Source organism: Euleptes europaea, chromosome 1 (genome assembly GCF_029931775.1).
Source record: "Euleptes europaea isolate rEulEur1 chromosome 1, rEulEur1.hap1, whole genome shotgun sequence".
In the NCBI taxonomy this organism is placed as follows: Eukaryota; Metazoa; Chordata; class Lepidosauria; order Squamata; family Sphaerodactylidae; genus Euleptes; species Euleptes europaea.
This window is the reverse complement of record NC_079312.1, coordinates 166,808,546-166,876,620: the sequence shown is the minus strand read 5'-3', so window position 1 is coordinate 166,876,620 and position 68,075 is coordinate 166,808,546. Positions and strand designations below refer to the sequence as shown.

Genomic DNA, 68,075 nt, shown 5'->3' with positions numbered 1-68,075 from the left:
TAGCCTCAGTTTAGTAGTTTTAGCTTCTACGGGAAACAACTAAGTACTTACAATAAGTTATACATAGCAGTGTAGACCACACTCTAATCCTTTATCCAAGTAAGTTTGTGTACCATTTTGTACACTATGCTGGCTCTCAGCAACCCTATTGTGAGTGTAAAGTGCCGTCAAGTTGCAGCCGACTCATGGTGACCCCTTTTTGGGGTTTTCATGGCAAGAGACTCACAGAGGTGGTTTGCCAGTGCCTTCCTCTGCGCAGCAACCCTGGACTTCCTTGGTGGTCTCCCATCCAAATACTAACCAGGGCTGACCCTGCTTAGCTTCTGAGATCTGAGAAAAACTCTCTTTAATCATTCAGTTTTGTATAATTTGTGGAAGGCCAGGAGAGTGGAAGCTTTCCTGTCCTCCTCAGGCAGGCCGTTCCGCAAGGAGGGACCCACAACAGAGAAAGCAAGTATTCGGGCAGTTGCTGATTTTGCCCATTTGCAGGTTGGCACCTGTAGAAGAAAAAGAAGAGTTGGTTTTTATATGCTGACTTTCTCTACCACTTAAGGAACAATCAAACCGGCTTACGTTACCTTCCCTTCCCCTCTCCACAACAGACACCTTGTCAGGTAGGTGGGGCTGAGAGAGTGTGACTAGCCCAAGGTCACCCAGCTGGCATCATGCATAGGAGCGGGGAAACAAATCCAGCTCAGCAGATTAGCCTCCCCAACTCATATGGAGGAGTGGGGAATTGAACCCTGTTCTTCAGATCAGAGTCCACTGCTCCAAACCACCGCTCTTAACCACTATACCATGCTGGCTCTCTCTGCTGACAAGAGCAAAGTTGTCGTGGCGGAGCATAGGGAGAGAGGCGGTCCTGCAAATAAGAGGGGCCAAGGCCATGAAGGGCTTTGTATATGATAGGTAAGGTAAAGGTCCCCTGTGCAAGCACCGGGTCATTCCTGACCCATGGGGTGACGTCACATCCTGACATTTCCAAGGCAGACTATGTTTGCGGGGTGGTTTGCCAGAGCCTTCCCCAGTCATCTTCCCTTTACCCCCAGCAAGCTGGGTCCTCATTTCACCGACCTCGGAAAGATGGAAGGCTGAGTCAACCTTGAGCCGGCTACCTGAAACCAACTTCCATTGGGATCGAACTCAGGTTGTGAGCAGAGCTTGGACTGCAGTACTGCAGCTTAACACTCTGCGCCACGGGGACAATAGCTTAAACTGAGCCTGGTAACAAATGGACAGCCAATGGAGTGTCTGCAGAATGGGAGTAATATGCATGCTCCGTCTAGCTCCCACTAACAGCCAAACGGTGGCATTATTGACCAGTTGGTGTTGGGTTTGAGGGGAGACCAATGTGCAGTACATTACAGTAGTCTAGTCTCAATGTTACTGTGCCCTGGATCCAGGTGGCCAGGTCAGCCATATCAAGGTAAGGGGCCATCTTACAGGATAGGTTGAGTTGGTAGAAAGCACTTTTTGCAGCTGTATTAATTTGCTTCTCCAGTAATAAAGCTGTGTTCAGTATTACCCCAAGGCTTTTAATTGAGTCAGCAAGGGTCAGTTGAACATCAAAAGCGGGGAGAACGATGTCCTTCAAGACCAGAGGTGTAAGTGGTGCATTTCTAAAAATAAATAAGAAGTAGCCACTTTCCTGGAATCAAGTTCCTCTGATCCGGGAGATGTGCTTGCTAATCTGAGATGCGTTGGGATGAGGTTAATCAGGTAAGAAACTCTGTCCCATGCTCAGAGGCATTGTTAATCCTATAATTCAGAGCTGCCTTCTTAGTGGTTTGCGCTCTGAGTTGTGGCCTAGCTTTAAAGCCCTGGATGTCAGTTCTGTGGCTCAAAAGTGTCTTTAAACACTATTGTTATTTTAAGATCGAGTTTATAGCTCAGCCTCAGAACCAGTTCCATTTATTTATTTACTTCATTTGTTCCTAGCCTTTCTCCATAACAGGGCCCCAAAGCGGCTGATGTCATTCTCCCCGCCTCCATGTTATCCTCACGCCAATCCTGTGAGGTAGGCTAGGCTGAGAGTGTGCGACTGGCCCAAGGTCCCCTAGGAAGCTTCCATGGCAGAGTGGGGATTCAAACCTGGGTCTCTCCTAGTCCGACACAGGTCGCTTTACTACACCTTTTTGCTAGGGATGCCAGGCCCCCATTCACCGTCGTCGGGGGTTTTCTTAGCAGATCGTGTGTGTGAGCATGCGCCGACGCAGCACTTCCAGTTTACAACCTCGCAAGGAGCCTTAGACCACTCAAACTCTTAGTTTGAGTGGTAAAGGGCCGCAGCAACTCAAACTAAGAATGGTCTCAAACTCAATGGTCTCAAACTGAGTGGTCTCAAACTCCTCAGCTGGTCGGCGGGCAGAGGGGCACATTACTGGGGACTTGCCCACCACCAGCGAGCACCTGGCAACCCTACTTTTTGCTCTCAGTGTGGCCACAGGGACCCTCCTATGCCGGCCCAGGACATTTTAACGCCTGGGGCAGAAAATCCTCAACGGCACCCCCGTGCACAGCTGGCGCACAAACTCACAGCCATGTTCTCTTCAGCATGCTTTGCTGACATGAATGTGAACTACCCATTCCTGTGCGGCTCCCGTTCACCTTGGCAGAACGTCCAAGTGGACGGTGCCCCACAAATCGTCTCTCCATCCCCTAATTGGCTGTCCTTAATCTGCCTCACCTCACAAGGAGGAAGAGCACTCTCTGCCCCATGGCCTACATAGCGCCTTGCGTGGTCCTCCTCATCCTACCCCCAACCCCGCCTCCCTGAGCCCTTTATGCCCTTCGCCCGGACCCTGGAGAGAAGCTTTTTCTCCAGCGGTGCCAACAGTCGCCGTGTCCCAGATGTACCTCTCAAGCAGACGTCCCCGTGAGCCAGCGACCCAGCCCACGGTCCTGGGCTCTCTCTCTTCAGAGCAAACAGCTTCAGAGGATGGGATTCCGAATTAAATAAATGTATCAGGCAGGTTCCAGCTCACTGCCGGCTTGGGGTGCTCGCACATGCGATCTCCTGTCTCCCTTTAAAAAACAACATTGTCTTGACAGTATATTAATGGCGCGTTACTGTCCCAGTTTTTCATTTTTAAAAAATAAAAACGTAACTCTTATTAATAGCTGTGTCCCAGTTTCATGTTCAGTAGGATTTTTCTCTGCCCTGGTACACAACCCTGAGATTGGGGAAGGGCCGTAGCTCAGTGGTAGAGCCTCTGCTTGGCATGCAGAAGGTCCCAGGTTCAATCCCCGGCATCTCCAGTTAAAGGGACTAGGCGAGTAGGTGATGGGAAAGACCTCTGCTGCGACCCTGGAGAGCCACTGCCGGTCTGAGTAGACAATACTGACTTTGATGGACCGAGGGTCTGATTCAGTATAAAGCAGCTTCATGTGTTCATCTGATCACACATTTTTCAGTTTTAACGGTTCCATCCACTGGAAACGAAATTCATTGGAAAGTAAACGATTCCTTGATTTTTTTAAAAAAAATTGAATTAAGAAAAATTCATTTTGCTTTGTTTATGCCCCAGTTTTCTCTGCAATGGGGACCCAAAGTAGCTTACAATATTCTCCCCTTCTCCATTTTAGCCTCACAACAACCCTGTATGGTAGGTTAAGCTGAGAGTGTGTGACTGGCCCAAGGTCACCCAGCCAGTTTCCATGGCAGAATGGAGATTTGAACCACCACTCAGAATTGAGGTGTTAGAATTAGAAAGTCTGGCTTTGAGGGGGAAGGAAGGATTGCTTTGGGACCAAATTTATTTATTTACTTAATTTGCATCCCCACCTTTCTCCCCGTGGACAGGAAGTGGCTTTACATCATTCTCCTCGCCTCCATTTTATCCTCACAACGACCATGTGAGGTAGGTTACGCTGAGAGTACATGATGGGCCCAAGATCACCCTGCAAGCTTCCATGACAGAGTGGCGATTCAAACCTGGGTGTCCCACATCCTACTCCAACAGGGTAACCACTACACTAAACTGGGTCTCCTGTTTCTTATGGATGTATTTATTTCAGAGCAAGTTTAAGCACACTGGAATTCCCCTTGCAAGTTTATTCATTGAATTTTTATCCTCTAAGGAGCAGAATGGTGTCCAAAATTCTCCCTTCCTTCATTTTATCCACCCAGCAGGGCTGTGCTAAAAAAGATTATCCCATGAGATTAATGACTGAATGGAGACTGGAACTCAGCACCCCCTAGTTCAATTCCAGCACTTTGACTACTACCCTGTCTATATGCAGCTAAAAAAAAAAAATCTAAAATGTGATTCCTCAAGTAGGGAGAAAATAACTCTGGCTGTGGTTTTCCTTTCTTCCCTCCAAATCAATGTATACCTTATGGAAGTATTTCAGACTTTTCCTGCATGAGCCAACATGTGCAAACCAGTACTAATAAAATAAAACGGTATTTTAAAATTCCATAGAATGCATAAATACATTTTAACTGGGTGTTCTTGTTGCTATCGATTTTTTCCCCAAAGAGCTGTTATTCCTCCCAAAACCTTTGAACTCCCTCCCTTTCTCCTAGAACAACCAATTCTGTAGTCTAGATTTGATTTACCATTACATTCTTACCCCTGGTTACATCCACAGACAAGAGCAACTCTACATAGGATTGTACTGGTTGTCCCTCAATGTTTAGTTACTAACCACTGCATAACTCCTGCAGTGAAAACAATCAGAACATGTATGTTGGTAGTGCTTTATCTGTTAATAATCACAGGGCCCAAGAAATACCTGTTTCCAGTCCAGTGGTAACAAAGCAGGAAGTTCTAGAATGTATAGACTCAAATGGGAATCTGCTGAACTTCGAACAATATTAACATCATGTCCCTAAAATCAGCCTCTGTACCAGAGGTTTGGAGAATGGTCAATGAAACACCCATTTATAAATAGGGTCCCGGAGGAGGGGACAGGAAATTACAGGCCAATTAGTTTAATGTCTGATCCAGGTAAATTGATGGAAAGCATTATTAAAGATAGAATTGTCAAGCATTTAGAAGAGCAAGCCCTGCTGTGCAAAAACCAACATGGTTTCTGCAAAGATAGGTCCTGTCTCACTAACCTTTTAGAGTAATTTCAACATATCAATAAGCATGTGGACAGGAATGAGCCTGTGGACATTGAACACATACACATGAACACATGAAGCTGCCTTATACTGAATCAGACCCTTGGTCCATCAAAGTCAGTTATTGCCTACTCAGACTGGCAGCGGCTCTCCAGGGTCTCAGTCTTTCACATCACCTACTTGCCTAGTCTCTTTAACTGGAGATGCTGGGGATTGAACCTGGGACCTTCTGCACGCCAAGCAGAGGCTCTACCACTGAGCTACGGCCCTTCCCCAATCTCAGGATTGTGTACCAGGGCAGAGAAAAATCCTACTGAACATGAAACTGGGACTCAGCTATTAATGGACCCTTGGTCCATCAAAGTCAGTACTGTCTACTCAGACTGGCAGTGGCTCTCCAGAGTCTCAGGCAGAGATCTTTCACATCACCTACTTGCCTAGTCCCTTTAACTGGAGATGCCAGGGATTGAACCTGGGACCTTCTGCATGCCAAGAAGATGCTCTGCCGCTGAGCCATTGTGTATTTAGATTTCCAAAAGGCTTTTGACAAAGTCCCCCACCAAAGACTACTAAGCAAACTTCATAGTCATGGGATAAGAGGACAAGTCCCCTTATGAATTGAGAGCTGGCTGAAAAATGGGGAGCAGGTAGTAGGAATAAACAGTCAGTTCTCACAATGGAGGGACGTGAGCATTGGGGTGCCTCAGGGATCTGTGTTGTGACCAGTGCTTTTCAACCTGTTCATCAATGACCTGGAGTTAGGGGTGAACGGTGAGGTTGCTGAGTTTGCTGATGACACCAAATTATTTAGGGTGGTTAAAATAAAAATGGATTGTGAAGAGCTCCAAAATGATCTCTCCAAACTGCAGGAATGGGCATTAAAATGGCAAACCCGATTCAATGTGAGCAAGTGTGAAGTGATGCATATTGGGGCAAAAAAAATAAAAATCCCAACTTCACATATACACGGATGGAATCTGTGCTGACAGCAACAGACCAAGAAAGGGATCTTGCGCCCTAGGCAAGGATAACTACTTGTGCCCCGCTCCCCCCCCCCCGCCATTGCTAACCAATATTTAAAAGCAGATGTCTTGTAGAAAAGATAAGATCACAAAACATTTCATTGTTAATTAATTTCCTTGGAAGAAGCCTAACCTGTATCTGTATGCGTATGTAAAATGTTTGTTCATTTTAAAATGTTAATAAAGTATATGTTTTTAAAAGCCTTTTTATGAGATGTTATAAAAAGACGGCACTTTACACACACGCACAATTAATTATATTCCACAGCACTGTTGTGGTACTTATCTTAAAATAAACAAACAAATAAATATTGTCAGTTGCATTTCCCCCCAGTTTAAAACTGTGCCCTTGGGCCAGTCCTGCACCTAGGGTTGCCAACCTCCAGGTACTAACAGGAGATCTCCTGCGATTACAACTGATCTCCAGCGGATAGAGATCAGTTCACCTGGAGAAAATGGCTGCTTTGGCAATTGGACTATGTAGGGTTGCCAAAAACCTTTTGTTGTTGGTTTTCTTTAAGAGATATATATAGATTTTGCCATAGTGACTACATTCCCTTGACTAACCTTCAGGTTATGGCTGGAGATACTACAACTGATCTCCAGGCGATAAAAATCAGTTCCCCTGGAGAAAATGGTCACTTTGGCAATTGGACTCCATGGCATTGAAGTCGCTCCCCTCCCCAAACCCCGCCTTCCTCAGGCTTTGCCCCCCAAATCTCCTGGTATCCCCCAACCTGGAGCTGGCAACAATATTCTTTTAGGATGGAGAGAGGTCCTTATTTTCAGAGGACATCCTTTGAATTGCTAGGGTTGCCAACCTCCAGGTACTAGCTGGAGATCTGCTATTACAACTGATCTCCAGGAGACAGAAATCAGTTCCCCTGCAGAAAGCGGCAATTGGACTCTATGGCATTGAAGCCCCTCCCCTCCCCAAACCCCCCCTCCTCAGGCTCCGGAGCCGAAGAGGGACCTGGCAATCCCACCTGGCAATCCCACCTGCACCCCTCTGAAGTCTGCGCCCTAGGTAGCCTAATGGTAGCCCCGGTCCCAGATGGGACCGTGCCAGCCCTTGGTGGGGAGGGGGCTTTCTCCTCTCTCCCCCCCACCTTGCGCTGCAGCGTTCAGCCAGGCTCCGGCCCCCTCCCTCTCCCTCTCCCCCCAGCCCCGCCTCCCGGTCCATGTGCGGCTCCTGCAGCTGATGTCATCTCTCCGGCTGCCTGGAAATGTGTGTCAGTGGGGCATGCCTGGGATGCTGTCACATGCAGGCTGCACATGAGCCAGCCGCCCCGGCACGCCACAGCCCCGCTCCCCACCGCCTTGCAAGCGGGGGCGGCCCAGCCCGGAGTCGCGCCAGCAAAAAAAGGCAGCAGCCAGCAGCCAGCAGCCAGCCTCGCTCACGTATATATACATTCATATAGGCGCTCAGCCGGGCTCGGGCGGCCGCACGTGGGATCCGCAGCCGACCAGCCCCGGCGCTGCTGCTGCTGCATTTGCACCGCGGCTGCCAAGCCAGCCAGCCAGCCAGCGCGCGCGCACCGTCCCCGGGAGAAGCAGCAGGAGGGAAAGCCGCAGAGGGTTCCCCCTGCGCGGTCCCCGGCCGGGGTCGTGATCGTTTCGGCCGCCTGCTGCCGCCCCCCCCCCCGGACCCCGACCCCCGGGTTGCTTTTTTGCAACCAGGCGACGCCGACCGCGGCGGAGGGCCGCAGGAAGCAACATGGATCACAATTCCGGTAAGCTTGTTGTTTTGCAAACTCTTATTTTATTTAATTTAAAGGGATCGCCCTTACTCTTCACGCCCCTCCGTTGCAAGCGGGCGGAGGGGTGGGGGTTTGGGTGCAAAAGGCGCTGGGGCGGGTCGCGTTTGCAAACAATAAAATAAAAAATAAACCGTTTGCAAAAAAAATAAAAAAACCGTTTGCAAGGAATCTGGGGAGCCCGCTGGCGTTGCTGGGGTTTGTCTTCTCCGCCGCCTCGCTGGGTGCTCCCGCTGGGATCCCCGTTTCTGTTTGGGATCCCGACCCGGGGAGGCGTGCACAACCCTGGGCTTTGAAGTCGTTTGCTGGCGCCGAAAAGGAGGGGGGGTGCGGAAAGACCCCCCCCTTTGCGTGATGGTGGAATGGCTGGGGTTTCCCTGAAGCTGAACTGTTCGGGCCGTGAATGTGTTTGGAAGGAAGCTTTGGCGACGATGGGGAAACCAATGGAGAAACCTGGTTTCCCTCGCTGCTGGGCTGGTGGTTTTTAGTGGGGGTCTGTGCACCGGCAGGGGGATGGGCACAATCTTAATATCGTTAAAAGGAGGTTGCAGATCTCTCCCCCCCCCCAAATCTGGCGTGATGTTTGCAAAGGGGTGGGCTGGGGGTTGCATGCCGTTTCCTCGTTTTTGTCATGGGGGTGGGGGTCACGCAACTAGTTTTGGCAAATGTCAGGGCTTGGGATCGCATGGGCCCACCTGGATGCCTGCATCCAAGGAAACAAACAGCAGAGATCTGATTTATGGGTTTGGAAAACTGCAGTTTGTTTCTCCCCCCCCCCTTTTCTTTTTAATCCTTGGAGAGGGGAAATACTGCAGACCGTTTAATTTGCTGGAGGGTTCCAGGGGGGGTGGGGGAGATGAGGTGGGGTGAACAGGTCCCATGAGGTTAACGTTTGGAGGAATGCTGGTCGTGGGGAGGAAGGTGGGAGCAAACCGGTTTATTGAGGACAAAGTTGCCTTTACGATTCGGCACTGAAGCAGGATTTGCTGGAAAGGGGAGAGCTGCTTTTAAGCAAAGCTGGGGTGGGGAACCAAAGCAGAGGACAGCCTTCTTTGACACGCGGGGGTGTCCCTTGCACTGAATCATGACCATTGGTTTTCTAGAGGTTTCCCCCAGCTTGAGATCCCTTAAGATGTCAAAGATAGAACTTGGGGGGGTTCCTGCATGGAAATCTTTTGCTTTCCTTCTTCATCCTTGGATCTGTTGCGTCTATTGAACTGCTGCGTCACGTTACAGGATTTCAGCACCGGGAGAGTCTCATCTAAGTTTCTAGTCCTCAGTGCAATGAATGTAGGTTTGACGGCGTGATGTAATCTCAAAAACCAGAGCAGAAGCTGAATTTCCAGGGCTCGGGAGGTGGAGCATCTGTACCTTTGCCCAGTCTTCTGGTTAAGCAAAACCAATTATGCAGAATCAGATGGGTGCTAATTTGTTTCATTTGTATAATTTATGTAAGTTACAAAATTCTTGGGGTTGCTTGTTACGCAAGTTGCACATTTTCTTGGTGACAATTTTGGGTTACCTTATCTTGGTGAATAAATTATTATTATTTCTTTTGCTATTAATGAGGGTAATAAGAATGGTGACTAAATGCAGGTAATGCATGCAAATGGCTCTTGTTGATGCAGATTTTCCTATCCTTTTTGTTTTGGGTTGCTCCTGTCTGGAGCAGTCGTGTGGAATGTGAAAGAGAATTTACCTGAGTATTCTTTGGCCCTGGCCACCCTTGAATCACATGGCTAACAAGCCCTGGACAGCTTTATGATCTTCACCCTCTCCCCCAGTCATCTTTAAGCAGCTTTTGGAATGCAGTATAGAAGAAGCATTTTGTATACCCCCCCCCCCCAAGACTCCCTGAAGGCCACAAGAGCTGATGGAGCCGTGGACAGAGTGTGAGACTTCACCCAGTGAGACCTGGGTTCTAATGTTTTCCTGCCGTGAAACTGGGTGGCCTTGTATTAGTCACTCTTTCTCATCCTAACCTACCTCGCAGGGCTCTCATGAAGATCTCATGAAATAATCAACCATGAAATGGCCAGTGTGCTGTAGTGGTTAGCATGTCGGACTAGGATATGGATGACTCAGGTAAGAATCCCCGCTCTGCCACGGAAATTGCTGGGTGACATTGGGCCAGTCACACACACTCAGCCTAGCCTACTTCACAGGGTAGAAGAAGAAGAGTGGTTTTTTACGTGCTGATTTTCCCTACCTTTTAAAAGGAGAATCAAACCGGTTTACAATCACCTTCCCTTCCCACAACAGACACCTTGTGAGCTGGTACGGCTGAGAGAGTTTGGAGAGAACCGTGACTAGCCCAAGGTCACCCAGCTGGCTTCACGTGTAGGGGTGGGGAAACCAACCCGATTCACCAGATTAGAGTCCGCCGCTCATGTGGAGGAGTGGGGAATCAATCACGGCTCTCCAGATTAGAGTCCTCTGCTCTTAACCACTACGTCACACTGTTGGGGGGGGATAAGATAGAAGGAGAATGGTGTTAAAAGCCATTTTGGATCCCTTTTGGGCAAAACAATTCGGCATAAAGGGACTTTAGTGTACACTACTGTGTATGGTTTGCTGTTTAGTTGGATCCAACTATGTAATTTTGCATCATTTAATGTGTCATCTTAATACTTATGCTTTGCTTCAGTTCTAGTTTTTAGATTTCTGGTTGGTTCAGCAATCCAAATCCTATTTCTCTGTTTACTGATTGCCCCATCCTGATGATTGTATTGGATCACTGTGTGTACTTTACCTTGCGTCCTGGTGAGAGAGGCGGACTATAAATAACACAACTAAACAAATAAACTATCTAAATGAATTTTAGAAACCCAACCCTTGATGGTACCCTGAACACATTAAAGCCACAAAAAGAAATATGACTTGTATTTTATATTAAAAATAGCCAGGGTGTCAGTCTCAAGGAACGTTTTTGGCTTTGGAGTGAGTGGTGCTTTATCGCTGCTTTGGGGGCTTTTGTAATGGGACACATAAGGGAAGGGCCGTAACTCAGTGGTAGAGCATCTGCTTGGCATGCAGAAGGTCCCAGGTTCAGTCCCTGGCATCTCCAGTTAAAGGGACTAGGCAGGTAGGTGATGTGAAAGACCTCATCCTGAGACCCTGGAGAGCCGCTGCCAGTCTGAGTAGACAATACTGACTTTGATAGATCCCAGGGTATGATTCAGTATAAGGCAGTTTCATGTGACACTGGTGTTAGAAGGTGCTGGCGTTTGGGAGTTCAAAAATGATGCGCAAGCTCATGTGGCGTCATCAGGTGAGGCTGAACACTTCGCTATGTCGTCAGCCTCTTGTTTTGAGAAGGAGATGCCCGGCTTTCTCAAGAAGGGCAGTCAGTCTTGGAAGGTGTGCTGTGTTCTGGTATCACACTGGCCTCTTGAAATCCTCCCAAGGAGGTTACTGTGGTAACACATAGCAACGTGTTGACATCACATTCTGATACTGGGCCGCACCGTCCTTGAAGCGTTGCATTAACACCCTGCTCGTGTTTATGGTTGCTATAGAGCATTTAATATTAAGTGCCTACAGCGGTGTGCATAGGAGATGCCTCGCAGCGGTACCCTTGGGGACTTCGGGATTCTCACTTAGCAGGATCCGTCGGGGAGCTGTATCCTCCGGCGGGAGACAGGACTCTTCCACCTTTGCTGTAGCATAGCAATACAGCTTCCTTTCTGGATCCATGGGAACCCTTCAGATCTCGGAGAACTAGGTTGGCTCTGCGAGCATATTTTGCCATGCAAATTGCCCTCCTCCCAAGCAGCCGTATTTATTTATTCCATAATAAAGTTGGCACCATGTAGCATTAAAGGCTTGGCAATTCTAGGGCGCACCGATTGGGGCATATCTGGGGCACTGCACACAAAGCAGAAAGAGAGAGAGAGGATGTTAAAGCTTCCCTTGTTTCAAGCAACTTGGCTCTTTTTCTGTATGGGTAAAAGCGGGTACGGCTGGCAGGGGGGCATTAAAACTGGCGGGGCGGGGCAGTTGGCGGCCTGCGGGTCACCTGTTGCTCATCCCCGCTCGAAGGCATCCGAGGTAGCCCGCGAGACGTTGGCAGCCGCCTTCTGCTGACCCCGTGGTGCCAGCATCCATCTCTCTAATCCGTCTGATGGGAGAGACAATCCAGTAAGGTCTCTCGCTTGGATGATCTCGGAGACGGCTGTGCGCGACCTCTCCTCTCGTGGTGCTAACCTGACTGTGCATTCTTCTCCTCGGCGCGTTGCAACTGGGAACAGCTGCACGTGCCTCTCTGGTTTCTTCTAGTTAGTCACACTCGGGGAAGGAGACGGTTGCTGATTCAGATGCCGCCGGGATGCGTGTGCGCATGCAGTAGCCAGGTTGGCTACTTCGGATTCTCGTAGGGTGGGTCAGGAGCATCCTGCATGCCAAATAAATAGCCTTAGGTGGGTTCCGTTTATAAGGCTAATATTCAAGACGGCAGGATTCATCTCATCCAGGTTTCGAGGAGTTCAGGGTGTTATTGCCTGAATTCTGTTCCGCCCTGGCTGGCTTAGGGCGTGGCTGTCTTTCTGTCTTTCCACGTTGCAACCTACTGAGCCACTCTGTTGCTCCAGGGAAAGAAAAGGTGCTCCAGCATGGTGTAGTGGTTAAGAGCAGTGGTTTGGAGCGGTGGAGTCTGATCTGGAGAACCGGGTTTGATTCCCCACTCCTCCACATGAGCGGCGGAGGCTAATCTGGTGAACTGGATTTGTTTCCCCACTCCTACACACGAAGCCAGCTGGGTGACCTTGGGCAAGTCACAGCTCTCTCAGCCCCACCTACCTCACAGGGTGTCTGTCATGGGGAGGGGAAAGGAAAGGTGATTGTAAGCTGGTTTGATTCTGCCTTAAGTGGTAGAGAAACTTGGCATATAACAACCAACTCTTCTTCTTCTTCTTAAATCCCTTCTTCCACATCTTTAGTATTAAGCGTACGTCAAATAGCTTGCACTTCTTAGACTAGATCTTTTCTACAGCAGCTAGAGAACTTGCAGTTCCAGCAGAAAACAAGTGGGAGATGATTTTTGTGAAAGCAGTCCACGCAGGTAGGCAGCTAGGGAAGATTTGTTCATTTACTCCATGTCCTGCTTTTCTCCCTGCCGGAGACCCAAAGTGGCTTACAGCGTTCTCCCCTCCTCCATTCTGACTTCACAACAGCCCTGTGAGGTAGGTTAGCCCAAGAGTGGACGACTGGCCCCAGGTCACCCAGCAAGCTTCCATGGCAGAGCGGGGATTCGAACCTGGGTCTCCCAGATCCTAGTCCGACACTTTAACCATTATACTGCGCTGGCTCTCATTTGTTTGTCAAGATGGAATTAGTTCATGGACAACAGCTCATGCTCAGAGTGATGCTCACAGTGGCTTTCAGCATTCACAGTTTATAGCCCAGGCTAGCCTGATCCCATCAGATCTTGGAAGCTAGGCAGGGTCGGCTCTGGTTAGCCCTTGGATGAGAGCCTGCCAAAGAAGTTCAGGGTCGCTACGCAGGGGCAGGGAATGGCCAACCACCTCTGTTCAAACAGGAGGGGCTGTGGCTCAGTGGTAGAGCCTCTGCTTGCCCTGCAGAAAGTCCCAGGTTCAATCCCCAGCATCTCCAGTTAAAGGGACCAGGCAAGCAGGTGATGTGCAAGACCTCTGCCTGAGACCCTGGAGAGCCGCTGCCGGTCTGAGTAGACAATACTGACTTTGATGGACCAAGGGTCTGATTCAGGATAAGGCAGCTTCATGTGTTTAAACCCCATGAGGGATCGTTGTAGGCCCGTTGCAACTTGACAGCACTTTAAACACACACATACACACTTAGGCACACACTTAGAGTTTATTACAGAGCTTAACCACCTGAGGTATGCATGGGAAATTTGAGTTGTGCAAGAAGATGTACCTTTGGCTACTGTCCAGGGTATTGATCTCTGAATAATATCCAGTTAGGCAATTGAGTAGTGAAATGTTGCCATACATAGGTATGAGCCTGCTGAAACTGCCCTTAAAAAGAGGCTTGGTTGTCGTCCAAGCATTATTTTATTGCATTTTTACCCCGCCCTTCCCAACCCGAGGGTCAGGCTCAGAGCAGCTGATTTGATTTCCCTTTCCCAAACCACGCAGGGAATTCCAGCCAACGTAGTGTCGCCGCTTCCCTTCAGAGGGGAAGAGCAACAAAGACTTTCAGCATCTTTATAAAAACAACATAAATTGACATATGATCAGGTTGGGAGGAATAAGAGAGATGCCAGTTTGGGGGGGGGATTCTCCTAAGGCAGAATCTGGCACACTGGCCACCGAGTCTGGCCAGCTCAGAGCACACCACGTTGCTTTCTTCCAGCAGATCTTCTCCTAAGCGATCTATCGTAGGAGCCAAGCAGACCAAAGCGGCTGGGTGAAACAGCCCTTTAATCCACTTCGTTGATTCCCATCAACAGGCGGGTCCTAAGCTTTTCCATGAAGGAAGGTGGCGTGCAGTCGCCTGGTAATCGAAGCAGTTCTGGCCTGTATGAATAGGTCCGTGGAGTAGACCAGTGGTTCCCAAACATTTTGGGCCACCGCCCCCTTGGTTCCGCAGCCCCAGCGCCGCTACCCTATCCTATAAAGAGCATTATTCAAAATAGGGGTTTGCATGGCTCACTAAAGAAGATAATGACAATAACATTTCTAAACAGTAACAATTGATTGCACATCTATTCACAATCAAATTAAAAACTTTTTAGTTGCAATTTATTCAACCAAACTGATGAACTTGATCCGGTGGTACCAGCTCTTCAAAGTCTGGGGGAAAAAGTCTGATAGTTTCCACCCAATTTGCCAGCATGGTGCCATACCTTGATCTATTGTAAATTAGTGAACAACACGGTTGAAGGGGCCCACCTCTGTCTGCCCCTTAGGTAATCCCAGAGCCCCCCAGGGGGGGGGGTTCTGCCCACTTCGTAAACCACTAGTGTAGACTCCTGGCCACGGGGCCTGTTGTTTTGTTGAACCATTTCCTTCATTCCCCCTTATCCTATGGTAAGGTTGCCAACCTCCAGGTACTAGTTGGAGATCTCCTGCTATTACAACTGATCTCCAGCTGATAGAAATTGGCTCGCCTTGAGCAAATGGCCGCTTTGGCCATTGGACTCTATGGCATTGAAGTCCCTTCCCTCCCCAAACCCTTCCCTCCTCAAGCTCCGCCCCAAAACTCGCCAGCTATTTCCCAGCCCGGAGCTGGCAACCCTACCCTACGCTCTTGCTTTTTCTCCCTGGTCTTCGGAGTCACCTTTCTTGTGATACTAATGAGGGGGGAAAGTTAGAAAAAGTGCGCAGAAGCCCAGAAAGCATAGTTACCTCCCGTTTCACCAATCAGTGGGTGGCACGTATCACTCTGATCCATCAGTCTGTCGCATCATGGGTTCTGCGGCATGCATAGAACCCATGTGCCAGGGCTTCCCTGTTCATTTTGGACAGACGCATTTGTGCATGGAACTCCACTGAAAGGCACAGAGAAACCCCCTTGAATACTACAATGAAGAGTCTGGTTTCTGCATTTTTACTAATGTTTGGATACCTGATTTGTAGGCTGTGTCAGGCTGTTTTTTTTTCACATGTCAGTGGCCTGCTGCTGTGTTTTTTCACACCCTAGTGCCCGACACAGCCAGGCGGCAACTGTCAGTGATCTCTGTCCATTGTGCTTGTCTTGCAATGAATATTAGCTAGTGTTCAGTCCCCCCCCACACACACACATTTATTCATCTTAAGCAAGGTCGGCCCTGGGTAGTATCTGAATGGGAGACCTCCAAGGAATACCAGTGTCGAGGCAGGCAATGGCAAACCATCTCTGAACATCTCTTGCCTTGAAAACCCTACAGGGTCACATGAACACATGAAGCTGCCTTAAACTGAAGCAGACCCTTGGTCCATCAAAGTCAGTATTGCCTACTCAGACCGGCAGCAGCTCTCCAGGGCTTCAGGCAGAGGTCTTTCACATCACCTACTTGCCTAGTCCCTTTAACTGGAGATGCCAAGGATTGAACCTGGGACCTTCTGCATGCCAAGCAAATGCTCTGCCTCGGAGCCACAGTCCCTCGCCATAAGTCAGCTGTGATTTGACGGCTAAAAAGAATTCCCACGGTAACTTGTTCTCTTTGAGACAGGTAGCGGAAGGTGGTGAAGCACTGCAAACAGTCACCAATACAGGGGCAAGAAATGCTTCCTGAAGCAGCCCACGATTGACGAGTTTGACTTCTACCTGAATTGGAACAGCGATTCCCAGCCTTTGGTATAGTGACTCACAAGTCCAAATTTAGTTGGTACGGTGACCCACTTAAAAAACAAAACACACCAGAGCATGTACAAATCAATAAAACTGCAAAAGCCTGGGACCTGCAGAGGCTTTGCACCTAACTTTTGGGTCGGGGCCCACAGATTGGAAACGCTGGATTAGAGGACATTTGCAAAATAGAACAATGGGTAGACCTTATTTTTTGCAAACGTTAGTCTCTTTTTCTCTTGGCAGTTGGCAGGTGGAAGTGGTGCTGTGGGGGTTAAAGTGACCGTGGATTTCATGCATAGGGTTGATATGCATGAATAGGGTTCGTGCATGTTGGACAGCAGAGGGAATTTTGGGGAGGTGCAGCTTTCTTTACCTTTGCAGAAGGTTTTAAAGCAACCTTAATAATTGCTGCCAGCTTTAAATCCCTACCCTCTATTGCAGCTGGTTGGCCTAATTACTCCAGCTGTAAATTCACAACAGGGAGGAAAAGATTCTTAGGTACAAGGAGAAAGCTGGGAAATACAGTGCATCGGTTTTCTTGCTCGGCTATCTCTGTGCCAAATCCCCATTATCTAGGAAGAATCTCTATGGCCATTGATGCAGGGTCAATTTTGATGCTCGCTCAAAGCTCTTTTTTTAAATGCGACCATTAAAATGCCTATTCACGGTCCCGATGCAAAAGGAGAAATTCCACACACGCCCCACTCGCCTGCTCCTTCGTTCCTTCCATTAGCAACCACCTTTTGCATAGCTAACATGCGGCTGTGATTTTGCATGCTTCCTTGAGGGGATTTGAGGCGGGGCGGAGCAAACACCAAAGGTTGCGTTAAAGGGGCTCTTAAGAAATGCGAAGCAGGTATGCATGGGCTTCACAGTCACTTCCTGAAAGACAGTTCAGCGTGAAAAATTCAAAAAAATATGAGGGGCACTTCAGCCTGGAACGCACTGCTAATTACCAACCATAAATGGCCATAGTGACAAATTCCCCCCACCTTCGCTCCTTCATTTGCATAGTCATTGGCAATGGCCGTTTGCATAGCTAAGCCGCATTTGTGATTTTTCATGGTTCCTTCAGTAAATGCTTCGGTGTGGGAGCGGAGCAAATACAAAAAGTCGTGTTAAAGGGGCTCTTTAAACGCGAAGCAGGTATTCGCCGGCTTCGCATTCACTTCCTGAATGACTGTTAAGCGTGACAAACGAAAAAAAAATATGCGGGGCACTTCAGCTTGGACCGTGCTCCTAAGTTCCCTTACTGTATGGCTAGTGCACGTTTGTTCCCTGCCTCCAGGGTTCCTATGAATTTGATGCACCCCATTTTACCTTCTCCAAAGCTGGCCTTCGCAAGTTCCAGTTATGACATTGAGGGAGGGATGTGTGCAACCAGTACAGCAGCCCCAATGGTAATTTCTGTGCAACCGCATTGGTAAGGATTGGGTCCCACTGCCATCGTCTCGGTGCCCCACATATTATGATATAGTGCTGGAGGAGGAATCTTCCAAGCCGGATCCTGTGCAATTTGGAGGAAGAGCATCGAGGCAAAAGGCTCGGACCATTTGCGGATTAGTACTTTAATGTCCTTGCCTGAGATCAAGGTACCTGGTGATTTGGCCAATCGGTTTAGCCTGTTACACATCCGGCACATTTGCCGCTCGCTTGCCCCATTTCCCACTGCAACCGTGTGCAGAGTTTGGAGGAGAAGCCGGAGTTGTAAACAGGCGGTGGAAATGGGTCACGGCGCTGCAGTCGGTTGCTGCTCCTTGGCTCTTGTCACTGCGTGGGGGCAAGATATGCACCTCCATATCCAAAATTGTGGTATTCACTGGGTAATGCCAGCAGTTAACCTATGTGCTATCCCCACATGAAGGGTGAATTGACTCCCCAATAGTTCCGGAGCTTAACCAAGGCACAGAAGCCTTAGAGATGGGTAGGATGAAGTTTGCAACACATGCGCCTGTTTTTCTGCTCGGGCGGGGGGCAAAGCAGATGATCCTATTGGTGTCTTGGTCTGGGTGCTTGCACACTCCGTGGGCATATCTACACAAAAAACTTACTCTAGTTTTATTCCAGTTTAGCCTGCAGGGCTGGCCCCGGAGAAAGCTGGGGATTGTCATTTGAGCGAGCCGATGAATATATAAAGATTCCGCTCCTGTTGCAGAACTAAAGTTCCCTTGCAGTGGAGGGGGGAGGAAATAATTTTTAAACTAGGTTAAGTATGGGCTAAAAATATTCTCTAGTTCAGCCTTGCAAATAAGCTAATAAAATTTACTCGCCTACCTGCTGATACATACATCATTTGTGGCACGCCGAAAGGAAGAGGGGGAAAAAAACGGGCTAGGCTAAGCTATGAATACGATGAATCATTAAATAAACCAATTCTTACAGGTTACAAAACCTTCTTTCCCTTGTCGCCTGGACTCACTTGCTATGGGGGAGCAAGTTTTGTTTTTTGCAAGCTGGTTTTAGTTTCTAAGTTCTGGTTTGAGGCTGGGTTTGGTTTTTCACCCGTTGAAGTTACACAGTGGTTGAGTTCTGAGTCGCTGCAGCCAAAGGAAAGGGGGGAAAAAACACCAAGAAAACTTTCTGTTCCCAACCCCAGCGCTGTGCTACCTATTTCTACCCTTTCTCCTGCGGCGGTGACTTTGACCTACTTCGCTGTCTGCAGGCGTCGGAGGCTCTTTCGCAGGTGCCAGAGAGGCTGAGATCGAACTCAAAATGTAATGCAGCAGGCAGAATTTGCTGGCCTAAGAGCAAAAGCACATTTTGGCAGGGTGTGGGCCTGCTGTTTTGTTGAGCTGCTTTGATCGTACAGCAGCCAGGGAAACCCTTTTACCTTACTTGTTACCCCGTCAGCGTTATGGCATCAGAAAAAAATAGCTTCGCTAGTGGGGGAGAGGAAAAGAATACGAGGGAACCAGGTCGATCTTTTTAGTAGTGCTGGACTGAACTCCCAAACCCAAAGTTGGGTTCCCAAACTTTCGGGCCACCCCCCCCCCCTGGTTCCACAAACTAAACCCCAGTGCCCCCTACCCTATCCTATAAAAAGCATTATTCAAAATAGGGGTTTGCATGATGCACTAAGTACCCAGCTTACTGGGGGTAAAGGGAAGATGACTAGGGAAGGCACTGGCAAACCACCCCATAATCAAAGTCTGCCTAGTAAACGTTGAGATGTGATATTACCCCATGGGTCAGGAATGACCCGGTGCTTGCACAGGGGACCTTTACCTTTTTATGACACACTAAAGAAGATAACAATAAAATTTCAAAACCGTAACAATTAATTGCACATCTATTCAAAATCAAATTAAAACTTTTTAGTTGAAATTTATTCAACAAAATTGATGAACTTGATCCAGTGGTACCAGCTCTTCAAAGTCTGGGGAAAAAATTCTGATAGTTTCTACCCAATTTGCTAGCATGGTGCCATAGCTTTGATGTATTGTAAATTAGTGAATGACACAGTTGAAGGGACCCACCTCTATCGCCCCCCCTGCTGCCCCCTTGCCTGTTAGTTCCCCCCTAGGTAATCCCACTGCCCCCCAGGGGGTGGTACTGCCCACTTTGGGAACCACTGGTGTAGAAGGTTAACCATTTTTAAGTCCTGATTCAGAAGTACCTTGAGGTCTGGGGAATGCACCCCAGAGTTTGCGGATGAGCGACTTGCTCAAGGCTGCTCATTCAAGCGGCAAGGCCATGGCTGAGGCCAAACTACCTGGCCAAAAAATATGGGCCTACGATTACCGTAGGGAGCCAGAGCGGTGTAGTGGTTAAGAGTGGCGGACTCTAATCTGGAGAACCGGGTTCGATTCCCCGCTCCTCCACACGAAGCCTGCTGGGCGACCTTGGGCCGGTCACAGTTCTCGCCGAACTCTCTCAGCCCACGCGGAGGCAGGCGATGGCAAGCCACCTCCGAAGGTCTCTTGCCTTGAAAATCCTACGGGGTCACCATAAGTAGTCTGTGACTTGACGGCGCTTTCTACCACCATCATGATGACGTTAGCAGCTATTTCTTCTCGGCCATATGGTCTGGGAAGGAGATAATTTGAAATGGAGACGTAAGGAAGGAGGGGTCTTGAATCCTTAGCCCACCCGCTGATTTTCTGCTGCATATCCCCCCATCATCTGCTTTTATCTCCCCAAGGGGTTCCTTCCAGACACATAAATTTGCCCCTGAAATCCCAGAAAGGGTGCAGCTTGGGGAGTGTTTTAGTGGAAAAAACGGGGAAAGCGTCAAGCAGGTGTGTCCTCCTCTGTATTACAGACTTTCACCTTCTTCCCCTCCCAAAGCTTGGCCACCCAGAAGAAAGGATTTCTCGCAAACATTTGGATGTAACGGTGCAGCTTCCCCCTCAGCAACGTGCTCCCCTGTCGAGAATTTGTAATGTTTAGTTTGGCACCGTAACCATGATCTCCCAGGTTCCAGATCGTACCCTCGGAGCGGACGAAACGGAGGACGGGTTGGCGTGACCCATTTTTGAAAGGCGCGTCCGGAAACCAGGTGAACGGAAGCAGAAAAAGTCAACCCTGTTTGAGAAGGCATGTGGTGAACCGCTTGTCTGGACGGTCCACCCCAAACTGAGTCCGTCAGACAGCCTGTGAGGAGCTGCGGGTGAAAGGTCCCACCCAATGTCTTGGGCGACAGGTTCACCGTGCAAATTTAAACCAGGTTAAATTACCCGCCCCTACACCTTCAACCTTAAAAAAAACACCAAATATCTCTACAACAGGATTTCCCCCCTCTGCACAACTGTACCATGTGGAAAACCCGCTTCTGAAATCCCCCAAATCTTACAGACCAGGGGTGTCGAACTCAATTGTTACGAGGGCCGGATTTGACATAAATGCCATAGTCGAGCCAGGACATGCTTCGCCAGCCCACATCGAGAGTGGGGAGGGTGGCTGCCCTAGCTGGCTTGCGGGCCGGATAAGAGCTTTTGAGGGGCCGGATCCGGACCCCGGGCCTTATGTTTGACACCCCTGTTACAGACTTTATAGACTACATTTTAGGGTAACCCCTTCTATTTGTAATGTTGATGTACTCTGTGGAGCTTTTTATCTTTTTTAATGGAAACCCAGATGAGCGCTTCACTTGCAAGTGCTTTGGCCCTCTTTTCACCCTGTCTTTTCCTTCAGCGCCAAGGAAGCAAACAAATAGCTTGGAGACGGCGTGTGGGATCTTGCTCTTTTTGCCTATTCTGGGAGCGCTGCTGCTGCGGCTGCCTGCGCTTCCAGCAAGCCCACAGATGCACTCTGATTTGTTTAACCTACTTAAAGCCAAAAAACAGAGCCGCTCTTCCCTCGCCTGCACCTCCCGCTCCTGGTCCACTGATGAAGGAACGTGCGGGCAGATTAAAGCCCGCACGAGTAGCTAGTGTCTGCTGGCAGGCTTCAGCTAAGACCTGAGCTAGGCTCATGTTCAGTTTCTGAGCAACCTTATTTATTTGCACATCGCTGTTTGTTTTTGCAGGGAACCTGCGGCATCTTTTCCTTGTTAAGCATGCACCTCTCCTTTTTCTGCAAGATGGCACCTGGGGTCCAGCTGTGGCCGGTTGTACGGTGGGGGGGTGGGCAGAGAAATGGCGCCGTTTAGGGTTTGTCTGTCGTTTTGGTACCGACTGCTGTCTGGGCTGCTTTAGTTTTGATCCAAAAGATGGCAAACTGGACTTTCCGGGGCACTGTTTTCCATCCCGAGGTTTAATCTTCTGCACTGGCTTGTGCAAATTAACGTGCCGGGGCTGATCCCGAGGGGTATCTCTGCTGAGGAGAAACTAGGAAGAAGAAGAAGAAGAAGAGTTGGTTTTTATATGCCGACTTTCTCCACCACTTAAGGGAGACTCAAGCCGGCTTACAATCCCCTTCCCCTCCGCTCAACGGAAACCTTGTGAGATAGGTGGGGCTGAGAGAGCTCAAAGAGAACTGTGACTAGCCCAAGATCACCCAGCTGGCTTCATGTGGAGGAGTGGGGAAACAAATCCAGTGCACCAGAGAAGCCTCTGCTGCTCATGTGGAGGAGTGGGGAATCAAACCCGGTTCTCCAGATCAGAGTCCACCGCTCTTAACCACTATACCACGCTGGCTCTTGGAGGTTGCCAGCCTCCAAATGCGACCTAGTGTTCTGGAATTACAATTGATCCTCAGATGGCGGAGATCTGTTGCCCTGGAGAAAACGGCAGCTTTGGAGAGCGGACTCTGACTTCACATCCCTCCTGAACTCCTTCCCCCTCCCCGGACGCCACCCCCAAATCTTCAGGAATCTCCCGACCCAGAGTTTGCAACCCTATCCGAGAAGCCCCTCTGTACCGGTCCCAGTTGAGCCTCGGCGGAACTACAATTTTGGGACCCTGAAGCTTGGACTGTTATAGGGGCCACTTCGCAACCAGCAACAATAGGGCAACATCCAGCAAAGTCCAAAGGGCCTTTGTTGGCCCTTGCAAGGATTTCGACGCCCAAATGGCGGAGAACAGGGTGGTGGGGTGGAGTCCTTGAAAATAGGCCATACAGTGAGCCCCTTCCCACCAGCAACCAGGTCTGGGTAGCCACTGTTATCTTATTCAATGGGGTTATTCTTGGGCAAATGTATTGGTTCATTCTCTAACAGAGAGGTAGAAGGTCATCCGAGGGGGCTCGTTAGGATAAAGAGGTGAAAATCTGATTTTTGATGTTAAAAATGCACAAGCGCGATGAGTGCAGCCCGAATTGAGAATTCAGATGTCTTTTAATGGCTCCGATTGGCTCTAGCCTGAGGGCTGAGCTGTAGAACTACTAAGTCATGCTCCAATGAAGGATTCGAGGATCCAGCTGCCAAAATGTAGGCTCTGAATAGATTCTGGCGAGTTCAGTGAGCCCATACAGCTGGGGGTTCGGGAGCTGTAAGTCCCCGAGAAAATTTTGAAATCTTTTTTTTTTAATTTTTATTGTTTTTTTATAATAAAACAAACAAAACAAAAATAAAATCATAATACAATACAAAAAAATAAAAAATACAAAATCACACAAAGGGCACTATTACATCTATAACAAATGCATTCTATGCTGTCCTTTATAAAATCTATAGTCCCCCCCCCCAATTTTTTTTTTTTTAAATCTGACCAATTACAGGGACATTTTGAGGCCATATGAAATGGGCATTAGAGCATATTCGACGGCCAATGTTAAGGACTCCAACCCATTGGCTCACGATTCTACCACTAGAATAGCCTTATTTTGAGAACATTTTTAAAAACTCCATCGATTTTGTTGAAAAATCCACTCGTTAAAAAAAATGCTTCAGGGCCCCCTCCGGGATTTAAGTTTAAATCTTCGTTAGTTTCCGAGCAGATCCGCCACTGCAGTTGGTCCGAGGGCTCCATCTTTCTTCCATTGGGTTCGTAACGGGGCTGTCGTGACTCTGCACAAGCGGCCTGTGAAGTGGTTTCTATCCGATTACGAATGTCTCCTCGGGAGAGGTCAAGGGTGTTTGTTTTTTTGGCAAGCACCACTTACCAGCGTAACACGGGACTGCTTGTATTGGTTTACAGAAATCTCATCCTCGGGAAATAATAGCGAGGCAGGATTTGCAGTGTTTTGTTCGGCGCCGAGAGGTCTATCCTTGGTAGTGTCGGAATAAGAACATTTCCCGGACCCCTTCCCCTCGTCCCACACCACCACACACTCCTAGGGCCGTTGGTTCCCGGCCACCAGTCCTTGGCCAGTTATGCAGGGTCGATGTTGATGCTCGCTCAAAGCGCTTTTTAAAAATGTGACCTTTAAAATGCTTATTCACAGTCCCGACGCAAAAGGAGAAATCTCACCCCCGCACGCACTCACCTGCTCCTTTGCTCCTTCCGTTAGCCAACCGCCGTTTGCATAGCTAACACGCGGCTGTAACTTTGCATGGTTCCTTGAGGGGATTCTTCGGTGTGGGGGCGGAGCAAACACAAAAGGGGCTCTTAAGAAATGCAAAGCTTCGCAGTCACTTCCAGAATGACGGTTCAGCGTGAAAAACTCAAAAACAATATGGGGGGCACTTCAGCCTGGAACGCCGCTGATAATTGCCAAGCATAAATGGCCCTTGCGTTTTCTGGCCAGTGCTGTGAGGTCATCTCGAAATTAGGTGACCACAAGGAAAGCCAGCACTGTGAACACTTGTCCTTCAAAAGAGGGGGAAGCCAATCTCATCCCCCATTCCTAGAAAATGGAGATGGCTCCATTTTCGCCTTAGCTTGGGTGGTTGTCACAAGGCCTGGACAAAGAACTTGCGGAAACCTTGGAGTACCCTAGTTTGAGAAACGCCGCTACGGCGAACATAGTTGGGAACGACTATGAGGTGTTAGGATCATTCTCTGTTTATTAAGAAACATGGAACACAGTGGGGGGGAAAAGTGGATTTACATTTGGGGGGAGGATAGTGCACCCCTGTGACTAGAGGATTAGTATAGATGCCTTTAAACCTTTGGCGAGATTAAATCACACAGAGGTTAATTCCCCTCTGCCCTAACCCAAAAATGTAAAAGTGGCTTCTTAATAAGATGCAGTGAAAGCTGAGAACCTCTGACTTTTAGCAGTCAAAAGGTTAATCTATCTGGTGCTTCGGGGGTTGGACTAGATGACTCTGGTGGTCCCTTCCAACTCTATGATTCTGTGATTGTCAACATGCCTTGTTCTTTAATATTTGTAATGCTCTTGCCCTTGGAACAACCCTGAGGGCAAACCAGATAAGCCCCAGTTCACAGATGACAGTAACTGAGGCTCAGAAATAGCAATTCGGGCCAAAGCTCATGGCTGATACCCGGAGTGAAGTCCAACCCTCCAGTCCGCCAGATCTGTTTTAGTAATGCTTTGTTACTCTGTAAAGCTGACTCGTTGCATAGCATTGATGCCCCTGCCTGCATACCTCCCCCAAAAAACTTCAACTAGCAGGACTAAATCGATTCATGATGTTTATATGCATCTTGTGGGAATCTAGGCCCACGTCTGAACCTCAAAACTATCACCTTCTTTTAGCTCTTAAATGTGCAACGGAGAATTTCCCTATTAGAGACCGGCTGACGGGTCTCCCGAGCAAGAGAAACGTGAGTCGTTTCCCCCCCCCCTTTCCTCTTTAACTGCAAACTTTAGTTAGATCTAGCCAGCTGGAGAGAATTTATGCGACTGTCGGCTTCAAAGGGAGTCTGATAAGGAAGCCCAAAATAGGGTCACTGCCGGCTGGCATCTGCAGCGGGAAGAGGAAAATCAGGTTTCGCTGCTTTAAAAAGAAAGGGGGGGGGGAAGTAAGAACACAACAGATCCCTGGCCTAGATTCTGAAATATACCGGGGCTGCCCCCGGTTGCCAAGAGCTTCAGAGATAACGCAACGCCCGATAAACAAGTGCGGGAGTTGCTGAATTGGCCTTTATCGGGTGAATTGAGGTCACCAGGTAGCAACAACTGTGGCAGCTGTCTTCACAATGGGGCGGGAGGGTGCCTGGGATTGATTTCTGTAGCGCCGGGGGAATGCAAACTGCAGCGATTCCTTTTCCTGCTACGACATGTCAAGTGGCACACGGCTGAAACCCATTCTTCTGTTTGCGAGAGAGGTTCCAGGATTGCCTGTGTGGCTGTGATTGCTTTTGTGTGTGTGTGTCTCTCTCTCACACACACACACCACTGCCGCAGAGGAACCAACTGCAGCGTCAGCGGCATGGAAGCCGTAACTGAGCCGATGGATAAGGCAGCGAACCACGCAGTCGCTAATAATGCCATGGGGGGGGGCATGCAGCGCTCGGGGGGGGGATCTGCTGCTGTAGATTGTGTGCCGGGTCAGCTGCAAACCCCTGCTTTAAAATCAAAGGTGTGATTTTTAAATCTTGCACAGTGCTGGGTGTGCGGGGGGCATCTTCGGATGAACTTCAGATGAACATGGTTAAGGCCCCAGGGCATGGTGTAGGAGAGCCAGCGTGGTGCAGTGGTTAAGAGCGGTGCTTTGGAGCGGTGGATTCTGATCTGGAGAACCGGGTTTGATTCCCCGCTCCTCCACATGAGCGGCGGAGGCTAATCTGGTGAACTGGATTTGTTTCCCCACTCCTACACACGAAGCCAGCTGGGTGATTTTGGGCAAGTCACAGCTCTCCCAGCCCCACCTACCTCACAGGGTGTCTGTTGTTGGGAGGGGAAGAGAAGGGGATTGCAAGCCGGCTTGAGTCTCCCTTAAGTGGTAGAGAAAGTCGGCATATAAAAACCACCTCCTCTTCTTCTTGATCTGGATGGGCCAGGCTATCCTGATCTCGTCAGATCTTGGCGCTAAGCAGGGTCGGCCCTTGGTTAGACCTTGGATGGGAAACGGCCAAGGAAGTCCAAGGCTGGTACGCAGAGGCAGGCAATGGCAAAACCACCTCTGTTTGTCTCTTGTCTTGCAAACCCTATGGAGTCGCCATAAGTCAGCTGTGACTTGATAGTGTTTTCCACCACCGGGGCCCCAGGGAGTGAGTTCCCATTTCTCTGCCACCGAAACAGCAGTATGGGCCTTGTGTGAATCATTTTGCTTCCTCCGCAGTGGTCTTAAGTGATTCTGGAGCCCTCTCAAGGGTAGGACCCTCCGCGCCCCTTTTATTCCTACCCTTACTCACGCTGAACAATAAAGAGCTCCCAATTTTCGCCAGGTGTGTTCCTTCATTGTAGTCTATTTGGCATCTGCCAGCAACGTTCTTACAGCATTTAGCAAAGCAAGAAAGCCAAAGGCCTGACGGCTAAATAGGTTGGCTTGGAAGATGCACTGAGTACAGATTTGCTCTGCAGCAGCCACTGGAATTCAGGCAGAGGTAGCAGATATCAAATTTGTGCTCAAATGTACAATGTATAGTGACAGGTATACAACAGTCTTTTCTAACAGAGCGGTTCCTTAGTGGAACAGGCTTCCTCGGGAGGTGGTGAGCTCTCCTTCCCTGGAGGTTTTTAAGAAGAGGCTAGATGGCCATCTGTCAGCAATGCTGATTCTGTGACCTTAGGCTGATGATGAGAGGGAGGGCATCTTGGCCATCTTCTGGGCATGGAGTAGGGGTCACTGGGGGTGTGGGGGTGAGGTAGCTTGGAATTTCCTGTGTTGTGCAGGGGGTTGGACTAGATGACCCTTGTGGTCCCTTCCAACTCTGTGATTCTATGATTCTAAAAAACATCAGGATTAGAAATGCCCACAAGCTGCCAAAGGGACAACTGGCCTCAGAATTTAGTTTCTTCCTTTGTCCTCTGCCTTTTGCCCCAACAGGAGCCCCTAAGCCGCTTACATCTTTTCTTCCTCTTCCACTTTATCCCCACAACAACCCTGTGAAGTTGATTATCCCGAGAGTATGTGACTGGCCCAAGGTCACCCACTAAACTTCCATGGCAGAGGAGGGGATTTGAACCTGGGTCTCCTGGATCCTGGTCTGACACTGTAACTACAACACCCTACTGCAAGGGTGTCAAACAAGGCCCGCAGCCTGGATCTGGCCCCTTGAGAGCTCTTATCTGGCCAGCTGAGGCAGCCACCCTTGCTCGATCTGGGCTGGCTAGGCAGGCCCGGTCTGACCAAGCGGCATTTATGCCATATCTGGCCCTCATAGTAATTGAGTTCGACACCCCTGCTCTACTAGCTCTACAGTCTAGAAGCGGTAAATGGATCATGGACTTCTGGAATTCTCTTTCCAGCTCTAGGAGAATGTGAATATGGAGTGCGAATGTGTTGTAGAAACTACACTTACTTTCACACATGCCAAATAATGCACTTTCAGTCCACTTTCAATGCACTTTGAAGCTGGATTTTACTGGCAAAATCCACTTGCAAACGATCGTTAAAGTGTACTGAAAGTGGATTGAAAGTGCATTATTTGGCATGTGTGAAAGTGCCCTAAGATTCTAACAACGCACGCATAACACTCAATTCCCCATCATGCATGTTCTATAAATGCATGGATACTGGGGACTGCACAGGAGGAATAAATAAGCTTTTAAAATCTTTTTTCCCCTGCTGGTTGATGTGTGGATAGATACTGAGCAAAGAGATGGGTTTAAGTATATATTCAGTGTCCCACCTTGAGAGCCAGCATGGTATAGTGGTTAAGAATGGTGGTTTGGAGCGGTGGACTCTGACCTGGAGAACCGGGTTTGATTCCCCACTCCTCCACTTGAGTGGCGGAGGCTAATGTGGTGAACCGGATTGGCTTCCCCACTCATACACGCGAAGCCAGCTGGGTGACCTTGGGCTAGTCACAGCTCTCTCAGCCCCACCTATCTCACAGGGTGGCAGATATTAGGGAGGGGAAGGGAAGGTGATTGTAAGCCAGTTTGATTCTTCCTTAAGTGATAGAGAAAGTCGGCATGTAAAACCCTCCCCCTTCTTCGGGGCGGGGGGTCCTGCCACTCCTGTGTGGAATGGCCCAGAGTCCTTCAACATGTAATTTGTGTTTATCCCATTTTTATCCTGCCAGGGCAAGCACAACAGTGTGTGTGTGTATTCTCCCTCCAATTTATCCTTACAACAGTACTGCAAGGTAGGTGAGTGAAAGGCCGGCCCCAGGTCACCTTGTGTGCTTGGTGGCCAGGTGGGCATTTGAACCCGGGGCCTCCCAGTCGTAATCCGACACTGCCCTACACTGGTTCCACATTTAATGTCACCACTTTTGACCATGCGGGGAGTGCCTCTGTTGAGTAACCACCACCAACTTCCTCCTACTTGTTCGGCAAGATGGAATAGCTAGAGGGTGTGACTTTTTCACACCAGTGGAACTGCAGTAATTTCCTCCCCCCCCCCCCGCAGTATATTCACGCAGATCGAGGCTTCTGAAAGACATATTCCACTGCCTTGTGGGCCCTCTTCAGCTCTAACCCCAGTTATGGGGCAGAGCTGTGTCGGGGAGGGCAGTTGTTACTACCCCCCATGGAGGAAGTTGGAAGTAGCCACATTGGTCCCAAGCAAAATCCCAAACCGAAAGCCATATCATGAATACCTTTTGTTAGAACCAACTCAAATAACACAAAACCTTTTAAGTTTTCAGGTTCTCCAGAACTATGGCCTTAGGCAGCTCGTGAGAGGGAGGGCATCTTGGCCACCTTCTGGGCATGGAGTAGGGGTCGCTGGGGGTGTGGGGGCGAGGTAGTTGTGAAATTTCTGCATTGTGCAGGGGGTTGGACTAGATGACCCTGGTGGTCCCTTCCAACTCTATGATTCTGTGATTCATCAGGAAAGCATCTTTCACAGGACACTGACGAAAGACCTTAGGATCATTGCTAGAGAGGACTTTTTCCTTTCCCCCACCTCCTTTATTATTGTTATTATTAATTGTTGTTCTTATTATTTTTACATCCATACAAATGTGGTGTAGAGTGTCGGACTACAATCTGAGAGACCCAGGTTTGAATCCCTACTCTGCCATGGAAGCTAACTGGGTGACCTGGGGCTAGTTCACACGCTCTAAGCCTCACCTACCTCACAGGGTTGTTGTGAGGGTATCATGGAAGAGAAGCAGAACGATGCTAGAGAGAGAAAGGCAAGGTCTAAAAGACGATTTTAAAAATGATTTATTTGCTCACTTCACTTGTACCCTGCCTTCCTCCTCAGTGAGGACCCAGAGCGGCTTACACAGTTCTCCAGCCCTCCATTTTATCCTCCCAACAATCCTGTGAGGTAGGCTAGGCTGAGAGATAGGACTGGCCCAAAGTCACCCAGCGAGCTTCATTGGCACAAGCGGGGGATTCGAACCTGTCAGAGAGCCAGTGTGGTGTAGTGGTTAAGAGCGGTGGCTTGGAGTGGTGGAGTCTGATCTGGAGAACCAGGTTTGATTCCCCACGTCTCTACTTGAGCGGCGGAGGCTAATCTGGTGAACTGGATCTGTTTCCCTGCTCCTACACAGGAAACCAGCTGGGTGACCTTGGCCTAGTCACACTCTCTCAGCCCCACCTACCTCACTGGGTGCCTGTTGTGGGGAGGGGAAAGGAAGGCGATTGTAAGCCGGTGTGACTCTGCCTTATGTGGCAGAGAAAGACGGCATATAAAAACCAAGGCCATTTATGCATGGGAGATTTTTGCCTTGGGTTTGCAGCTCTCTAGATGCACATTTTCCCCACCCCAAAAATCCTCAAAACTCAAAAATAAGCCCCCCCATGCAGAGTTTTGAGAATTCAGATGGGGAAAATGTGCATCCACACAGCAGCAAACCCAAGGCGAAACCTCCCAGGCATAAACGGCCCAGCTCTTCTTCTTCCAAAGGCTAGCCCCAACATCCTCCAAAAAAGCCTTGTGACAGTACCCCAGAGATCTCCCGGTAATAATTGGCTTCCAGGCTGCCAGGGAAGGAATTTCTGCCTAGCTACAAGCCTGCTCTGTACACTGGCTAACTGGGCTAAGCGTCAATGGAGGGTCAGAGTGAACGAGAAACAATGATAGGAGAAATGGATGAAACTGCAACTGTCCTGAGTCGCCTTTCTGTCTGTAATACAATCAGATATGCAGAACTTGTTGATGTACCGTCATAACTTGAATCTGGATAAATCTCTCTTCCCCAAATATGCAGAACTTGTTGATGCACCGTCATAACTTGAATCTGGATAATTCTCTCTTCCCCAGATATGCAGAACTTGTTGATGCACCGTCATAACTTGAATCTGGATCAATCTCTCTTCCCCAGATATGCAGATCTTGTTGATGCACCGTCATAACTTGAATCTGGATCAATCTCTCTTCCCCAGATATGCAGATCTTGTTGATGCACCGTCATAACTTGAATCTGGATCAATCTCTCTTCCCCAGTATAATGGGGACTCAGAGATTTCTGCCCATTGGGGCCTCTGAGTCAGCCGCTGCAAATAAACTGTTTTCTTGATAACGATCTTGGGTCTCCCTCTCTCCCCCCCAACCCCTGTTTTACTGCAACAGCCTTAATAGGTACGGCTTTTTTCTGCACATGGTCAGAGGCACCGCGGGCGGGCGAGAGGGCTCTCCCAGGCCGCCCGGGCAGCGAACAGCGCCACCCTGTGGGCGCGCGGCGCACCGCCCCAGCGGTTCGCGTGCCAGAGCCGCCGCCGCTGGATGCCATGTGTGTGCCGCGCGGGCCATGTGAGCGGCGAGTCAGGTGTCTCTGCCCACCACCGCTTGGCGGGGCTCCAGCACGTTGCTTGTTCTCCGCCGCCGCCAGAGGCTGACACGTGAGCCGCTGACCCGATTGGAGGCTCCGGCTCCGCAGGGGAGGCGAAGCCGAGCTGGGAACCGGAGCTCTGCCCGCCCGCCTCCCCGCCCTCGGCCTCTCCTCCTCCTCCTCCTCCTCCCAGCCATTGGCAGGCACTAAAAATAACAAGCGCTTGCGTTGCTTGGCACAGATTTCGCTGCGAACGGTGGGGCGTTCTCCGGCCCTGGGCAATCCCTTCCTCCTTTCCCCACTGAGAGCAGGCAGAGTTGGTGTAAGGGGTTTTGGGCAGGGGGGTCAGTCTCTTTGCAAATTCTTGCAAATTCAGTTTGCAAGATCGGAGCAAGGCTGTCAAAGATAAGGACATAATTCACAGCGGGTAGCCGTGTTAGTCTGTCTGCAGTAGTAGAAAAGGGCAAGAGTCCAGTAGCACCTTAAAGACTAACAGAAATATTTTCTGGCAGGGTATGAGCTTTCGTGAGCCACAGCTCAGTGAGCTGTGGCTCACGAAAGCTCATACCCTGCCAGAAAATATTTTTGTATGAGCTCATAGGGTATGAGCTTTCGTGAGCCACAGCTCACTTCTTCAGATTCTGAAGAAGTGAGCTGTGGCTCACGAAAGCTCATACCCTGCCAGAAAATATTTTTGTTAGTCTTTAAGGTGCTAGTGGACTCTTGCTCTTTTCTACTAAAGATGGGACATGTTGGAGGACTTTCATTCATAGGGTCGCCATGAGTCCGAAGCGACTTGACGGCACTTAACACACACACACACACACACACAAATCTCTTTGAGGGAAAGAATGCCTATCCATTTAAAGAGGCCAAAAGAAGGACCGGGCAGTTATTGGTGGCTGGTTAGCTTTTATTTTTTTTTTAAAAAAAAACACAATCTCTTCTTTTGTGTATATCCTCTGTGTGGATGAAGTCCTGTCTAGTCACTTGTGAATCATAGAGTTGGAAGGGATCCCCGGGGTCATCTAGTCCACCCCCTGCACAGTGCAGGAAATTCACAACTACCTCCCCCTCCCACATCCCCCAGTGACCCCCACTGCATGCCCAGAAGATGGCCAAGATGCCCTCCCTCTCATGATCTGCCTAAGGCTTGCCAGGTCTTTCTTCACAACCGGCGGGAGGTTTTTGGGGCAGAGCCGGAGGAGGGTGGGGTTTGGGGAGGGGAGGGCCTTCAATGCCATAGAGTCCAATTGCCAAAGCGGCCATTTTCTCCAGGTGAACTGATCTCTATCGGCTGGAGATCAGATGTAATAGCAGGAGATCTCCAGCTGGTACCTGGAAGTTGGCAACCCTATTAAGGTTATAGAATCAGCATTGCTGACAGATGGCCACCTAATCTCTTCTCAAAAAACTTCAAGGAAGGAGAGCTCACCACCTCCAGAGGAAGCCTGTTCCACTGAGCAACTGCTCTAACAGACTTCCTCAGGAAGAAGAAGAAGAGTTGGTTTTTATATCCCGGCTTTCTCTACCAATTAAGGGAGACTCAAACCGGCTTACAATCACCTCCTCCTCCCCACAAGAGACACCCTAGGGTTTTATGGCCCCTCCTAGGGGTTTCAAGGCTAGAGATGAGCAGAGTTGCTTTACCATTGCCTACCTCTGCTATGGTGGTGTTGGAGGAGAGTGTTACGGATACCGTGGACTGCCAAAAACAAATCAGTGGGTTCTAGATCAAATCGAGCCTGAACTGACCCTAGAAGCTAAAATGACTAAACTGAGGTTGTCGTACTTTGGTCACATTTGAGCAGACAAGAGTCACTGGAAAAGACAATCATGCTAGGAAAAGTTGGAGGCAGCAGAAAAAAAGAGGAAGACCCAGCAAGAGATGGATTGGCTCAATAAAGGAAACCTCTGCCCTCAATTGGCAAGACCTGAGCAAGGCTGTTAAAGATAGGACGTTTTGGAGGACATTGGTTCATAGGTTGCCATGAGTCGGACGCGACTTGACGGCACTTAACACACACACACCTCTGCGTCGCAATCCTGGACTTCTTGGTTGGTCTCCCATCCAAGTACTAACCAGGGTCAACCCTGCTTAGCTTCTGAGATGTGACAAGAACAGGCTAGCTGGGATGAATCTGCATCCTTGCAGGCCAAATTTGACAAAGAAAGGCTGAAACTCGCCTGTTGGTCACTAAGGACATCTTTGTGCCAGATGCTAAAAGGCCCATTTGAGATTCTCTCAATCTTTTTTGGGGGGGTCACGTACGAATGCTGTTAATATAGGGGAGAAATGAAATGTACTTTGTAACCAGTGCAGGTTTGTCTTTTGTTTTAGAGTTTCATATACATACTCCCTGTGGGGAAAAAATATCCAGTATGTGTGGGATGCATCGTTCTGTGGGCTGGGGAAAAACGTCCCTGCAAAAGGTTCAGCAGCACACAGTCCAGTGGACTGTGGGGGGAATTGTAATTTTAAGCCGCAAGGTGGGGGAGCAACTGAGGTCAGGAGTAGGGAAATTGAGGTTAAAGGAGGCTAGACCTTGGTGTGCGTGCCCTCCTCTGATTCTGTGAGATGTACACACACACACACACACACACACAAATACACAAAGGCAGAGTTGTCCTTCAGCATCTTCGGGGGACTGTCCAACCCTGCTAGTGGTGCTAGTTGACTCTTCTGTCCCATGCTTGAGCGGACTGGGCATTTATTTTCTGTACCTGGGGAGGCCCATGTTGTATAAGTTTGAGATCCCTGGTGATCTAGACCGAAGCTTCTTAAACTGTGGGTCCCGACCCCATATGGGGCCGCGAAACTGAATGTGGGGGTCTCAAAAGATTTGGCAACAGTAACATTATATGTATACCAAAGAATTGTTTTAAAATACATTTCTTTATGATTTATTATCAGTAAATATTTGATTTGTTGACCTATTTTATATACCTGTATACCCGGGTCGCGTAAAAATTCCTCGGGCGAAAAGGGGTCGTGAGTGGAAAAGGTTTAAGAAGCCCTGATCTAGGCCGGCGTTTCCCCTACCTGTGGGGTTCCAACCCAAACTGGGTCGCAAAGCCTGTGAAAGTAGATCCTTGTCTTTTGCTGTTTGATGGATTTATGCGTGCTTTTTAAAGTGGGTCACCATACCAAGCAGATTTGGACTTTTGGGTCACCGTATCAAAACTGTTGGGAACCCCTCCTCTAGAGCAGGCAAAATAATCATTCCCAGGTGTCCCCTTCTGGCCGATGGCTTGCTCAGCAAAGGGCTTTGAAATGAGTTCTCCCTGGATACGAATCCTTTCTAAGATCCAAACGTGGTCATAAGTGTCTGCAGTTCAAATGAGCCATCCTTGGCCTCATAAGCATCACAATGTCTACGAAAGAAAAAAAAATAAGGCAGTTTATTTTTGGCACATGTGTTTGAAGCTAGGGTTTTTTTCCTCTTCTTTCTGAGTGATGATGATTGGTCCTTGCGGCGAATTAAACTCATTCTGTCACCAAAAGATGGCGAGAACAAGACTGCGGAGATGTTCGCTTGGAAAGTACATCTCTTGTTCCGAATATAGGTCACACGCGGACATGTGTGTGGTGCGCGAGCTCAGTTCAGACAGGCACCCAGGGAAAGGACGGGGCTTGCGCGTCCTGCTAGCGTCGGTGTGATTCTCTTTGCACAACTGAAAACAACCCTGATTTTGGGGGTGGGAAACAAGGAATGAAGGTAGCAAGAGGGAACTGACGGGGATCAAAAATGGTGGGAGGGGCCTAAGGCTAGGATCATGGGAGGCCGCTAAGTTGGGGCTTCCCCCCAGCATGCATCTTCCAAGTCCTGATAATTCCCAGGCTGAAATGGGTATATGTCTGTATAAATATGGAATAAGAAGAGGAGATCAAACAGCCTGGATTCCATAATGTGAGCCATATATGAACAGGTTTTCTCATTCGTATAAGATAGTCCTAAACAAATCTTCTCGCTCGAACTGCCATCGCCTATGAACACATGAAGTTTCCGTATACTGAATCAGACCCTTGGTCCATCAAAGTCGGTACTGTCTACCCAGCGGCTCTCCATGGACAGGCAGAGGACTTTCACATCCCCTACTTGCCTAGTCCCTTTAACTGGAGATGCCGGGGATCGAACCTGGGACCTTCTGCATGCCAAGCAGATGCTCTACCACTGAGCCACAGCCCCTCCGGTGTTCTCATCAATATGCATGTAGCCACCAGGGTAATATATGTACGTGTCAAATGCCAAAAGTGGGTTGCAACTCTGTCAACAGGTGAGTTGCAGGGCCAGGAGGAAGTGGAACAAGCTGAATTGGAAAAAGAATGCTTGGTGGCAAATTTGGGGTTGCTTCTGCATCATGTGTCAAATGACCACGATCTCTGTGTTCGTGCTGTTCATTGCTCATAGATGTGCAGTTCTTGCACTGGGAAGGAGAAAAACGAGCACAAAATGACTTTGTGACTGCGTCTGAAAAAGTAATCTTAGAATCGAGTCCCATTCTAAAAAATTTGACAACCCATGGAGGATATTGACTCGGTTAGTCATTAGGGAGTTCTGCTCCTACAACTTAGGTGTTTAAAGAGCATTATTTATTTGCTTCCTTTATACCTTGCAAAGTGGCTTACATCATACTCCTGTCCTCCATATTATCCTCATGACAAACCAGTGGCATGGGTTAGGCTGAGAGAGTATAACTGGCCCAAGGCCACCCAGTGAGCTTTCATGGCAGAGCAAGGATTCGAACCTGGGCCTCCCAGATCCTAGACACTCTGACCACTACACCGCGCTGCCTCTCCATTCAGGAGTAAAGAATCAAGCCCTCTTAAAGGATGCCTGCTCAGCACTAGCCTGCGTAGCCCCATCCTGAGCCAAAGGGGTTTCTGGTTTGGCATACGCGGGATCATCTTGCGGGGTCTTGGCTCTGCCTTTTCTTTGCGCTCCGTCTCCTGGGATGGATTTCAGATGGCCGCTTGGGTTCGGGGCCAGCGTAGGCGCCCCATCCGTTTGCCCTACTTTCCCCCGCAGCACGTGTCTCTCGGGGCCGTGCTCCCTGCTGTTTATTTCCCCAGCTCTGTCCTGGAGCCCCACCGCGTGCGATGTCGGTCAGCGGTTTCGCACCTTCAGCAGCTGCCCCCAGCCGACGCTGCGGATCCAGGCCTCGCTGAAAGGAAGCTTTGAGAAGGGTCGCCGGAGATCTGTGGTGACGGTGGCCCCGTTGGAGGCAGGCCATTTGCCCCCGTTTGCTCCTCTGTGCGCCAAAGTTTTTGGCAGGTCAAACCGTTGAGACAAATGTTTACGAGGCTTTCGGGAAAAGGGGGAGCAGCTGTTTGCCGTCTCTACCAAGGAAGGCTGGTCTGCGAGGCACGGAAAAACCCATGGGTGTTTTCACCACTTCTTGCAACGGGAGGCGGGTGCCACTTCGCAAGAAGACAGGAAGCGACACGCAGATGCTGTTTGGGGAGAGTGCGGAATCGCCTTCCTTGGTGTTTTTCAAGGGAAAGTTGGACTGGGCTGGGATTCGACTAAATTCCTAGCATTCAAGCTTACAGGACCCGGCGCGATAATTCCAGAGAGGTAGCCGTGTTTGTCCGTTGCTGCAGAATAAAAGGGGTGCCTTAAAGACTAGCAAAGTCTATTCCAGCGTGAGGTTTCGGGACACACAAAAGCTCATGGTGGGAAATAGATTTTGTTAGTCTTCAAGGCACCCCTTTTATTGTGGAACTCCCTGTGGAACTCCCTGCCCCAGGATGTGATGGCTGCCAACTTGGAAGGCTTTAAGAGGAGAGTGGACATATTCATGGAGGAAAGGGGTATTCATGGCTATTAGTTAAAATGGATACTAGTCATGCTGCATACCTATTCTCTCCAGGATCAGAGGAGCAGGCCTATTATCTTGAGTGCTGTGGGACACAGGCAGGATGGTGGTGCTGCAGTTGTCTTGTTTGTGGGCTTCCTGGAGGCACCTGGTTGGCCACTGTGTGAACAGACTGCTGGACTTGATGGGCCTTGGTCTGATCCAGCAGGGCTTTTCTTATGTTCTTAAGGCATTCCTGGACTTCTGCTTAATTTTTCAGGACTTAGGAGCCATCTTCAACTCCAACCAGAGACTTATTTTATTTTTATGTTTAAAATTTTATTATTTTCCCCCTTTTCCCTTCTCCCTTTCAACAGTGCTCCGTGTGGCACATGAAGCTGCCTTATATTGAATCAGACCCCTGGTCCATCAAAGTAAGCACCGTCTACTCTGACTGGCAGCGGCTCTCCAGGGTCTCAGGCAGAGGTCTTTCACATCACCTACTTGCCTAGTCCCTTTAACTGGAGATGCCAGGGATTGAACCTGGGACCTTATGCATACCAAGCAGATGCTCTGCCACTGAGCCACAGCCCCTCTCCATCCATTTTTTGTTTGTTAGCTCCAAGATGTTGGAAGGATCTGTTTACTTACTGGAGGAGGTCTCTGCTTGGGAGTTTGAAGAGGGGGGCATCTCGAGGGGGTAGAAGTAGGCTCTGTCTGTGTGAGCAAAAGGTACTCTACGAAAACCTCTTGCAACCTGTGCCGTGGGGCCACGTTGGCTGGGGCAGGCTGATAGATGCTTTCGTTGAACATGTAGCATGGTTGCGGCCGTGTGGCATGAGCCGGCCTGGTTTCTCCCTCGCTCTGGCCTACTCACTATCGGGCGATGGCAACCAGTAGGTGTATGGGACCATCCATATTCTGCTGCCAAGAATCGCCATGCACTCAGCAACTTGGAAGCAAATATTTCACATTTCAAGGACCGTTGCAATTTGATGCGTGACCCAGAATTGTGTCAATAAACGTATCCGCAAGATGACCTATTGTCCTTACTCGTTTTTAAAGCTCTTATTTGAATAAACTTTTCTAGTGGAATTCACAGTTCCTATGCTGATTGTCCTCCTTCCCCGGGCCTATATGGCTGCTAAGGGAGCAGATCCTTCAAGCTGATTTTAATGGTCATTTGGCCCTGACCTGGATGGCCCAGGCTAGCCTGATCTCGTCAGATCTCAGAAGCTAAGCAGGGTCGGCCCTGGTTAGTATTTGGATGGGAGACCACCAAGGAATACCAGGGTTGCTGTGCAGAGGAAGGCACTGGCAAACCACCTCTGTTAGTCTCTTGCCATGAAAACCCCAAAAAGGGGTCGCCATAAGTTGGCTGCGACTTGATGGCACTTTACACACACACAGGTCCCATTGGCCAATTGGAACACCACCACAATTTTTAGCTATTATTTTTGTTGTTGTTGTTTTTGTATGCACCGATTTAGCATAGTTTTATTATGTATATTTATTATTAATCCAGAATTTTATTAACCTAATTATTTTATTTTATTATGTATCTGTGGTATCCTTGATATGTTTGTAATGGCCTATGGCTTATTGTACATAAAACCATTCATTCATTCATTCATTCATTCCTCCTTCCCCAGGTGGCGTAATCCTGTATGTGGGCTCAACTGCAGGCTCCAGTCCCACCCCGGGCAGCCCACCCAGTGGATATCTGGTGCCTTCGCCCCAACACTCTCTGCCCTCCTCCTTGGAAGAGCTGACCCTTACTGAGATCGGGGCCATCAAGCCACAGACAGCCAGCTCCCCCTCCTCACCCAAGGTAGCCTTCCAGTTCCCCGAGGCAGTTCGCTATTCCAACAAAGGCCCGTCGCCACCAACACAGAGCCGAGTGCCCGCTGCAAAACAGAACGGAGCTACCGGCACCTTTGCCAGTAAGTGACTTGCAATCTATCGCCTTCTTTATTTTGGGGGTGGGGGGAACAGAAGCCAAAGTATGCCTCCGGTAGAGCCAAGGATAGACGTTCATGTTCTCACATCGGTTGCCACGGGAGCCAGCGTGGTGTAGTGGTTAAGAACGGTGGTGACTAAGACTAGGATTGACCCAGCAGGTATCTGCACAGGTCCAGAGTGGAGAATTACTCACAGTTCCTCTCTCCCCTCAACAGAGACTGGAGGGATGGTGCTACTCTGCAAGGTTTGCGGTGACATTGCCTCCGGCTTCCATTATGGTGTCCACGCCTGTGAAGGATGCAAGGTGAGCATGAGGGCCCGAGAGGGATGGTGGTGGGAAGGAGAAGGGTTGACGGGGCAGATCAACAGGTATTTCAAAGGCGTTTCCTGTGTACTTGGTGAAACAAACATTCTCCTTCATCTTCCCCCCCCCCTACATAAAACTCCCAACAATGGGGATTATAAAGGATCCTTTAAAAAAGTCCACAAAGTTGACATTGTCAGAATTTTTGGGTTGGATTCGTACTAAATACTCTAAAGACATAAATTAAATATACTATTGCAGTTTCCTGGGCTACCATCCGCTGAATCAATCCCTCTCCGCTTTTGTTCATCAGGGGTTCTTCCGCCGGAGCATACAGCAGAACATAAATTACAAGATGTGCGTAAAGAATGAAAACTGCATGATCATGCGGATGAATCGCAACCGCTGCCAGCACTGCCGTTTCAAGAAATGCCTGGCAGTGGGCATGTCAAGAGATGGTGAGTATCTGGGCAGGGCCAGAGACGGGAATCATAGAGTTGGAAGGGACCACCAGGGTCATCTAGTCCAACCCCCTGCACAGTGCAAGAAATTCACACACACCCAGTGACCCCTACTCCAGGCCCAGAAGATGGCCAAGATGCCCTCCTCTCAGGATCTGCCTAAGGTCATAGAATCAGCATTGCTGACAGATGGCCATCTAGCCTCTGCTGAAAAACCTCCAGGGAAGGAGAGCTCACCACCTCCTGAGGAAGCCTGTTCTGAGGAACCACTCTGTTAGAAAATTCTTTCTAATGTCTAGACAGAAACTCTTTTGATTTAATTTCAACCCTTTGGTTCTGGTCCGATCTTCTGGGGCAACAGAAACAGGAGATGGCGAGGCAGCCCTAATAAATGCTATAATAACAGGAGGATTTTCCCCGCACATGGGTAGCAGGAAGCCTCCACTGTAAAGGGAAACGTCTAGATGACATTGTGCCCCATATGGATGTATCTTGTCTGACTATCCTTGTTTTCCCCTTTACTCCAGAGAAAATATAAACCTTCTGTCCTCTGAAATAAAAGGGCAAACATTTGGATGGGAGACCTCCAAGGAATACTAGGGTCATTACATAGAGGCAGGCAATGGCAAACCACCTCTGAGCGTCTCTTGCCTTGAAAACCCTACCAGGGATCGCCCAAAAAAAATTAGGGGTGGCTGCGGGTGGAGCGTCCAGATGGATGCTCCTCAAAGCTACCCAGGGGAGGGGAAGCAGAGCTAAGTTCCACCTCCCTTCATTTTCAGCCCTTTAAAGGGCTTTTACAATTTCTCTATCAAGCTGGGCTATAGCACTACAGGCGTGCTATAGCAATACAGACATACTACAACATTACAGGCGTGCTATAGCACTACAACATTACAGGACGGCTGGGAAAAAGAAAAGGGGGGGGGAAGCCCTTTACAGGTTTTTAAGCGGGGGGGGGGGGTTAGCAGTCTGAGGGGTTCCCCTGCAAAATGCGCAGATGCAACAGGGAGGGTCGGAGACAGTGGAGAGCAAGCAGTCCAGGAATGGGGCCTGTCGATGCTTTCCCATGCCATTTGCTCCTGCTGCCTGCGTGGCAGGGGACACATTTTTGTGCCTTGCCTGGAAACACGCCTTGGATTGACAACCCAGTGCTCCGAATTCACGCAGGGGGCCCCAGTGGCTCTTTCCCAATGCATTGGAGTTAGCGGAGCAACGCTCGCTTGAATTTTTGCTTTGTTTCACGGGGTCGCGGAATTGCTTTACTCACATCTGCTGTAAAGAATGCTCTCTGGAGGGGAAAATGACAATCGTAGTTGCCTCTCCCTTATATAACTGGGAAACGGGTGCGGGGGCCGGGAGGGAGAGAAGGGGCTAGCTGTGCGCTATCATCAGTGCAGCCTGAACTGCCCCTTTAAGGCAGAAAGAGTCAGCTAGTTGCTGCTTCCCTCTCTCACAGGGCAGAATGTCAGCAAATGCTCAGCTGATAAATGGGAACCTTGGGCTGATTTATGCTTCTGAGCCAGGATTTCCAGAGCAACGGAGAAGGAGGGGAGGGGAGCCGCTGGCACCCAGAGAGCAGGCGGTAGCCTTTGATTAATGGCCACGGCTTCTCTCCGGAGTACATGATGGATTTACCCAGAAGCTTGAGAAGCAGGTTGCTAATTTTGGCTTTTCCAGGGGCTCCTTGGATTTTGCAGCCAGCCCCCTCCCTTCTTCGGGCGGAATTGTATCAAAACAAGCAACCGACATCAGCCCCGAGATGCAGATTCGGCAGCACAGCACATTGCGGGGTGTCTGCCTTATGAGGCAGCGTGGTGTAGTGGTTTAGAGCAGTGGTTTGGAGCAGTGGAGTCTGATCTGGAGAACCGGGTTCGATTCCCCACTCCTCCACATGAGCAACGGAGGCTACTCTGGTGATTTGGATTTGTTTCCCCACTCCTACACACGAAGCCAGGTGGGTGACCTTGGGCTAGTCACACTCTCTCAGCCCCACCTACCTCACAGGGGGTCTGTTGTGGGGAGGGGGAAGGGAAGGTGATTGTAAGCCGGTTTGATTCTTCCTGACGTGGTAGAGAAAGTCGGCATATAAAAACCAACTCTTCTTCTACCTATCTGACCACCACCAGTCCAAGGCGTGTTCTTTCGGTCATCACAAATGATGCTGAAGGCTCAATCAGCTCTTCTCACTCCCCAGCAGGTTTTCGTAGGGCTGCCAGATCAAATGCAATAGTGAAAGGGAGAATTTCGGACAGTGCCGTTTCTCCCGTTGTAGTCCTTGGGTGTGTGGGAAAAGCATGCTTGCTGTTACGTCTCCTCACCGGTTGTTCCCTAGAGTCCTTCCCCATGGCACTCACATTTCCCCCGCCGTTTCGTTTCCTTCTGCAGCTGTGCGCTTTGGGCGCATTCCTAAGCGGGAGAAGCAACGTCTGCTTGACGAGATGCAGAGCTACATGAACAGCTTGAACGAGGCCCCCATGGACGTCGGCCTGAGTCCCGAGGCGGACGCCCCGCCCAGCCCGAACATCCAGGAAGAGGAAGCGATAAATGCCATCTCGAGGGCTTACCACGATATCTTTGTGAGTGGGCAAGACCGCCTGGGCAAGCGCGGAGGGACTCCGGGGGCCGAGGCCTGCCCCTTGACCAACTACAACGACCAGCAACTGAACAGTTCCCACGGCTACGGGCAGTACGAGTCGGCTACCTTGCGCTTGTCCAGCTACGGACCTCAGGAATCACCCAGTTACGTGGACAATAGCCCCCGTGGCTTTGGCAATGACATCTTCCAGGCCCAACAGTCTGGCTATCTGCACAATGCTGGGCGTTATCCAGCCTTTGAGTATGGCTATCCTGAGACAAATGCCCAGAGGGGCTGCCCTTGGCGGGGGACAGCCAGCAGAGGCATCGTAAGTACCTGGTGGGGGGAATTTGTCACTATGGCTGTTTATGCTTGGTAATTAGCAGCGTGTTCCAGACGGAAGTGCTCCGCATATTTTTTTGTTTTTCACGCTGAACCGTCTTTAGGAAGTGACTGTGAAGCTGGTACATACCTGCTTTGCATTTCTTAAGAGCCCCTTTAACGCAACCTTTTGTGTTTGCTCCGCCCCTGCCTCGAATCCCCTCAAGGAAGCATGCAAAACCACAGCCAAGCGTTAGCTATGCAAGTGGTGATTGCTAATGGAAGGAACGAAGGGGCAGGAGAGTGGGGGGGTGGGGTGGAATTTCTCCTTTTGCATTGGGGCCGTGAATACACATTTTAAAGGTCGCATTTTTAAACAAGAGCTTTGAACGAGCATCAAAATTGACCCTGCATAAATGGCCTATGGGGAGGAATTTGTCATTACTGGACATTGAGATAGTCATTTACAGTTAGGCTGTCTCCCCCAAGGATTTAGAGAGGTATTCATGGCTATAAGCCAGGGTTATGGATTGAACCTCCATGCTCAGAAAGAGCATGCTTGACCTCTCTTGGGCCCAAATGGGGAAATCACACACTCTCTCTCTCTCTCTCTCCATCTTGCCCTGTTTATGAATTCCTAAGGAATCTCTGTTGATGCGGGTGATGAAGGATAAGGAGGCTGGAAGGGGACATGACGTGATTTCTAGCTTGAGCCCGCAGCGTGTCTGGTTTTAAAAATTAGAGCCCCCTACTGAGCTGCCGTTCATGAACTCCCATGGATCAGAAGACTGGGTCCAATTCTGCTGCAGGAGAACTCCCCTAAGAAGCGTTTGCAAAGCTTTTGAGTTCCCTCTGCTGTCGCTTGGAGGTACAGCAGCCGTGACAAGCAGTATTTAGTGTGTGTTTGAAAAACTGGGAGTCTCTCTGAGAGCCTCCGCATGGGCTGAGAGAGTTCTGAGAGAACTGCGACTGGCCCAAGGTCACCCAGCAGGCTTCATGTGGAGGAGTGGGGAATCGAACCTGGTTCTCCAGATTAGGGTCCACCACTCTTAACCTCTACACCACACTGGCTCTCTATGAGGAATTACTTCTTCCCCAAAAACTGAATAATCAGACAGGCCCAAAGCATATGTTTAAGAGACGCATCTTGCAAGTTACAGTGCCAGCAATTACACACTGTACTTAGTCTTTTACTAAAAAGGCGTTTTGTTGTCCAGTATACCCTAAACATAATTTTGGGCTGAATAAGTTGCATCTTAAGGTCCATAGAAACAAGAGGTAAAAAATGTAGAGCCATACCCCATTGCTTTGAAGAAGAAGAGTTGGTTTTTATATGCTGACTTTCTCTACCACTTAAGGGAGAATCAAACAATCACCTTCCCTTCCCCTCCCCACAACAGACACCCTGTGAGGTAGGTGAGGCTGAGAGAGTATGACTAGCCCAAGGTCACCCAGCTGGCTCTGTGTGGAGGAGTGGGGAATCCAACCCCGTTCTCCAGATCAGAGACCTCTGCTCCAAACCACCGCTCTTAACCACTACACCAATCTGGCAAAACAGGGCTGTTTAGTTCCTTATTCCATTCATTTCTGAGACTCTGCATCTCACATTTATTAATTGACATCAAATATTTGTAAGCAAATCTTGGAGGTTTCATTTTTTGCCTCGATTCAAGGAGAGTTTCCAAGACTAAGGGGGATTCTGAAACACTTGGTGCAGCAGGTCCGTATTTAGATACCGACAGATGTCGCAGTTGTAAATATGACAGAGGTTTAATTTGGATTCTGTAACGGGCATTGGGGTACAAGGTGGGGGAAAATTACTTTTTGATAAACAAGCAAGCAAACCAACGAGCCCTGCTAGAAGAGTTCTGATGTTGCCTAGATTTAGCCTTTACTCCCGCGGCACTAAACCTTCCTGTCCGCCTCCTTCTCTCATGCAGGCATGCCCTCTGAACGCCATCCCCTACTGCAGCAACGGGAAAAGCAGCCAGCAGGTGTGGGAGGAGTTTTCACAGTGCTTCACGCCTGCCGTCAAGGAGGTGGTGGAGTTTGCCAAGAGCATCCCGGGCTTCCAGTCGCTCTGCCAGCAAGACCAAGTCATGCTGCTCAAAGCCGGCACCTTCCAGGTCAGTTGGTCGTCCTCACCCCGCATGTTCTGCTGACAAGGCGAAGTTCATGCTGAATAACGCCGCTTCTGCGAGGAGGGGCATAACTTATGAAACTCAAGCTGACGTGCATATATTTTTTCCTGAGGTCAAAGATTAAGTTTTCCCCAAGAACAAGCTTTGGGGATATACAGGGGCTGGGGTTCCCAAAAAGGATAGCAGAAGACTATTATATTGTATTATATTGCCTATTATATTAGGTGCTGTGGAACACAGGCAGGGTAATGCTGCATTCGTCTTGTTTGTGGCCTTCCTAGAGGCCCCTGGTTAGCCACTGTGTGAACAGACTGCTGGACTTGAAGGCCCTTGGTCTGATCCAGCAGGGCTTTTCTTGTGTTCTTATGTAAGTTGGTTTAAGCAGAGGCTAAGATGGCCATCTATCAGCAATGCTGATTCTGTGACCTTAGGCAGATCATGAGAGGGAGGGCATCTTGGCCATCTTCTGGGCATGGAGTAGGGGTCCCTGGGGCTGTGTGCGGGAGGTAGTTGTGAATTTCCTGCATTGTGCAGGGGGTTGGACTAGATGACCCTGGTGGTCCCTTCCAACTCTATGATTCTATGACATTTCCTTAGCTATGGAAGGCACTTCTTCCAACTCTATGATTCTATGATTTGCTGATGATTTGTTAAAGCGGTGTCACTGTTTGTTTACACTGGCAGTATCTCACCCCTTCTCTCTCTTCTCCCTTCCCAGGTGCTCATGGTGCGCTTCTCCTCCCTGTTCAACCCCAAGGAGAAAGTGGTGACCTTCCTGAGTGGGGAGACATACTCTCTCTGCAGCCTACGCACCATGGGGATGGGATCCCTGCTGGACGCCATGTTTGAGTTCAGTGAGAAGCTCGGCTCGCTGGGCTTGGAGGCCCAGGAAATGGCTCTCTTCATGGCCGTGGTCCTCGTCTCAGCAGGTAGGCGTCACGGAAGCACAACCAGGCCAGGGCTTGCGGGTTGGATTGATGCTGTGGCTCAGTGGTAGAGCATCTGCTTGGCATGCAGAAGGCCCCAGGTTCAATCCCCGGTATCTCCAGTTGAAGGGGCTTGGCAAGTAGGTGATGTGAAAGACCTCTTCCTGAGACCCTGGAGAGCCGCTGCCAGTCTGAGTAGACAATACTGACTTTGATGGACCAAGGGTCTGATTCAGTAGAAGGCAGCTTCATGAGTTCATGAGTTTAGCCTGATCAGTAGCTTTGGAGCCTGTTAGCAATCGAATCTGGGAACCCTCATTAGCCAGCGGGAGTAGATTTTGCTGAGCGTGGAAGCGGCTTTGTAGTTTAGAAGTGGAACATTTGAAGTAATTATTGAGGATTTGGCCCAGTTGTTCTGACAGCTGCTGTTTTCCTGTTTTTATTTTGAGAGCCAGCGTTTTGTAGTGGTTAAGAGTGGTGGTTTGGAGCGGTGGACTCTGATCTGGAGAACCCGGTTTGATTCCCCACTCTTCCACATGAGCGGCGGAGGCTAATCTGGTGAACTGGATTTGTTTCCCACTCCTGCACATAAAGCCAGCTGGGTGACCTCAGGCTAGTCACACTCTTTCAGCCCCACCTACCTCACAGGGTGTCTGTTGTGGCGAAGGGAAGGTGATTGTAAGCCGGTTTGATTCTTCCTTAAGTGGTAGAGAAAGTCGGCATATAAAAACCAACTCTTCTTCTCAGGCTGGATATTTTAGGAGAAATTTCTTTTGTAATCTGCCTTGAACATTTCTGATGAGATGTAATTCATAAGTAAACATTTTTTTAAAACCCCAAGATCAGGTCTTTGGTACTAGCAGTCAAGTAAATAGTGTCACTATTTCAGTTTTCCCAAAAAATATTTTTCTAGGGAAAACCCTCTCAAAAAGCTTCATTTATTTATTTATTTGGACTTGTATCCTGCCCTCAATCCCTGGCCAAGGCCGGGCTCAGGGCAGGTAACAACAAATCAATACAAAAATAAAACTAGGCCATAAAACATCAACAATTAAAGGTATTAAAACTATTAAAAGCTCCTTTCTTGTCCACATCTTTCCTGTTTCTGTCAATTTAACATCTTTGGTCTGCCTGTATGTAGATCGCTCGGGCATCTCTGATGTGGACGCAGTCGAAATCCTCCAGGAGACTTTAATACGAGCCTTGAGAACTCTAGTAACCAAAAAGCACCCAGACGACTCCACACTCTTCCCCAAGCTGCTTCTCCGTCTCCCTGACCTGAGGACCCTCAACAACCAGCATTCGGAGAAACTCCTTGCCTTCCGGATCAACCCATAAGCCCCACTAGACCAAGACAGCCTCTTAAACCCTAGGAAATGGCGGGGACAAGGAACGGAGTATCCACCGAATCCAACAGATTGGACTAAATTTTGCTCTTTGAAAGGAGATAACGACCGAAGAGGAGCAGAAGGGATCCGGCAACGGCGGGGAGCCCTTTGTCCATCACAGCTGGGATCTGCTGCAGTAGATCCCTCCCCGGTGAGGAGATCGGACACAGGAGGAAGAGCGTGCTGCCTGGACAGCGCTCTCCGGGGCCCATGTGTGGATTGAAGATCATTTCTTTGCTAGAGGAGATCAAGCAAACGAATCGGACACGCGTCGTACCGTGTTGTTTCTAAATGTGTGTTATATATACATCATTTCCCCCCATATGATATTGTCTTGAGGTTTTATTCTGTATATAAAGACAATGAGAGTATTGTGCATAATAGTGATTATCGGTAGCTCTCGGGGACAGGAAATCCCTCGGTTCCTTTCCTTAATCTGCATGCTACCATAGCCCCAAGTTTTAGACTTCTTTTGACTCTGTTCCCTGGAGAAGGTGTAGCATGTACATGGGGGCTAGATTCTGCACTATCTTAAAGACGTTCAGTAGATACTGCAGATTTTACTGGGTAACTTACCTTCAGACCTAAAGTAGAACTACCAAACTTAGCCAATTGCAGCCACTCCCAACCGAGCAAGCGGGGCCAGTCTTTTAAAAATTTTTTTGTCTTGTCTGATGTTGGTATCTATATAATGTATATTTTGTAAACATCTCAAAACCACAAACGGAGCTTCCACCAGTATGTAGACAGAATTGCACTCGAGATGGCTGTGGTAATGCCTAATGAGGTTTGGGGCTGGTTTCTCTGAAAGGCAGTTCATACGGAAAGGCAAGCACAGTTGGATAGTTCTATGGGAGGTTGAAGATGATGGATTCGATATGCCAGGAATCCTTCCCTGCCAAGTAAGGATTTGAATGACAAGGAAAGGTTAGCAAAGCTTTTGGGAAGAAAGGGTTAAGAAAGCAAACACTCCGAACTACCTTTCTGTTCAACCTCACTGGTCCCTTCTGGGTAATGGTGCTTCACCCCCACTCCCCTGAAAATTTAAATCTGTACTTCCTCCCAGATTTCCTGTGCATTAACCACTAGATTTCGCTCCCTTTACAGGATAGGCTCCTCGGAGACAGAAAGGTGGGATACAGATGTTGTGGATAGGCACAGTATCCCGCGATCCTTTGCTGTCTCCAGACTGCCTTTATTCTACTGGAGCCCATCTCTTTTCTAGAGTTGAGAATTCTGGTTGATAACTCTTTCTGAATCAACAGCACACCCCAGAAGGGGAAAGAATCGGACCTGGAAGCCCTGGTTCCGGCTTCCCCCGTTCTCCATATTTGTGATTGTCTACTGTGTACTTAAAAAAAAAAAAAAAACAGATTCTGTGCCAAGAAATGCCAAAATCTGTGACCTGGATAAGTTATGCAAATAGGCAAAGATGTAATTAATTTGCACAATTTATTCCACTTCCACCAGCTGTGGAATTAGGGGTGGCCGGAAGACTTGGAGAGCCGTAAAAATCTACCCACTGATCTATGGAAGTTCTGCCTCTGGGTTTCCGAGTCCCAAATTACAAACAATGGCGGCAGACCGGTGTCTTCGAATGTGGCTCTGTCCCAAACTTTTGTACAGCGAAAGGGAGGCGTCCAATTTGACATGCCAACGGGCGCATCTAGGTCGGGACGCGAGCCGGCAAGCCTTTTAGCTTCCCCTCTCCTTCAAGGGGAGCCGCGTCGATGTCAGGGGGGGCGAATTCCCCCCCCCCCCGCTTCGCTTTTTTTGCCCGGAGCGTGAGCCTCGCGCTGTCTTGGCGTCGGCGCCGGAAACAGAAGTCCAGAAGAAGCCTTTATTCACCAGGAAAAGTTATTCCCCATTGGAGGAAGTCTTTTACCCTTGAAGGAAAACTTAGTAGAAGGCAGTCATGGAATCCAACCCCACATTTGGAACGTGGCTAGGGATTCCAATTGCCCACTATTGGCAGGCAAATTGTTGTGCTCACTGGAGTGGCAGGGGGGAAATAGGAGGGAGGAATTGTCGTCACTCAACGCGACAACATCACTTCCAGACTTGGCAGTGATGTTGACGTGTGAAGCGATGCTCTAGGAATCCCCCTAAGACCATAGATATCAGGGAAATTTCTAGAGAGTTGTGTGACGTGGAATTGTCACTTCTGGGTCTCTACCTATAAGCGGCATTGCTGTGTTGAGTGCTACCGATTTCACCTGCTCTTGCCAATCGCTATTGAAGGGCTGGCAACCCTAAACAGTTACGGGCTCAGGGACTACATACAGCCCTGACTATAAAGCATCCTGGTAATACCCTTTCCTACTTTTGGACATCGGTCTGTGTGGATTTGGAAGAAGGACCCAAAACCTTTTCTTTTTCCTTTTGAACTTGTAAGGGAGGGGACCTAAGAGGGAACATGGACTCTTCTCCCCAGTGGGATCCCAAGTTTGGGTGTGGCCAGCCCTGCCTGGTTCTCTGCATTGATACATATCAGGTGTTCACATAACCATGTACAGGAGATGTCATGGCATGCATGGTCACCCTCCTGTGTGCATGATGTAGGGATGTTAGTTCTTGGCAGGGTGGGAAGGACGCTGCTACTGCCGCTGCTGTTCGCTTTGAAATAAAAAAACCAAACATTGCACTTTTCTTAGAAATCTAAAGGGGAAAAGGTATGTTATATATAGATATATATTGAAAAGAGAGAGAGTTCCCTCCCTAAAGTGGAGTATATTTGCTGCAAAAAAGGAAAATAGAGAGGATTTTATTTGCTGCTGTTTGGGAGGCAAAAGATGCCGACGAGAAAGAGAGAGAGAATTTATTTTTTGTCTAATATTGAAGTGCAATAAATACATTACAATAAATAAAAAAACCTTGCTTAACAGTGAAATGGGCCTCTGTCTTAGTTGCTGTCGAAGATGTGTGGAATGTATGGGCTGTGGTGCAAACAGAAGGGAAACTTGAGAAGCATTTTCTTACTTATGTTGGGGGGGGGGGAACGGAAACGGACACAACAGAGCGGTTCCTCAGGGGAACAGGCTTCCTCGGGAGGTGGTAAGCTCTCCTTCCCTGGAGGTTTTTAAGCAGAGGCTAGATGGCCATCTGTCAGCAATGCTGATTCTATGACTTTAGGCAGTTCATGAGAGGGAGGGCATCTTGGCCATCTTCTGGGCATGGAGTAGGGGATCACTGGGGGGGGAGGTAGTTGTGAATTTCCTGCCTTGTGCGGGGGTTGGACTAGATGACCGTGGTGGTCCCTTCCAACTCTATGATTCTATGCTTGGTTTGGGGATGGGGGGGAAGATGTTTTAACACTTCAGCAGAGAAAATACTTTTTGTTTTTTTGTTTTTATAAATTTTTTTATTTTATATTTCAACACAATACAAAACACACACAAAAATACACAACATAACAAAAACTTAAAGCTCCATTTCTTAGACAAGACATTACTTTGTAAGTGAAGTGGGACTACAATCTATCAGGCTTCAGTTATTCTAGAACCAAAAGATAACTATACAAAATCAGGTTATATAAATGGTTATTAAGTGAGCATGCTAGTTTTGTATCCATTACACATACAGTTCTCATAATAATTATGCCGTTACATCTGGAGATATTCACTAATCAATTAACATGGGAACAGTTATACATCTACAATTCTTTTACAGTTGTGTTATATCAGCGTTTTAAGAAAAAATCAATAAAAAGATTTATCCTTATAACAAATATATGATTTCCTAAAAATATATAGTTGATACATGTGGTTAATACAAGGCTACTTAATTATTAATTACTAATTATAACCAGGAGAGAAAATACTATTTGGTGGGGGAGAAAAAAACAACACTCCATGCTTCATAGGTTTAAGGCCTAAGTCCAGTGGGCAGGCGGTAGAGTAGCAATACATTGCAAATATTTTAAATAAAAGTTTAAAACGTTGCGTTTGGGGAGGAGTAATATTTCTCTTCTATGCTTCCAATGAACAGCTAGGTTATAAGAATTAACATATGGGTTATTAAAGAGTTGGTGGCATTGATGGCGGTAGGGTTGCCAACCTCCAGCCAGCACCGCTATTGGAACTGATCTCCAGACTACAGAGATCAGTTCCCCTGTAGGAAATGCCCACTTTGGAAGGTGGATTCTATGTCATTATATCCTGCTGAGGTCTCCCCCCAAAACCCCCCTCCCCCCAGCTCCATCCCCAGAATCTCCAGGTATTTCCCAGCCCAGAGATGGCAACCCTAGCTCTTTGGGGGAGGGTTAGGGAGACTCACTACAAATGTGGAAACTCCACCCATGCCCAGGGAGGGGAGAGAAGCTGCCTGCTTTGGTTCATCTGTACAGAACAGGTTCCAGTGTGTATAGAGCTCTCAAGATCCACAGCATCTCGGGTAGCCAAGCAAGACAAAAACTCTTGGGATTGGGTCTAGTAGACAGCTGTGGGCTAGATGAGCCAGCGGTCTGGATGTCTTAAGGCGATATTGCCTGTGCTATAAAAATCATCTCTCTGAAGTCCTACATGTACAAGGTGTGACCCATTGCTTAATGGAAACAGCAAGAATCCAGTGACAAATCTTCACTGATGCAAAGAGCCCTTGAAACGTGTCCCGACGGTCTATCCACGGGATTATACATCACCACCAACTGAAATTTGCATCCACAAAAACAGATATTCCTGTAGAGGCTGTTTGAGAGGGCGTGCTTCAAATAATTGCTTAGGTGGTTTTTATGTATATAGGATATATAAAAATGAGGACCTGTACTAGCCAAAAAGAAAGGGCTACCTGAACAGAAATGCCGAAGCTAGGACATGAGAAGAGATTCCCTTTTATGTTCTTTAAATTATCCTTGTGTCTATTAAATTCAAAGAAACCCAAAATAAATTTCCCTACTGCAACTGTGGATCACAACCACCCTGCAGAAATGGTAGCTTATTAGCTTACAGGCATGTCTATATCAGGAGTAAATGGATTGATCAGATGTGTTCTTGAACGCTTTATATCTTCTGCAATAAAATAAGACATGTTCCCTGGTTTCAAAAGAATGAGTTCCATATCCACATAGATGCTCAGAGTAGGGCTTTTTAGAACAGGGCTTTTTAGAATAGCACCCGCTGTGGGTAATACATTGAATCTTGCACCTATTTATATTGAGTGCAATAAAATCAATCTTCCTAAGAAGTAAATTGCAAAAAGTAGAACTTACATTTATTCAAGTTTAGTCTGTAAACATTCTTCTTACAGTTGATAAAAGATAGAAAGCCTCATCTAGAGAATACATTTCCCTTTACAAGCGGGGTTTGAAGAGAGGAGGGACTTCAACGCCATAGAGTCCAATTGCCAAAGCGGCCATTTTCTCCAGGTGAACTGAACTCTATCGGCTGGAGATCACTTGTAATAGCAGGAGATCTTCAGCTAGTACCTGGAGGTTGGCAACCCCAATCTAATCTTCTTCTATATATGTTGTGAAGATAAAATAGGGGAGTGGAACATGTATGTTACACTGAACTCCTGGGTGGGATACAAATCAAGTAAAACAAAAACAGGAAGGGAGGGGGAATTTGAAAACTGGTTGCTTTTTAACGCTTTTAAAAAAATCACTGCTCAACATATCCCTGACTCTGTGTCAGGCCTTTTGCCTTTTAGCTGGAGTAAAGGCTCTTGACATGAGTTAGGCCAGGTTTTGGCTACCCACTACCCACTCAATATGTTTGCAAGATAATGCACATAATTTTTACATCCTACACACGTTACAATAGATCCTTTCCAATCTCGGCAGATCCGTACCTGGCATCACTATAAATGGCTAAATCTGCCAGTATTGGGAAGCAGAACTTTGCTGCCTCCCATTAGCAAAACAACCAAAATTTCCACGAAATGTAACAATGCAACATTTACAATGTAATGGCATGGTAGGAGTAAATGCAGGCTGGAGGAGACTGTGTCACATGTAAATAAGTGAACTCGCAAGACAGGAATCCACAATGGTAAAGGGGTCCTCCGTATCATTCCCTTTTCTGGCTGCAATGGCCATGCCTCACCCCTAGAGGTCAGTGTAAACCACAATAATCCCTCTCTTTCCCCAATCACTACCAGGCCTGCCCAGGTAACTTTAAAGAAAACTTGCACTGGCTACTTCTCCATCCATGGTCATTGAGTTCTATGAGTCTGTCACCAAGTATTTTTGTCATAGTCCTGCAAATGTAGGAAATGGAGATTTATGATGGGTTGCTAAAAAATAAATGCACCCTATGCGTAGGGTTGCCAGCTCCAGGTTGGGAAATACCTGTCGATTTTGGGGGTGGAGCCTGATGAGAGCAGGGTTCGGAGAGGGGAGGGACTTCAATGCCATAGAGTCCATTTGCCAAAGAAGAAGAAGACGACTTGGTTTTTATATGCCGACTTTATCTTTTAAGGAGAATCAAACCGGTTTACAATCTCCTTCCCTTCCTCTCCCCACAACAGACACCTTGTGAGGTAGGTGAGGCTGAGAAAGTTTGAAGAGAACTATGACTAGCCCATGGTCACCCAGCTGGCTTCATTGGGAAACCAATCCAGTTCACCAGATTAGAGTCTGCCGCTCAGGTGGAGGAGTGGAGAATCACACCTGGTTCTCCAGATTAGAGTCCACCACTATACCAAGCGGGCATTTTCTCCAGAGGAACTGATCTCTGTCGCCTGGAGATCTGCTGTAATAGCAGGAGATGTCCAGCCACCATCTGGAGGTTGGCAACCCTACTTAGATAGGGCTGCTGGTGCAGATGACCGGTGGACCATAGCCTGCAACTTCCACATGTTCAATGACTGTGAGAATGGGCCCCACCAGATTGTGGTAGTACGACATAAAAGTCTTAAATTCAAGGCTGTGTGGAACAGCATGAGAAGAACACTGGCTGCTCTTGCATTATGCCAATGAACACACGAAGCTGCTACCTAGAGAGCCAGTGTGGTGTAGTGGTTAAGAGCGGTGGTTTGGAGTAGTGGAGTCTGATCTGGAGAACCGGGTTTGATTCCCCACTCCTCCACATGAGCGGTGAAGGCTAATCTGGTGAGCTGGGTTGGAATCCCCGCTTCTCTGCATGAAGCCAGCTGGGTGACCTTGGGCTAGTCACAATTCTCTTAGAGCTCTCTCAGCCCCACCTACCTCACAGGGTGTCTGTTGTGGGGAGAGGAAGGGAAGGTGATTGTAAGCCAGTTTGAGTCTCCCTTCAGTGGTAGAGAAAGTGAGCATATAAAAACCAACTCTTTTTCTTATACAAAATCAGAACCTTGGCCTGTCACGGTCAGTATCGTCAACTCTGGCAGGCAGAAGCTTTCTAAGGTCTCTGGCAGAGGTCTTTCGTATCACTTGCTCTTTTTCTACTGGAGATAGCAGAGATGGAACCTGGAACTTCTTGCAGGCAAAGCAGATGATCTATCCCTGAACTCCAGCCCAAGCAGCTAAAAGCCTTGGAATAGCACGAGTTTAGGCTTGCCTGGAGAGAAAAAAGCACCCGGATCCTTTAATAGTCGGAAATGGGCAGGTGAAGTTTCCATAGCATGGAGGTAAATAACATCACCTGGTCGATAACAACCCATTAAAGCTCTATTAAGGGGACAGGACCTTTTCCTTTCCAGGGAGCTGGCAACCCTACTTGAGTTACCTGGTTGGAAAAAAATGAATGTATAAACTCGCTCTAATGTACATTAAGAACCTGCTGTTTCACCCTTTGGCAATAAACCAGTGTGAAGTGGTGGGAAGAGACCAGTGGATGAAGTCTCGGTCCACAGTTTGGTTGTGAAGGTCCCGCGCTGTCCTCTCCCATGGTTCCTACATGAAACTGTTTTTTAAATTGATTAATTAAGAGTACCCTTTTAATCAGTCTCTCAAGAGTTTTAACTGATTAATCCGACCAATGAACTGACTAAATTATTTGGGTCTAGAGAAAGGAGAGTCTCACACAGCCGTGGTGGTAGCAGAAGCCTATCAAGGGCTCTTGAAGAATGAGGGGGGAAATGAAGGTCCTTGGCTGTTGGAGGAAGAGGCCTTACCTTGATGAGCCAGGAAAGTAAATCTTTGCATCTACCCAGGTTACACAGGTTAGTAAATGGGCACAGTATTCTGAAGGGAAAGCTCAAAATGGGACTTGCCATGTCATAACTCTTGAGGGGGCCTTCGAAGTACAAGAAGGGAAAACTTCTTTTTAAGAGTCAAAACTGCCCTTTACTTCTGAGGGCTCCTCCAGAGCTACAACACCGGGCAAGTCCCATTTTCACCTTCCCTCTCAGAACACAGCGCCCATTTTGACTCATCGCTCATCATGTCCCGTCAGTGTAATTTGGCAAAATAAAAAGAGATATATTTCTGTTTCAGTCTCACCAGGGTAAGGCCCCCTTCCCTCAATAGCCCCGTTGTTCCCGTACCGCCTGGCTTGGCCCCGCGGCCCCCGGAATCACCTCAGCTTTGCGGTAACCAGCCATCGACTTTGTTTGACTTGAGACCCAGCCAAGAGGCCTGGACAAGGCGAGGATTGTTGAGAGCTTTGGAGCTGGGAGAAGAGAGGGAAACCAGTCTCCTGGATTTGGGATTCTGTTACTAGAGCTACCCTCCTCTCTGCCGACCTAGTGCTGGGACTATAGAGGCAGCTGTGGCAGGACTGATATGGTGAATGTGGAGCAAATGCCCTGCGGGGGTCTCTAATTTGAATCACTGCAAGCAATGCAGAGCAGAAGAAGCGAAAAGGTCCACAGATTCCCCCCCCCCATTGCATAACAGCTAGGGTTGCCAGCTCCGGGTTGCCAGCTCCGGGTTGGGAAATACCTGGAGATTTTGGGTCCTCCGGAGGAGGACAGGGTTTGGAGAGGGGAGGGACTTCAGTGGGGTGTAATGCCTTCCAAAATGGCCATTTTCTCCAGGTGAACTGATCTCTGCTGCCTGGAGATCAGTTGTAATCCCAGGAGATCTCCAGCTACCACCTGGAGGATGGCAACCCTAATAACAGCACCAGCTACCCACCAAAATGTGGGGCTAGAGCTCAGCCGGAGAATATCTGCCTGTCTTCACTGCAAAGATGTAGAAGGTAGAGAGCCAGCGTGGTGTGGTGGTTAAGAGCAGTGGACTCTAATCTGGTGAACCGGGTTGGTTTCCCCACTCTTACACATGAAGCCATCTGGGTGACCTTGGGCTAGTCACGGTTCTCTTCGAGCTCTCTCAGCCTCACCTACCTCACAAGGTGTCTGTTGTGGGGAGAGGAAGGGAAGGTTGTAAACTGGTTTGATTCTCCTTAAAAGATAGAGGAAGTCGGCATATAAAACCCAACTCTTCTTCTTCTTGAAGTCTGGGAAAGACCTTGGCATGCTGTTGCCAGTCATAATAGACAATACTGGACATGACAGATAAGGTTGCCATCCTCCAGGCAGGACTTGGAGATCTCCTAGAATTACAACTGATCTCCAGATGACAGAGATCAGTTCCCCTGGAGAGAAGGGCTGCTTTGGAGGGCAGAATCTATGGCATTATACCCTGGGAGGTCGTTCCCCAGGCTCCACGTCCAGATATCCAGGAATTTCCAATCCTGGAGTTGGCAACCCTACCCAGTGGTCTGACTAACGTCTCTGATCTAGACAAAAAGCTGAATGAAGTGGTAATGAGGTGATAGAATGGACCATACCGCTTCATACTGCAAGGGATGGATGACATTTTTCAAAGATCCCTTACCAGAATGGGCTACGCCAGAACCTTTCTCCGTAAAGACTTAATTTGTTTGTGTAGGGAGTTTTTACATGGGAAACATTAAAATGTGACTCTCCTCACATGCCTGAAGTAGCACAGCCTGTTCTACCACCTTAACATTCCACCCCATTCTGCTGTTAGGTTGCCATCTTCCAGGTGGTAGCTGGAGATCTCCCGCTGTTACAACTGATCTCCAGGTGACAGAGATCAGTTCACCTGGAGAAAATGGCTGCTTTGGAAGGTGGACTCTATGGCATTATACCCCATTGAAGTCCCTCCCCTCCCCAAACCCCGCCCTCCTCAGGTTCCACCCCCAAAATCTCAAGGTGTTTCCCAACCTGGAGCTGGCAACCGTATTCTGCTGACTGGATAGACCAGGCCTGAGTGTTCGAAGACTTCACCATTATACATTGCCAACTCCAGGTTAGGAAATTCCTGAAGGTTTGGGGGTTAGGTTTGCCAGGTCCCTCTTCGACACCAGCAGGAGGTTTTTGGGGCGGAGCCTGAGGAGGGTGGGGTTTGGGAAGGGGAGGGACTTCAATGCCATAGAGTCCAATTGCCAAAGCGGCCATTTTCTCCAGGTGATCTGATCTCTATTGGCTGGAGGTCAGTTGTAATAGCGGGAGATCTCCAGCTACTACCTGGAGGTTGGCAACTCTATTGGAGGTGGCTCTGGGGAGAACACTGGTTGTGGAGGGATGAGACCTCAGCGGGGTACAATGGTGTAGAGTCTGTCCTCCAAAGCAGCCATTTTCCCCAGGGGAACTGATCTCTGTAGTCTGAAGATCAGTTGTACTTCAGAGAGATCTCAAGGCCCCTAGTGAACGTTGGTAATCTTACTATGCTATGATAATCCATTCTGCATGCAGGCCTGTTGTAGTTTGCAGAAAGGAATTTCTAGAACAAATAGCTCAAGATGAATCATAAAAACCAAACCACACACGGCAGGGTGTCATGAACTCCAGACCTTCTAATGATACCAGCTTTTACACAGTACAGTACTAACATTTTGGCACCTCTGCTAAGTAAATAAAAGCCCCATGTCACAGAGTGGTAAGCTGCAGTACTACAGTCCAAGCTCTGCTCATGACCTGAGTTCGATCCCAACGGAAGTTGGTTTCAGGTAGCCGGCTCAAGGTTGACTCAGCCTTCCATCCTTCCGAGGTCGGTAAAATGAGGACCCAGCTCGCTGGGGGTAAAGGGAAGACGACTGGGGAAGGCACTAGCAAATCACCCCATAAACATAGTCTGCCTAGTAAACATTGGGATGTGACGTCACCCCATGGGTCAGTAATGATCTGGTGCTTGCACAGGGACTACCTTTACCTTTTTTTAAACTAGGTAAATATGGACTCCATAATTGTGCCCCCAATTCCAACAGAACACTGCAGAGGATACTGGGGCTCAGTAGTCAGCTCCTGCAGGGTGTGGGCCAAGGACAGGGTTGCCAGGTCCCTGTTTGCCATCAGCGGGAGTTTTGGGGGCAGAGCTGGAGGTCGGGGCCATTTTTCTCCAGGTGAACTCATCTCTATCAGCTGGAGATCAGTTGTAATAGCAAGAGTTCTCCAGCTACGACCTGGAGGTTGGCAACCCTAGCTGTCGTCCATGCAGCTTCTGTAATTCCCAGCATAGCCTTTCTTGTGGTCAGGGGAGTCCCCCTCCTCTCCCTTTCACCTGTCACCAGCAGAACACCTAGTTGGAGCAAACTCATTGGTTGGGCGCAGACCCTCAGGCAACTGTAAGCTTTGACCTGCATGCCCAGGGGCAAGTGCCTTAAAACAGAGGCTTAACCAGCACTGGATTTCCCCACCAGTGGGATTTTCCAGGCCCAGAGAGAGAGAGAGAGAGAGAGAGAGAGAGAGAGAGAGAGAGAGAGAGAGAGAGAGAGAGAGAGAGAGAGAGAGAGAGAGAGAGAGACCCAGCCTGATCACTTGATTGGCTGGGTACCCTGCGTGGCCTTTCCAGAACAATCCTAGTCGTCGTTGTCGTTGTCGTTGTCGTCGTCTTCTTCTTCTTCTTCTCCTCCTCCTCCTCCTCCTCCTCCTCTTGCCTGCTGTATGCCCTGCTACCACATGGCTTAATTCTGAGCCTCTCCACCCCGTAGATGTTGTCTCCTCCGTTTGCTTCCAAAGATGGAGGAACTGCCCGCCCCAGACCCTATAAGCCCCCTTACCCTTGGGCCCACCCCTCTTCATATGTCAGGTCCAAGGATGAATGGAGACTGGCTGTCTGTTCCCGCCACCGGCAGCCAAAATCCACCCCTCCCGTCACTTCTTAGAAGGTGGGATGGGGCTGTCAAGTGTCTTCTCAGATTTCACTCCCAGATTCCACTCTCCTGCCCATTATGGAGTACACTGGTTGGGTCTGGGATCCATACCCCGTGTCCTGTGTAACAATCCTATATGAATTGCAGCGTCTCCACAATTTATGTGCACGTATTGCCCGATTTGGATCGCAACTGCAGTGCATGTGGATAAGCTGCTTCAGCCTCTCCTTGCCTTGGTATTATTTTCCCACCGGGAAATGGTCCCATGGGGGCACTGTCTGGCCCACTGTGGAAACCCAGGCTTACATTCCCCAACAAGCCAAACAGTATCCCCCAGGACCATTTCAAGGCAGTAAAATGGTGCGAGATGGTGGTATAAGGCTGAAGTTTCTTTTCCACATGCACCACAGTCACGATCTGAATCGGGCATTGCACATGCAGCAATTGAGAACCTGTAACTCAGGTATGACCGTTACTCAGGAGACATGGTGGAGATCCCACAGCCAGTATGCATGTGCTCTGTAACATGTAATGAGGCACCAACCAAATGCAGTCTTTGGCACCCCAGTCTGTTGCTCCCTAGATTCTTACCCTCTGGTCTGACTGTTGAGGCACAGATTGGTTCCTCTAAACCAGTGGTTCCCAAAGTGGGCAGTACCATTCCCTGGGGAGCGGCGGGATTACCTAGGAGGAGCACTAAGAGGCAAAGGAGCAGCAGGGGTACGATAGTGGTGGGTCCCTTCAACTGTGCTGTTCACTAATTTACAATAGATCAAGCTATGGCACCATGCTCACAAAGTTGGTGGAAACTATCAGAATTTTTTTCCCAGACTTTGAAGAAGTGGTACCACTGGATATCAAGTTCATCAGTTTTGTTGATTAAATTTCAACTAAAATTAAATCAAATTTGATTTGATTTTGAATAGCTGTGCAATTAATTGTTACTGTTTTGAATTTTTATTATCTTCTTTAGTGAGTTGTGCAAAGTAACCCCTATTTTGAATAATGCTTTTTATTGGATAGGGTAGGGGGCGATGGGGTTGAGTTTGTGGAATCAAGGGGACGGTGGCCCCGAAAAGTTTGGGAACCACTGCCCTAAAGGAACACAAATCATGCATCCTTTGCCTCCCAATTGTGTTAGAATTGAGATTAAAGACTAAGGCCATTTATGCAGGGCTGTTTCCCTCACGGTCAACCCGCTGGCTGCTCCGCTGCTTCGTTTTGATTATGCACGTCTTTCCCAACCGGCAGAGGCTGCCATTGCTCTCCCCATGCGTTCCCCCGTGCGGGGGAAGCTTTGCCTGTGTTTTCCGGATTCTTGCTAAAACAGCATCCAGAAAACATGGACAAAACATGTGCAAACACACGGAGTGCGCAAGGCGGCCTCTGACAGCCAGGAAAGGCATTCATAGTCAAAACGAAGCACTGGAGCAGTCGGCAGGGGTGACCGCAGGGAAACGGCCCTGCATAAATGGCCTAAATGTTCAAAGCCACCCAATTGGGATCCCCTAGCCTTCCTTTGAGGGGCTTGCTTTACTGGCAGGGAACTTTCTAGCACGTCGGAGCTGTTGCATTCACCTCAGTGACTCTGCTGGACAGAGTATATTTTGGTCGTAAGCCTAGAACGCAGTGGGTATTTCTCCAGGCTTGGTTCCAGGATATTAGGGTGCCACCAGTCATAAGCGGCCAGGATGACACTTCCCAATGCCATAGCAAACTGCCAATTCACACACACACACATGAACACACATGAAGCTGCCTTATACTGAATCTGACCCTTGGTCCATCCAAGTCAGTATTGTCTACTCAGACCGGCAGTCACTCTCCAGGGTCTCAGGCAGAGGTCTTTCACATCACCTACTTGCCTGACCCCTTTAACTGGAGATGCCGGGGATTGAACCTGGGACCTTCTGCATGCCAAGCAGATGCTCTACCACTGAGCCAGGGCCCCTCCCCTAACTGAGTTTCTCAAAACTCGGGGGGGGGGATAACATTTTCTTTGCACTGAGAAAGCCAACGAAGGGTTTAGTCATTGGCCCCTTCAACTAACAAAGAGGCCATAACTGAATGATATAGTACATGGCTGCTTTCCATGTTTAAGGCTGTGGGTTCAGTTCCCCGCATCTTATGTTAAAGGAATGATCTCCAATACACGAGAAAGATGGGCAGGCAGAGACGGCCAGGGCTGAAGAAATGCTCAGATCTTTCGGACACAATGATGCTGCTGAAGCAGCGTTGCGTTGCAAAGCAACTTTTTTTTTTATAGACGAGAGTTCAGTTTCAGACGAGACAGGGACAGCGAGGGACGGGAAGTGCAAGACACCAGCGCCTCCTGTTCCCCGCCACGAAATTTTCTTTTTTAGGAGACAAAGAGAAGAAAGGCCGAGATGGAGACAGCGTAATACTGCGAGTGAAGACTGAATGACATGGTTAAAACTGCGGGGAGGGGGGCTCAAATCACACGGATACCTCTCCCACAGGCTGTGGACGTGGCTCAGAGTAGGTTGCCCATTGCTATTTGCCCTATCGTCTGTCCAAACACAATTTTTGCAGACTGTGAAGCAGGAGAAGCGATGGCTGCCATGCGTGAGAGGACTCCTTTCAGGACTCTCCGGCTGTCCCTTCCCCAGACTTCCCCAGATGCCTCGGCTTTTTCTCCCCCCCTTCCTCTCCCCGTCTCTCCCCGTCACATCTGCAAATGGTTTGCTGTGTAAAGAGAAATCTGTGTGGCGTGGCGAGCTGGCACCAGACTTCTCCCTCCTCCCCGCTCCCTCTCCTCGCTGGCTCATCCGCGAGTCCAAAAAGTTAAGCAAACCCCGGGCCTCGCAGGGAAGCTGGCCTCTGGCTTCACGTTGCGTTTCAACACCTGGCTGACTAAGCTGTATCCACACCAGGGTTGCCAGGTCTTTCTTGGCAACTGGCGGGAGGTTTCAGGGGCGGGGCCTGAGGAGGGCGGGGTTTGGGGAGGGGAGGGGCTTCAATGCCATCGAGTCCAATGCCATCGAGTCCAATGGCCAAATGGCCAAAGCAGCCATTTTCGGTTGGAGATCAGTTGTAATAGCAGGAGATCTCCAGCTAGTTCTTGGAGGCTGGCAACCCTGGTCCACACTGGCAAGTTCCGCCCTCCTCTCTTATTCTTGCCTTGCCAGATCCCCCAGCGCTGCAACTCCGGTCAAGGGTCCTGGGTTGTTGGATTCTGGCGGTGTAGTGGTGTAGGGGTTAGGAGCGGTGGTTTGGAGCGGTGGATTCTGATCTGGAGAACCAGGTTTGATGTGGGGAGGGGAAGGGAAGGTGATTGTAAGCTGGTTTGAGTCTCCCTTAAGTGGTAGAGAAAGTCAGCATATGAAAACCAACTCTTCTTCTTCTTCTAAACACAGGCAGGGAGCTCGAAAGGGCACACCTCTATAGTTAGGGTTGCCAACCTCCAGGTACTAGCTTTAGATCTGCTATTACAGCTGATCTCCAGCTGACAGAGATCAGTTCCCCTGGAGAAAATGGCCGCTTTGGCCATTGGACTCTATGGCGTTGAAGCCCCTCCCCTCCCCAAACCCCACCCTCCTCAGGCTCCACCCAAAAAACCTCCCGCCGGTGGCGAAGAGGGACCTGCCAACCCTACTGTGTAGGTATGGAGAAGAGAAACCCAAGCGGAAGGACTGGCGATATTTTTCCCTCCCATGACCTGGAAGCAGAAGTATGGAGTATCAGCTTACCCTACTATTGTACTAGTTTATGGAGTACTAGATTATTAGGGTTGCCAACCTCCAGGTATTACAGCCTCTACTATTACACCTGAGCCAATAGAGATCAGTTCCCCTGGAGAAAATGGCCGCTTTAGCAATTAGACTCTATGGCATTAAAGTCCCTCCCTTTCCCAAACCCTGCCCTCCTCAGACGCCGCTTAGGGTTGCCAGGTCCTTCTTCACCACCGGCAGGTGGAGCATGAGGAGTGTGGGGTTTGGGGAGGGACTTCAATGCCATAGAGTCCAATGGCCAAAGCGGCCATTTTTCTCCAGGGGAACTGATCTCTATCGGCTGATCAGTTGTAATAGCAGGAGATCTCCAGCTAGTACCTGGAGGTTGGCAACCGTAGCTCCGCCCCAAAAACCTTTAGTGGCGAAGAGAGACCTGGCAACTCTACAGATCACCCCACTTTTGCCTCTGGTGAGAATAGCTGACAGATCCTTGGGCTGTTTTGAAATCTGCTTGACACGGGTGTGTCAACTATGGGTTGGGAAATACCTGAGATTTTGGGGGTGGAGCCTGGGGAGTCTCTAGATCAGGGGGGCTGGAGATCTCCTGGAATTACAACTGATCTCTAGACTACATAAATCACTTATTTATTACTTATTTAAAGCATTCACTTCTCTTGGGGCATTTATTCATTGCTGTTTTCTCACGGTCACCACGCCAACTACTTCGGGGCTTTGCTTTGATTATGCTTGCATTTTCATACTGTCAGAGTTTGCCTCATTCCCCCTGCGCGTTTCTGCGCATTTCCCCCATGTTTTCTGGATGTTGGCTAAACTCAAATCCAGAAAATGCAGGCAAAACGCACTCTAACACGCGGGGAGAGTGAGGCGACCTCTGACGGTCGGAACATGCAAGCATAATCGAAACAAAGCCCCGAAGTAGTTGACGGGGTGACCGCGAGGAAACAGCCATGCATAAATGGCCCTTGAGAAAATGGCTGCTGTGGAAGAAGAAGAAGAGTTGGTTTCTATATGCCGACTTTCTCTACCGTTTTAAGGAGAATCAAACCAGCTTGCAATCTTTCCGTACCACGTCGACAGCGTTCATATGTTCCCACCGGTAGGGCAGAAGATGATTAAAAGTGCTTTCAAAGTCTTGTTGAAATATGTCATGAGGGTCTTTTCCACTGCGAAGCTACCTGTATCCCTCCTTCAACATCCTTAGTGCTAAGACAAGAACATGGTGGTGAACAACCCTTCGAAAAAGCAGGGCGGAACATCTGCAGCATACAACATTTAACTCTGCTGAGCATTCAGATCGTACCTGCTGTGCTGACCTCACCTTCACCCTTCATGCAGCAATGCAGGTAAGCAGGTGATCACTTGGGACAGAATATGGGAACAGCGGCTGCAAAGGAGCTAGACGTATATCCAACACTGAGACGTTGGCTGAACCTCGAACGACCGTTCTAATTGCAACAGTCTTAGTACTTAGACATTCTATCTACACAGCGCAGGATCCTGGTAACTGCACATATATTATTTATTATTTGTTTCATTTATACCTCACCTCTCTCCCCAAAGAGAACCCAAACTGACTTACATTATTCTCCTCATCTCCATTTTGTCCTAGGGTTGCCAACCTCCAGATGGTGGCTGGAGACGTCCCAGAATTACAACTAGGGTTGCCAACCTCCAGGTAGTAGCTGGAGATCTCCTGTTATTACAACTTATCTCCAGTCGATCGAGATCAGTTACCCTGGAGAAAATGGCCACTTTGGCAATTGGATTCTATGGCACTGAAGTCCCACCCCAAACCCTGACCTCCTTAGGCTCCACCCCAAAAACCTCCCGCCGGTGGTGAAGAGGGACCTGGCAACCCTAATTATAACTGGTCTCCAAGTTAAAAAGATCAGTTCGCCTGGAGAGGATGGCTGCTTTGGAAGGAGGACTCTATGGCATTATACCCCACTGAAGTCCCTCCCCTCCCCAAACCCCACTCTTCTCAGGCTTCACCCCCAAAATCTCCAGGAATTTCTCAACCCGGAGCTGGAAACCCTAATTTTATATTCATAGCAATCCTATGAAGTAGGTTGGCTGAGAGTCAAACCGAGAGTTGGTTGTTTATGCGCGGGAGTTTTACCTGAGGTCCGTTGCTTGCTGGACCTACACTTTCCTGTGGGGAATCTATGCACCAGCAGTCTCCAAACTCAAATCAAGTCCTTGCCCCTTTAAATACTGCTTTGTAATTGGCTTGGATGGCCCAGGCTAGCCTGATCTCGTCAGATCTCAGAAGCTAAGCAGGGTCATCCCTGGTTAGTGCTTGGATGGGAGACCACCAAGGAAGGCCAGGGTTGCTGTGCAGAGGAAGGCACTGGCAAACCACCTCTGTTCGTCTCTTGCCATGAAAACCCCAAAAGGTTTTCACCCTAAGTCAGCTGCGACTTGAAGGCACTTTACACACACAATTGGCTTACTTTGTAGAGCTTACTGTGAGAGAAAATTCCTCCCCCCAAACCCAATTGCCACATAAAAAAGCATTTTAAGAACAACAACATAAAAAACAGACCAATCTGAAAAGGGGTGGGAGAGAAATCCAAGCCTTGGTTTTAAAAAGATTTTCTTGTGCTCAGAAAGGGCTCCCAGGAAGCATTTCAGTCCTGATTCTGGATGTGCTGCTTTGTAATTGGCTGTGAGAGAAACCAAGTTTGTGTCCCACACTTTGCCTTATGCAATGGGATTTCACCTGGGCTTTGCTCAGGGAAGATGGAAGAGTCGGGTTAACAGAGGAATGGGAAAACCTGGACATTGCAAGGGCTGGCAGCGAGGTCATCTCTAATGGAAGGAAAACTCATGCATATCTCCAAGGAACAACCAAGACAGACCGGGGGAGGACGTGAGTGAAAGTACCCATGCATAAATGACCTAAGTGAGGATTCAAACATGGGTCTTCCAGGTCCCAGTCCAACCCTCTAACCACTACACAACACTGGCTGTCAAGGAGTGTGCGCCATCAGCAATGTATCTGATATGTGTGATCACTATGTTGTCTGAACCGGAGCAATGTGTGTGTTTTGCATGTGCATATGGTTTCAGCATGCATGAACCAGAACCCTGAAAAATCCAGTGGTCAGTTCATGCATTCCCAAGCTGTACACATGTGTAAAATACAGTGGGCGAAAACGCATGGTTGCTTTAGCCTCCTTTATTCCCTGTTTCAGCCAGGATTCAGCCAGGATCAAATGCATGTGTTTTTGCATGTGTGGGGATGCCCACCTGCAGATAAAGTAAATGCAGCCAGGGAGAGAAGCATTGCTATGTAAGTGCCCTGGGAGATGCAAAGCAGAATCATAAGAGCATTTCCAGATAGCTGGAACTGCATGATTTGGGTGCATACTTTCTGTCCCTGCATTCATCAACTTAAGCCGCTGGGACCCATGGGGGTCTGGGACTGATTCCAAGAGATCTCCAGGCCCCACCTGGAGGTTGGCAACCATATCCTGCCCATGAGGCCTGTCCTTTGGAGGCCTTATGATCCCACAATAGGGTTCCCATTTGCCCGGTTATGGCGGGCAATTGCCCGCCAATTAACCTGGGTTGCCTGCTGACCCTCAGCTGGTCCGTGGGCAGAAGCGATCCAAACACACGGCGCAATGACATTACTTCTGGTTTACCCCGGAAGTGCCGGCATCGAGACGGGGATGCTCTAGCATGCTCTAGCATGGTTTTCATAGAATTTTTGGAGGGCAGTGCTAGAGTGTCCTGCATGATGCTGATGCTTCTGGGGTAAACCCGGAAGTGGCTTTAGGGGTGGGAAATGGAAGTTAATCAAGTCCCTTATGTGGGGCAATATCCTGGCACTCACTTGTCGCAGGATATACCACCTTTATAAATCAGCCAAAAGCTATGTGGAGGAATATTAACAGCACACATATGTAAGATAAAGAAAACTGTATTTAATAAAAGATTATAAGGTTCTGTAAATAAATAACATTTTCTCCTTAACAGGTTTGTACTACTTTTCTTATATTTACTGAAACATTGTTAAAGCACGACCCTTTTAAATCCTCATGGCAAAAAATCTTAGATGAGAAACTGTCGTTGTTGGGCTTCTCGCAGGATATGTTATTAGATCTTAGGAAAACTGAAGCTTTTACCAAAATTAAAAAGAACTTGATTATAACAGCACTACTTTTCGTGCTCGTCGCGTCTGTTCATCCCAGTTCTTCAGAATACCCCCTCCATGTGGTCTGCCTGCCTATACATATTATCTGACAACTCCTCGTCTTTGTAGAGCTTTTTGCTTGGCTAGATTGAATGCTAACCCTTCTATGGTAATGCAGGGCAGAATTCTGAATATCCCATACTCAGACAGGATCTGCCCTTGCTCTTCTGGCTCTATTAACTCATTAGCCCATGCCCTTTTGCAATGCCGCTTTTACAAGGAACTTCGATCGCACTATATTTCCCCCCTTTTAACATACAAATCCAATGCCTCTGTGTCTGACATAATGCCTTTTTTACTAAGCGACAGGGACCCCAAGGCTACATTGTCAGTGGCAAGATTTCAAAAAAAAAAAAAAGAAGCCAAATCATTATTATTTCCCACGAAGGGTAAGAGACATCACTTCCCACTAGGGGTAAGGATTATAGTGTAGCAATCTCTATATTTGAAATCTTATCCGTTATGGCAGAATATTTGAATGAATGAATGTACAAGAGGATGTTTATACGTTTTATATGAATCTTAGGAAGGACTGATGAAGATCTGTTCATTGTGAACTCGAAATGATCGTCTCCTCATTGGGAACCTCGCTGAAAATCCTTTGGATACCACTTCTCCTACAATTGAGAGAGACTCTATGAACATTAGCTGTGTCATTTTGACACTTTTTTCCACCTTGTACAATAACCTGAAGGTTGGCAACCCTAGTCTTGCAGGCAGCCTCACAAGCCCTCCAAGCTTCAAAACTTGGCCTGAACCAAAGAACTATTTCCAACCGTCACCTCCCTCCCCCTGCCCATTTCCAATGTGTGAGGATTTATATGTTAATCCATCACCCTCAACACAGAAGCCAGGAGTAGATTGTCCCCTACGTAATCTCTCTGCCGGGAACCTGCCTTTATGGCTGTTTGGGCCGATATTGGACTATAGATCTCCATCGAGCCGACAGGCCTTTCCACCCCGCGGGCCATGGGGGTCTGGCTAATGAAATCAAGAGCTGGCACAATGACTTCAAATGTGCCTGAAATAAATTCGATTTGGAAAAATGAAGAAAGTCTGAAGTGAGCTGTTTATAGAAGGGGGGGACTGAGCGAAATGGGCTCGCTTCTGGGAAGGAGCTAATCCTGTTAGGGCCTTG

At 48.7% G+C, this 68,075-nt stretch overlaps 1 protein-coding gene across 1 annotated transcript; it reads left to right on the top strand.

Moving 5' to 3' along the window:
• The first annotated feature begins 7,368 nt into the window (after positions 1-7,368).
• On the top strand, positions 7,369-47,545 carry LOC130477384 (nuclear receptor subfamily 1 group D member 2-like). The gene is made up of 9 exons (XM_056849323.1): positions 7,369-7,826; positions 36,196-36,441; positions 38,603-38,907; positions 39,142-39,230; positions 39,544-39,688; positions 42,080-42,597; positions 44,531-44,716; positions 45,450-45,660; positions 46,799-47,545. Exons 1-9 carry the CDS (start codon positions 7,369-7,371, stop codon positions 46,993-46,995), a joined length of 2,355 nt encoding a protein of 784 aa, XP_056705301.1. The 3' UTR covers positions 46,996-47,545.
• Positions 47,546-68,075: the final 20,530 nt, after the last annotated feature.

Coding starts and splice junctions, on each gene's coding strand:
- LOC130477384 (XM_056849323.1), top strand. CDS start 7,369: ATGAGCCAGCCGCCCCGGCACGCCACAGCCCCGCTCCCCACCGCCTTG. Junction 7,827..36,195: donor CAACATGGATCACAATTCCG/GTAAGCTTGTTG, acceptor TTTCCCCCGCAG/CACGTGTCTCTCGGGGCCGT. Junction 36,442..38,602: donor TGCGCCAAAGTTTTTGGCAG/GTCAAACCGTTG, acceptor TCATTCATTCAT/TCCTCCTTCCCCAGGTGGCG.